At 48.6% G+C, this 71,530-nt stretch overlaps 2 long non-coding RNA genes across 6 annotated transcripts; one reads left to right on the top strand and one right to left on the bottom strand.

Annotated features, from left to right (window-relative positions):
• Positions 1-19,398: 19,398 nt before the first annotated feature.
• On the bottom strand, positions 19,399-49,103 carry LOC102153762. Of its 4 annotated transcripts, none has more exons than XR_005359247.1 (7): positions 48,950-49,103; positions 29,636-29,799; positions 29,405-29,468; positions 27,310-27,400; positions 24,100-24,193; positions 20,803-20,893; positions 19,399-19,537 (listed from the first exon to the last, which is right to left on the bottom strand). It is a non-coding gene; the product is annotated as an uncharacterized LOC102153762 (long non-coding RNA). The 4 variants fall into 4 exon arrangements; XR_005359248.1 differs by lacking the exon at positions 48,950-49,103 and adding an exon at positions 32,764-32,800; XR_005359246.1 differs by lacking the exon at positions 48,950-49,103 and adding an exon at positions 32,527-32,755 and having other exon boundaries at positions 20,803-21,005.
• LOC111095824 lies at positions 32,925-46,168 on the top strand. 2 transcript variants are annotated; one of them, XR_005359250.1, is made up of 3 exons: positions 32,925-33,213; positions 37,899-38,025; positions 45,810-46,168. It is a non-coding gene; the product is annotated as an uncharacterized LOC111095824 (long non-coding RNA). The 2 variants fall into 2 exon arrangements; XR_005359249.1 differs by having other exon boundaries at positions 32,925-37,578.
• Positions 49,104-71,530: the final 22,427 nt, after the last annotated feature.

Below are 71,530 nucleotides of genomic sequence, written 5' to 3'. Positions count from 1 at the left end.
TAGCATGGCTAGGGAGGACAATGGAGGGGAAAAGCAGAAGGTGGGGCTCAGGAGACAAGCAGGGATCACAGAGCACCTCGTCCAGGACTCCACAGAGTACAAACTTTTTTTCTTTTTTTTCTGTAAGTAGTTGGGAGGTCTGAAGTCCTTCTTGGCACTTAGAAGTGCCCTTGTTAGAGTTGTTTAAGTCACTCACTTGCTGAGTACAGATGATGGATTTAGAAGATATAAGACCAAAGTCAAGGAGACCATTAGAGAAGGAGCTCAATAGTCCAGTTCAAAGGGGAGGTTGAGCTGAACTAGGGAGGAAGGAAGGGGCCATGTCTCCAGCCAGCCGTGTGGCACAGTGGCCAAGAACACAGACTGCAGTTGGTGGGCTTCTAGTGAGGCCTACTCCCCACTTCCAACAAGATTTGAGCAAGGTTTTGTGGCTGCCCTAAGCCCTGGTTGCTCATCTCCAAAACAGAAATAACCATAGCTATTTCACTCATTTCCTGGGAGAAAAATGCCTGGCACAGAGCACAGGGAGATTCAACCGTCGAGAGGGCATGATGACGTGGGCAACAGAAGCCACTGCCATAGTCATGGCAGGTAGGTCTTTGAAATTCACCTGTTGGCTTAACTGTAAAGTAAAGACAGCAAAGATGAACTGAAGGTAGTTGCCGTGTTGGTCCTACAGGGGAAAGGTTTGGTAGACCAAGGAAAGAGCATACCCTCTGGGATCTCCCAACATGATCTTTGTTTGCAGTGATTTAGCAGGTCTAGAAATCATGGCTTTGGTGTATGGTGATTAGGCCCCTGGCTCTAGAGATAGCACATAGGCCTAGACTTGTGGGAGGGAGGATAAGAAATCCTCCTTGCCATGAGTCACAAGGGACCAGGAGAGCTGGGCCCATGTGGTAGTTAGGGTGGGCAGAAAATGAGAGTCAGGCTGGATTGGGGTGGGGCGGGGTGGGTGGGGAACCATGTAATTTTTCTCAGAAAACTTAGATTTGGATCTTGGCACTGACACAATTATCTGCCCCACTACCTTGAGGGCATCCTATAATGGCTCTGTGCCTTAGTTTCCCCACTCGTAGAAAGGGAATGATAACCAGATGTGTAATAGCCTTACTTCACCTCCTTGTAAAATGCAAAGGAGATGGTGGAGGTAGAAGCACCATTAACTATAAAATGGTGTTTAAATGTTAGTTATTATTTTGCTAAGTGAAGGTGGGGCCCTGGGGCAAGGCTGGCTATCTGGGAGCAGCTCCACACCACAGCCCAGCAAGCTTCAAGTCCAGGAAAGAATTCAATTATTGCAGCGTGTAATTCTCTGTTTGCAAAGCTCATATTGTGTATGTAATTGAATCAGAATAAAGAGATCCAAAGGCTGCGAGCTTGGGATAAGGCTTTGGAGCTGGTCTCCAATGAAGCCAGGCTAGGGGTGGCGAGTCGCGGTGGGAGGGGGCGCCGGCTGGGAGTGAGGGAGGGCTGAGGGCGAGGGGAGCCCGGAGCCAGGCGGGCCCTGGAGCAGGAGCACCGCTCCCTGTTTCGCTTGGTTCCCCCAAGCCTTGTTCCCCCAGAGACACAGAGCCTCCTTGGCTTGGAAGGCATTTCTAGGTGACACTTGCCCTGGCCTGGACGTCTCTTTTCTCCTCTGCTGGCATGAGAAGGCCAAGCTCCGCTCCCAAGGCTCTTTCCTGCCCACACCAGCCGCCCCACTCTTGCCCCCTCTTCGCTGCCCCGTGCTGTCTGCAAAACAGTGCATTTAAACCCAGAAAAGCACCTCTAGAGAAGGGATGCCAGGAGCCAGGTCCAGGGTCCTGGGGGATTTGGGTCAAGTGACTAAGGGTCCCAGTTTGCCCAGGACTGCCCCAGTTTTAGCCTCAAAGGAAACTCCTGGATTCTGGGAACACCAGGTGGTGGATCTCCCTCATTTGGGGAGACAGTGGATTTAGAACAGTGAACAGCGAGACTCTAGGGCACCCCAGAGACCAAATGGCCTCTTCTTAGATGTGCCCGGCCAATACTGTCCCCAGGGCCAGGGGACAGCACCCCTCCCTGTGTGGGCTGTGGCCCTCCTGAAGTCAGTGCTGCTGAAAGTGGGGAGGGAGGAAGAACCTCCCCGTCATTTCCGAGCTCCTCTGTGCGCCCTGCCCGCGCCCACCGCTCCCACTGGGCCCGCGTGTGGCCCGCGCCCAGCTCCCCTGTCCCTGTCCAAGCCTCCGGCCCCCTGAGTCTCCTCTGACAGCCTGCCATCGTCCTTCTCTTCGTCTCCAGCCCCGGGGGAAGCGAGTGGGATTTGGCAGTTGGTCCAAGCCAGGGAGGCTCAGCGATTGGATTCTAGCAAAGAGCCAAGAGCGGGTCGGGGACCAGCTGCCTAATGACATTTCCTGAGCACTAACAAATCCGACTCCAAGACAAACAGCCCGCCTGCCGGCCTCGCCTAGGAGAGGAGACTGAGGGCTCGTGTGTGAGGGGGGGACGGGGAGTGGGGGGCGGGGGGACCGGGAGGAAGAGTGAGGGGAGCAAAAGCACAGCGCACACCCAGCCCCATGGCCCAGAATCTCTCCCACATCTGCAGAATCAGAAACACTTATTAATAGCCAGCAAAAGGCAAAGAGGAAGTGTCTCATTGTCTGGCGCTGTCATTCCTCACTCTGACGAGCACTTAAAATGTCAAGACCCCTTTCAGCAGCTATGCACAAGCAATCAGGCCCTCTCATCGGTCACTGTGATTTTGCAGCCGCTGCCTCGCGGTCCCCACGACTTATTTCCACGCTGTGTTTGCAGACAAGGCATGCGAGAGCACATAAACAAGCATCGTCTTTGGGAAGGGCAGCCTGCGCGCAGGGGTCCGGGGACGCAGGAGAGGGCTGGGCTGGGGGGGCCTCCTCCTGTCTCCCCTGCTCCGGGAGGTGGGAGGAAAGGTCATCACATGGACACTTGGAGGAGTGGGTCTGGATGGAGGGGTGGGAGCTGAGCACCACAGGTTTACCTCCTTCTGGAGGGTGGGAGCAGTCCGCTGTTCCTGGAAGGAGATTCCTGTTGTAACCATTAGACAACAAAGGACTGTCTTCTGGAGGTAAGGTCTCTGGCTGACCAGCGTCTCTTTTGAGGGCAAAATGCGACAAAATGGGCCTCAGATGCAGCAAGTGGGATTTAGGTGGGATAGAAGGAAGGACCGCTTGATTCACAGAGGTAGCTAGAGCCATACGAAGCCAGACTGGGCTGCAGAAAGCACTTTCCCTGAGGATCTTTACCTGCTGTTATAGTCCCTCTACCTAAATCACTTGGGTGGAGTCCTGGGGGCTAGGGCAGGGTCGGGGTGGGGTGACCGGAGGGAATGTTTTCTCCAGCAGGTGATACCTTTTACTGTAGTCTGCTAGGGCAACAGACCCAGGGACTTCGCCCATAGAAATGCATCGTCCCACGGTTCCGGAGGCTGGAAGTCCAAGATCAAGAGGGCAGCAGGGCTGGTCCCTTGTGAGGGCTATGAGGGCAGAGCCGTTCGTAGCTTCTTGCTTACCCTCTGGTGGTTGTGACAATCCTTGGCGTCCCTTGGCTCATAGAAGCATCACCCTGAGTCCACCTTCCTCTTTGTGTGGCATTCTCCCTCCGTGAGGATCTGTGTCCACATTTTCCCTTTCAATGAGGATGCCGGTCATATGAGATTATGGGCCCAGACTGCTCTAGGATGACCTCACCTATACCTGCAACACCCTCATTTCCCTAAAAGGTCACATTCGCTGGCACTGGGGGGTAAGGACTGCCACACCTGGGGAGGACACAATTCAACCCGTAACTCTCACCAATCAGAAAAAAAAAAAAAAAAAAAAAAAAAAAAGACTATCTAGAGCGTGTGTGACCCTGGAAGTCATGAGTTAGAGGAAAAATGAATTCCAGCATTTATTCTCCTTGGCTCCCCCAAATCATAACCCTGTTATCTGTTTCTGTTGGAGGGGCCAGCATCTGCTTCTTAAGCCCTCACTTTCCTGGAGCCTCCACTCTTCCTCCCCAGGAGGAGACCGGCCCAGTGTGACAGCTGAAGGGAGCTCAGGGTCTCCTTCACTTGAAGGGCCAGCTAGTGGCCAAAGCACCTCAACCACCAAAAAACCCAAAACAGACCTTCAAATTCCCCATTGGAGGTTCTGAGGACGACTTGGTGAATCTGTTCACTTGTGGAAGGATAGAAGGTAGAATTATTTCAGAGCCTGCTTTCTGCTGACCTGACGATGACACAGCCCGGGGACCTGGTTAATGTTCAAAGAAAAATTAGCCTGTTGTTCAACATTCCCCATAATGTCCATCCAATTCAATTAGTTAATAGAATCATGAAATGTCAGTGCTGGGAGTGTAGAGATAATTCAATCGAAACTCCTCATTTTTTTAGATGAAGGAAGCAATGTTGAGAAAAGGTAAAAAGGTGCCCCCACATACAGTCGGTGACCCTCGTGGGGACTCTCAAGTTTGAGAGCTGTCTGGTGGAGAAGCCAGGGGCACGGCACTGCTGTTCACCTCCAGTGGGGCACACTTGGAGTATGCCTCCTCTCTGGTCTGTGTCACCTGTGATATACGTGAGGCCCGGCTGCCAGTCCAGCATGTGGCCTGAAATAGCTGAAGTTGACTAGCTGATGTGCAGTCATCAGGATCATGACTTGGGTCTCACTGGCCCCGCCTTTATTTTATTTTTTATTTTTTTAATTTTATTTAAATTCAATTTGCCAACATATAGTATAACATCCAGTGCTCATCCCATCGTGTGCCCTCCTTAGTGCCTGTCACCCAGTTACCCCAACCCCCCCACCCACCTTCCCTTCTGCAGCCCTTTGTTTTTTTCCCAGAGTTAGGAGTCTCTCATGGTTTGTCTTCTTCTCTAATTTTTCCCCACTCAGCCCCTCTCCTTCCCTTATGGTCCCTTTCACTATTTCTTATATTCCATCTATGAGTGAAACCATATAATTGTCGTGGACATTGCTGCTATGAACACTGGGGAGCAGGTGCCCCATCATTTCAATATATCTGCATTTTGGGGGTAAATAACCAGTAGTGCAATTGCTGGGTCGTAGGGTAGCTCTATCTTTAACTCTTTGAGGAACCTCCACACAGTTTTCCAGAGTGGCTGCACCAGTTCACATTCCCATCAACAGTGCAAGAGGGTTCCCCTTTCTCCACATCCCTCTCCAACATTTGTTGTTTCCTGTCTTGTTAATTTTAGCCATTCTGACCTATGTGAGGTGGTATCTCATTGTGGTTTTGACTTGTACTTCCCTTATGGCCAGTGACGTGGAACATTTCTTCATGTGCTTGTTTGGCTCTACCTTTAAAGAGACGAACTAAAAAAAGAACTAAAAAAATTAAAAATAATAAAAAAATAAAATTAAAATAAAGAGACGAACTAATATGACCTAACTCCTGTGAGCAGGAGCGAGCACCCCACAGCCTGGCTCAGTCTTCCTCTTCCTTCAAGGTGATTCCCAGTTCCTCCAACCTCTCCTCCACCCAGTCACAAACTAGGCAAGAGGCTGAGAACAGGTGTTTGTGAGGGTGTGCAGGCCTGCCCAGCACAGCCTGGGATAAGGCCCATTGTCTACAGCCCCCCTGGTGATCCCGACCCCTGCCTGGTCTGCTGGGCCAGCACTTATCAATCTTCAGCCTGGACTCCCTGCATCATCCTAAGCACACCCCTAACCAGACCTAGTGGCCAGTTTGTCACGGGCTGGGCCAGGACATCAGACCCAAAGACAAGCAGGGGGTCATTTATTTTCATGGAGCTCCCTAATTTTCCTGGAGGGTCCTGAGTCATCCTCAATGCACCCAGATTTGGAGAAAGAAAGGGGAGTTGGAATAGTGGGCAGGTTGACTTCCCTCTGCATTCTCCCTGGAGACCAGGGGAAAACTGGACTCTTATCTCCTGATCTGAAAGGGAAGGAGGCACCGAGGGAATGGGGTCTGAGTTTCAGAAGGGGGGTGTCACGAGGATGGGGATTTAAAAACAAGCAGGCACCAGCAGTGTCTTTTTAGTGATAGCCATGGTAACAGACACCGCTGGAATCATAGCCAGCACGGGGCCTGCTCCCGAGGCTCGAGAAACGCACGCAGCCTGACACCACTCTCCAGTCCTCTTTGTTGCCAATGCTGTTGCTGTTTGAGACTCTCCAGGGCTATGAACGCAGCCCACCCAAATGCACCCTCACATTCTCATGGGTGTCCAGGCTCCTCTTCTCCCATGCTCCCTGCAACCATGTGCTCACCGAGCCCCAAGCACACTCAAGGACGCACACCCACAGTGACACAGGACACACCCTGTGGCACTCATATGCTCACTCGAACAGAAACGCAAGTGTCTGTGCCAGCATCTTTGCTGAATCCTGAATCTGCTTAATCCACTACCATCGCCAGAGGCTGGTTGGCGCTTGAACCTAGGTCTCCTCATGCTTCATCTAGGCTCCACGAACATTTTTTTTCTTAAGATTTTATTTATTTATTTGAGAGAGAGAGAGATTGGGCAGGAGTGGGGGAGAGGAAGAAGCAGGCTCCCCGCTGAGCAGGGAGCCCGACATGGGGCTCAACCCCAGGACCCTGAGATCATGACCTGAGCCAAAGGCAGAGGCTTCACTGACCGAGCCACCCAGGTGCCCCTCCATGCACATCCTCCTGCATACGTGAGCTCACAGCTTCACGGGCCATCTCTCCTGCACATTTACTCTTCTGAGCCAGGCAAGTACATGGTTATCTGGGCTTTGTGGATGTCTTCACACAGATGGGGCAACACACTCGTGTGTCAGGGTACCTACGACTGGCCCGTCTCCTTACTTGACATGCTCGAGTGTCCACATAATTGTGTTCACGTCTGCTCCCTCAAATGCACACTCTTGGCCAGAAGTGAATGCATGCTCTCGTACCTTCTCTTGTGTCACGAAATGGTTTCTCAGAGCCAAGGGTGTGCTTGTGTGTTCAAGCACGAGTACTCCAAGGCAGGCTGGCAGAGACCGTCTCCAGGGGTCCCCTTCAGACTTGGCATCTCTCGCGCCCCCATTCTCTACCCCCCCACCCCCACCCCAGGCTCAGCAGAGCACGGAGTCCATGCCCTCTGCGTGCTCCATGCAAAGTGGGAGGAAAGAGCTCAGTCGCAGACGCATGGGTTCCTCAGCAGGAGAAATCGGGCAGCAATGTAGTACCAGAGCCAGTGTGTTTTTTAAAAATTGCACAAATCTCCCAAGGAGGCAGAAAAATCAAAGCCTCGTCATTTAAAATCCCCACACAACAGAAGGAGAAATAAACACAGAGCTCTCAGAAAAGCCTGAGCCTCCCCCTCCCCTCCCTCCCTCCCCAGAAGAAAAGACAAACAGAAAACAAATCAAAAAACAAATCTGCTCTGAAAGGAGCAATTGTCGAAAGAATAGCTCCGGGCTTGCTTCTCAGCCCGGGAAACATGCTCCCTGACCACAGGGCGGGCATGAGAAGGCACTGGGTGAGCCCCTGGTGCGAGGGGCAGCCCCGGCTACACCCACCCAAGTGGTGGGGCCCTTGTTCCATCGCGGCAGGGTGGGAAGATCACAGGCTGGGAGGGGAACAGACCTAGAGCCGAGGCCAGGGTCTCTCATCCAGTGGAAGTGAGACCTCGTACAGGGCACCTGGCCTCAGTTTTCCCATCTGTAAAAAGGGCATAATGCAAAGTCCCTCTGTCCAAGTCTGGTTGGGAGGATCAACCAAAAATCATTTCATAAGTCTAGTATGTATCCAGCAAGTGACCAAAGAAAGACCTCGGGGTTCTAGAACTTGGAGGCCTCCAGGCTCCTGCCTTCGATGACAATAATTGCCTACAGCGTCCCCAGAGTATGATCTGTGCCTCTGCTCTCAGGGGAGGAAAGATGTCTAAGGAGAAAGGGGGAATGAGTGTCACTCACTCCTTTGTCCACACATTTGATGGTCTTGTCCTATGGCCCCGGTTCCTCCCCCAGCTACGGGAGGCCTCCTCTCTCCTAGTTGCCTCTTAGAAATGACGAGGCTGTTGCCATCGCCACGCTGGGCTCTGTACCTGCGGGATCAGTCCAAGATTGGGTCCTGGCTAGGAAGGGCCACGGTTCATCCGGGGAGGGCAGACGTGTTAAAGCATCCCTGTACGAGTCAGCTAGGGCTGCTGTAACAGGGTGCCACGGGTGAGGGGCTTAGACAACAGCGGTTTATTTTCTTATGGTTTCAGAGACTAGAGGTCCAGGATCAGGCGCTGGCAAGTCTTGTTCCTGGTCAGGGCTCTCCCTGCCACCTTGTCGCAGTGTCCTCATGCGGCTTTCCCTCCGTATGCTTGCAGGGGTAGAGGGGTCTCTCTGATATATCTGTCTTCGTAAGGACACCAGTCCTGTAGGATTAGGGGGTCACACCTATGACTTCATTTAACCTTCATTTGCCTTCTTACAGACTATCTCCAAACACAGTCACATGTGATTTCATGAGGGACACTCTGCTGTCTATCACCCTCTCTGTCCCTCATGCCATCTGTCACTGGAGGTGGCTACCACAGAAAGGAGGCAAGGCCAAGAAAGGGCTGCCTGTGGCAGGTGCTTTGGTCTGAAAAAGTATGGAGCATACAACGCTACACTGGGGAGAGGAGAAAAGCGTTCGGGGTAAGCATGCTCCGCTTGCAAGTATAGCCAACGACCGGGCTAATACCTGGAATCCTTCCTGTTCCATGAAGACTAGGACCCAGTGAGCAGATGACAGAAAAGGCAACTGCTGGCTGGCACAAGGAAGAGTGTTGGAAACCAAATAGGAACACGACCCTTCCCTTGGAGAAAGTAATGGTGCAACCATACACACAATGTGGTGTAGGACAGAGCATGAGCCTCGGGAGGGTGGAGAGCCCGCCTTGTCTGTTGGGAGAACCCTCTAGTCCTCTCACTGCCCAGCTCAAATACCATCTTCTATATAAACTGTCCTCTGCTTCCATGTGCACATACTCATGCAGCACATGCACGCACATACACACAACACGTGCACACGTGTGCACACAGGTATGGCCATCATTGCTTTATTATTCTGTGCATTGATGGTGGTTGGTGCCAGCCTTCGCAACAGCACGCTCCCATTGTTACTCTTTTGGTCATGCCCTACTTTTTAGGAGGTAAGTTCCTTGAGGGCAGGACCTTGACCATCTGGTTCATAACTTTTACTCCAACATATGAAAAATGGAGCCTGGCACCAGAGTCAACAACCAATCCGACTTGCCTGGGACTGAATGATTTCCAGGACAATGGGCTTTTGAGTTGTAAGACCAAGATGGTACCAGGCAAATGGGAATGATGGGTCTGGTCACCTTGCCTGGTGTAAGGTGACCATTTGGTAAAGAGCAGATATGCAAATACTGTAATGAATCAGAAAGAGAGCCAGAAAAGAATTAAAGACTGATCAAAGGGATGTAATATTTCCTCAGGATAAATTTCTACAATTGGGAGTTCCAGGTCAAAGGATAGAGTAACTTTAATGGCTCATACATGCTTACACCAAACATTTATTGAACACCTACTCTGTGCCAGAGATACTGAGGCTACAGAGGTGAAAGAGCTAGTTTCTGCCATCATGGGGCACAAGCACATAAATGATACAGTTTGCTAAATGCTGTAAATGTGAGATGGACCCCTGTAAATGTGAGATGGGACCCCAGGAAATTCCTTCTAACTGAGCTGAGGGATATGGGCAGGGTCAAGGGAGCTGCCCCAGGATAGAATTTTCTTGCAAATTACCTGAAAATTGTAGGGAATGCCAAGCTGGTAGATGAGGTAAGGGAGGAGATTCTGGACAGGGAAAACAGCAAGATCCAAGTCATGACAGCACCAGAAAATGCAACATATCCCAGGATGTGCTGGTGGTGTGACAGCGGGGTGGGGAGTCCCCGGAGCCTCACAAGGGGAGATGAACCTGAGCGGGTAGGAGGGGCAGCCCATGGACTGTGCCAGTGAGTTCATATTTTATCCTTAAAGTAATAAGGAGCCAGTAAGGGATTTTAAGCAGACTCTTGATACATTTTTCCAATTTGCTTCCAAAATTGTTTGTGTTCATTTACAACAAGAAAATCTCATCTAAAGTTTTCATTCCCAGTCTCCCTAGCGTTCTTCAGGGCTCTGTTCCCATTTCCACCACAGAATGAGGGCAAGGCAGGGCGGGAGGGAACAGGTGGGCTGCAGCCTGAAGCCACCATGGTAAGGGGAGATGAATATTTTTTGAGGAGTAGGAGAGGGGACTGAGGAAGATCTTCCAGGACTAGAAACAGAAGCAAAGAGTGGGCACGATCAGAATGATGTGTCCAATCCCTACTGTCTCCCCGCAAAGCCAAGCCACCCCAAAACCCAGCCCCCTTCTACAGCCTCATAAACAAAGTCCTCCTGATCCCCTCACCCTTTATTCCAGAAACTGGAAGTCTCTTGAACCCCCCATCCTGCTGCCACTTGTCGGCCAGGGCCCTACAGGGGACAACAGCTACTAGCTTCTCTTGCTCCCACATCCCTCATTTTCCCCAAACACACTGTGCCCATCAGTGACCCCTAAATCTCTTCTTTTTGCTGGGACTGCCCTTCCTCTGTCCACCTGTCTGGCTCGCTCTGCCTCATTTTCTGGGGTTTGGCTCAGAGGCCCGCGAAGCCTGCCTAGCCCTCTGGTCAGAGCTGGGCCGCCGCCGGACTTTGCCCAGACCACCAACTAGGGCGAGTCGCCACCTGCATGGGCCTTTATCTCTCATTAGACTGTGAACCTCCTGAGAGCAGGATCACGCACCTCTCATCTCCGATTCCCAACACCTTCCAGGAGTCTGATACCCAGAGGCGCCAATGGCTGCTGGCAAATACGTAACGAGGCAAACAGGCCATGTGAAAGGGAAAGAAGGGAGGACTCGCACCGGCCACATGGGCCCTGCACTGTGTCCTGCCACGGGGGTGCACACAGGGTATTCGGAGCTCCTGGGGAGTCTGGTGGCTAATCCGTTCTTTCTTCTCTTGCCTACATCTTCTCTCTGCCTCCCATGATCCTTCCCCTCGGCTTCCAAGGACCCAGGCGGCCTCCAGCCCAGGTTCTGGCTGCTCACCTTTCTGCCTGCCCTGGGGCATGGAGGGGCCTGGGCGGGCGGCCAAGGGTTTCCCTGCACGACTCTAATTCTGGTCCCTTATTAAATTCAGGGCTGATTTGGGCCTCGGGGAGCTTTCTTGGGTCACCTGCTATCTGATCAATTCCTTTTCTTTTTTCTCCCCCTGGTGACTAGCAGCTGCTCTTTCTTTAGGTCTCAAAGTTTCTTTGTCCCTCCCCCTCCCCCTCCTTCATTGCACCCCCTTCCTCCAGCTCCAAGGTAGGTGAATCAGGTTGTCTTCTCATCCACTAGCCTCCCTGAAGCACAGGGCTAGGGAACAAGGCCAGGGCTCCCCTCTCCAGGCAGGGGTTGCCGTGGAAATGAGAGTATGGCTGGGAGGGATGGGGGCCAAGGGAGAGAATGGGATGAATAGATGCCAGGCCCTCCCTGCAGCAGAGAGGGATGTTTCTAGAAAGGGAGACCACGTCTGAGGAGGACAAAGCACCCAGGAGGAATAACAGAGCCCCGAGTAAAGGGCGGAGGACACGGGAGCCAAGAGGCCCACATGCAACAAGGTCCTGAGAGTGGCATCCAAGAGGCAGGTGGCTGAGGAGGAGAAGCCCAAAGAGCAAAACTGCCACAAAATGAAATGTTCACACCTGAGAACTTGCAAGCTCCTGTCCTCTTCAGAGGAGAGGAAAGCACCTTGGAATCAGTCCTGGGGCCTGGCCCAGGCACTCCCCGCCTACGTGGACATGGACTTTGGGGGACTCGGGGACAGAAAGCCACACAGCCCAGAGCCAGGAGGGCCCTTAGGAAGGTGGAGTGTGTTCAGAGTCGGGCCAGAGCCCGCGGCCAGTGGGCATCAGCGCAGGCCCCAGTGGGGTGCAGTCTGCGGGATGGGGTGCAGGAGGCACCTGCACCCCGGCGCCTGGCCCCAGGCAAGGGATCTGTGTATGACTTTGCAGGGAGGCCAGACTGAGAGTCGGAAGAGCAGTCTGTGAGTCCTGACCCTTGGCAGCGTGCCCTTGAAAGAGTCACCAGGTGTCACAGACCCTCTGTCCTCACTCATGTTCACAGTCTTAGCCCTGTCACTTATCATAATGGACACAGATCCTGATGAAAAATGGGCATGGAAGCCTCTTACAGACTGTGAAGCTCTCCAGAAACAGGACAAGTGGCTGTGACCTGCCCAGGGAGGAGCTCGTGGGAGGGACCAGAGGGGAACCTGGAGGACCCCAGTCCACAAGCCACATCCGTGTAGGAAGACCTCACCCACCTCCTGCCCCAGCCATCCTGAACTGCTCCGAGTTCCCTCCGGGCCCCGGGGCAAGCTGGCTTTCTCTCTCCCTCACCTCAGGGCCTTTGCACATGATTCCCCCTGCCTGGAATGGTTTCCTGCCTTCTCCTTGCTGGACTAACTCCTCTGCCTCCTGGTCTCAGGGTCTCAAAAGGCCCTCCCAGAACCAGCACACTTCAGTGTTCCTGCTGTGGGCTTTTCTGGAACCCTGTACTTCTAGGAGGGTGTGTGTGTGTGTGTGTGTGTGTGTGTGTGTGAAAGAGAGAGAGAGAGACGGCACGTGAGCAAGCTGCATCTGTGCCCAAGTTGGGGGGAGGTGGGTGTGAGTCCCTCGGTCCCAATTATAGCCGACGCAGAGCCCCCAGACCATGCGGGGAGCAGCCATAGCTGAGTGTGGGTGCTTTGCCACCTGTCCACCAGCTGCCACTCTCTGCAGACTCTTGGGGAGAAGCCACGGGAGTCTGAGGCATTTTCTGGGTCACCGCCTAGCTCTTGGGAAGAGCCCCCTCCCCGCCCCCGCATGTCTGGCTGAGTAAGGCCGCAGCCCCCCCCTCCACAGCAGTGGCCCCCCAGCATGAGGGTGTCGCTGTGCATGCCAGGCCACGTGCAGCACGAGCGGTGGAAGCTGGGCCACATGGACTGCACTGTCCTGTCCTGGAGGGCGACCCCACCACGTGCAGGTGGGGGAGGGGGTGCTCTGTGGAGCCGGCCTGCGCTGGGTCCCCCTCAGGCTGGCAGGCTGCCAGGCCCTCCCCTCCTTCAGCGCCCTGCAGTGGGGCACTTCCTCCGAGGCCCCAGGCCACTCTACTTAAAAGAGCCCCAAATGCATGAAAGACTCTTGACTCTAGGAAACAAACTGAGGGTCTCTGGAGGGGCAGCAGGGGGACAGGGTAACCGGGTGACTGGTGTGAAGCAGGCCACATGCTGGGATGAGCACTGGCTGTTGTACGCACCTGATGAGTCACTGGGCCCTACCTCTGAAGCTAATAATACACCATATGTTAATTAATTGAATTTAAATAAAGTTTTAAAAAAGAAAAAAAAAGGAGCCCCTTCCACTTCTCATACTCCACCTGTCTGTGTTTCTCCCTAGCGCTCACCACCATGGCCATGTTATGGTGCCCTGCTCCCTTCCTTGTGTGTGGGGTGTGTGTGTGTGTCTATTGCTAGACTGAAAGTGGGGGAAGGCAGGGGGTCTGTGAGTTCGGTTCCCACCGTGCTGGCTGTTCTCCGCCCCCCTCGGGCCTCAGGATGCTGACCTCTGGGTGTTGCACCTCCCAGGCTCTCTTGCTGACCAGCTCCAGGTCCGGGGAGGTAAGTGCAGCCTGAGAGAGATGGGAAAAGCAGGGGAGAGAGAGGTGGGCTTCCTTCCCACTCCCTCCCTACTTTGACACTGGGAAGCTGACCAAAGAGTCCGTCCTCCCCACGACTCTGACCGTGAGTCCAGGGGCTGCCTCCTCCGGCGGCCCAGCGGGTACTCCTGGCATCGGATCCCTCGCCCTGCCTGCTGGCTCCCTTGGCCCGCCCACGTCGCTGTAACTAGGTCCTTCATGAAAGCCTTTAGCATCTGAACTGGTGACGTCAAGTCCCGCAGAGCCCCTGGGACAGCTGTGGTCCAACATCGCAACTGCTGTTGAATGAATCAATGAACGGCAGACGCTCCCCCCTGCCCCCCAGCTAACTGCCCCTCCTCCCATCCCCACCGAACCTCCAAGAACCCCCCTCAGTGCTCCGGAGGGATAGGGTGCAAGTCAAAAGCAAGTTCAAGGCAGACGTGAGCTCTCTAAATGGGATGATCCCCAAATTGTCCGCAGACCGAGATCAACGCTCACATTTTTAAAGGTTATAAGAAAAGTCCAGCGTCCCCTTTGGTGGCCTGTTTTTATGACTTACAACTCTCCCTGGCAGAAATATCTTCCCAATGTCTACGCCAAATCTCTTTTATTACAGTTGGAAACTCATTCTTCTTGATCTAAAGATAAAAGTTGCCTCTCTGTTATTATTTCAGGAAATCTTTGTCCTACATCAGCATGTAGCATTCTGGAACATTAATATCTTCAATGGGAAGTGCAAAGAACACAAGATTTGAGTCTAGAAACACTGGAGTGTTGGTTCTAACATATTATGCTGAGTGGCTTTAGGTAACTCATTTCACCTCCTCAGTATCGCTCCATCATCCGTAAAATAGGAATAATGGTGAGCCTTGCCCAGCCTACCTGCGCCCCGCGTGTAGAGCACCAAATGAAAAGACTGTGAATGGGAAGGCATTCTGTGTCCAAATGTGAGCTGGTGCTCTCACTCTTTTCCAAATATTTAATCCCAGAATCGGAGATTATCTTTAAGCTGTCTTTTTCAAATGCTCCTGAAACTGAACCAAATTTTCAAAAGGGTTCTTTTGAAATTGCATTGCATATACCTGGAGCATAGGACGGGGAGGGGGACCTCAGTTTCTCATCCATGACCTTGTATCCGTGGCCCACCTGAGAGCCGTGGGGAGACGGTAGCCTGATCAGATGAGGGCCTTGGGAGGCCGCTTGATTTCATCGGAGGATGCCAATCCTGCCTCCCACTTGGTTGATTTACGAAGGATGTGCGCTGGCTTGTGTTGACAAGAGAGAATGCCAACACTCCACACCCTTACTGGGAAACATAAACTCAAATTGTCTGCTGCTGGCTGTTGTGAAAAGCCCAGGGCAAGAAGCAATATTCATGAAGGATTATCTGAAGGACATGGGGCCCATCTCCTCCTCCAGATATTCTAGATGTTATCCCTGGATCAGGCCAGACAATCAGAGCTGCGCATCTGGACCAAATGGTTTTGGCTCCTTGTGGAAGCAGGTATACTGACTTGTGTTTAGGCATACCGTTTTAAGTTCACACCGAAGGAATGCTTGATGGGAAAGCTAAGAGTCTAGCTATTACATTTAAAGGAAGAATTGGTATTTTTAAAAATTTCCTGTTAGATCCTACGGCCCATTTCAAAATCCCACATGAGAAACTTCCCCCTTAGCTTCAGCTTCTCCAGGGAAACTGATATAATTTTGACTAATGGACCACACAAAAATCCATCACCGATAGCTTCCACTTTGTCCTTGGTTACCAGGAAGCTCAGGCCTTACAGCATGAATTCCTGTGTTCTAGCTTTTTCTCCGCCTCACATGTCTAGTCCTCCTCAATTTTACTTTATCCCAATCTGTATTTGTATGTAATTGTAGTGTATCATGTTTGCAAGCTGCCTCAATTTCTCTTTGTAACTCTGCAGAAAAGGAGAAAGGACAGGTGGCTCAGAATATTCAGAAGGATTGGCAAAGAGGTCTGAGCAGCACAGACAAAGCAGCACAAATCCATGTGTTTTTTTTTTTTTTTGAGGGATGAACACCAAAAAATGTGTTTTCACTAATTTGTCACATATCCATTATGATTTTCTGAATCACATTCAGCGCACATTCAATTTGGTACAATATTCGATTCTAGGGATATAAAATCAAACTGATATCCGTTAATTTAACACATATTTATTAGGACTCGCCAGGAGATAGAAATATAGCAGTGAACAACCTGGCTACAGCCCTGGCCCTCATGAAGCTTACAGATGGTGGGGGAGGCAGGTGGTTTAAACAAAAAGCTACCATAAAGTATGAGAAAACAGGGACACCTGAGTGGCTCAGTTGTTGAGCGTCTGCCTTCAGCTCAGGTCATGATCCCAGGGTCCTGGGATTCAGTCCTGCATCGGGCTTCCCGCAGGAAACCTGCTTCTCCCTCTGCCTATATCTCTGCCTCTCTCTCTGTGTCTCTCATGAATAAATTTTAAAAAATCTTTAAAAAATAATAATAATAAAAACAAGTGTGAGAAAAGTGTTCCTGGAGGAAGCCCTCAGAGCCTAACCTAATCCTGCCTAGAGTCTGAGAAGCCTCCCTGGAAGAGGGATGTTGAAACTGCTGACTGAAGAAGGATAAGGAGGCAGGCTGGCAAAGTGGAAGAGAAGGGGAAGAAGGTCCCCGTAAGCAGAAACACCAGGCAGGAGTATCAGGAATCAAGGGGGGCATGTCGTCAGGGGAGGGGGTAAGCAATGAGGTCTTTATCCATAAAATGAATACTAGTTGGCCCTAAAAAGGAAAACAAACTCTCAACACACACAACTCGGATGAGTCTCAAGGACACTGTGCTGAGCAGAAAAGCCAGTCCCAAGGAGTCGCCCCCTGCATGGTCATCATGCGGATGGCACTTCTTTCAAAGAAAACTAGAGCAGTGGAGAACAGGCCAGGGCGTTTTCCGAGTTAGGGAAGGGGAGTGGTCCGACCACAAACAGCAACGCAGGGAAGATGTTTCGGAACTAGGAGACTGGTTTGTACTGGGATTGTGCGGCTGGGGTATACACCTGCCCGTGTCATATCTTATGGGGCTGTGTGCCAAAGATAGAGACACACTGTAGTGTTGGTGAATTTCAACAATAAATTTAAAGTCACAAAAGCAAAGTGTATAGTAGAAGGCCTCAAAAAAGAAAAATGGGGTTGGAGCATGGTATACGGTGGATTTCGGCAATATCTGTGAGGTTTTGTTCCTTAACAGATCTGATGGGGGAAAAATCAGCCATGCTAAGGCTGTGTTTGCACATTATCCTGGTGGCAGTGGGAAGCCACTGCGAAGGGTTTTAAACAAGGGAACAGCATAACTGGATTTGCATTTTAAAACAATCCGTCTGGCTGCGGTGTGTGGAGTGGACTAAAGGAGCCCCGAGTGGCCCGTGAGGAGGCTGGGGAGGGGCAGTCGGGGAGGCCCAGGTGGCAGATGCAGCTCGGAGGAGGAGAAGGAAGAGAGACAGGTTCACACAGGGCAGCAGCCTCTGCCCGGGTCCAGAGGTCATGTGAGCACAGGAGGTCAGAGCCTCTGAGGGAACATGGAGGTGACCGTGGGCCAGAGGCCACTGTGCATAGAGCCCCGTGGCATGGGCCAGCCATCAAGATGGGATGTGTAGTCCCCTCCCTCATCTGGTCACTCAGGTGGGGACCCTTTGGCTCTCCTGGCTAGTTGGTCCCGTCTCCGGCTTTGGATAGCTGCATCCTTCAGGCCTGATGGAAAGGCAGGTGCAGGTTGCAGTCTGGCCCCCAGGAAAGGGAGGCTGTCCACTCGAGTGTCTCCTCCTTTCCTCATCCCCTCCCAACCCCTTCCTCTCTAAGATCAGTTTAAATTTGGGAGAGCAGGAGTGGGGGTCCAAGGGCAGAGATAGGGAGGAAGAAAGGTGAGTTATAATACTGTTTCCCACCAAGTCCTGCTGAGAAATGGCTTCCTAGTGCTTTATCTGCCCTGGATATCTGCTGCAAGGATCTTATCAGACTGTAATTACCCAGGCTGGGTCTGTGCTAATTGGTTCTCTGGAGTAAAGTTACCTGCAATCTGTGTGTTATGGGTGCACAGCAGGAAGTGATTTGAGCCAAGGAGGTTGTTGGTGATGACATGCCAGGGAATTGCTGTGGTGGCTGGGACGACGGAGTGGGACCTGCCTTACAGGGGAGGAAACGTTCCATAGGTCCCCATTTGAACCTGAAATGACCAGCAAGCCTCGGGTCACCTAATGCCCAGGGCCCTCTTAGAAAAAAGCCAGTGTGAGATCAGGTTCCTCCGTTTTGAAAAAGAGCAGGATTTGGGGGGGTGGGGATGTGAATTGGGGAGGAAGGGACAGGACGAGGAAGGAAGAAAGAAAAGAGGGCAGCCCAGGACGCAGCGGTTTAGTACCGCCTTCTGCCCAGGGCCTGACCCTGGAGTCCCTGGATCGAGTCCCACATCAGGCTCCCTGGGTGGGGCCTGCTTCTCCCTCTGCCTGTGTCTCTGCCTCTCTCTCTCTCTCTCTCTCTCTCTCTCTCTCTGTCTCTCATGAATAAATAAATGAAATCTTTAAAAAGAAAGAAAGCAGAAGGAAGATGCTGTTTGACCCCCCTGACTTCCCTGGTTATGAGATTCTTAAAAATTATCTCAGTTACAAGATCTCCAGCCAAGCCTCGTTACCTTACTACCCACTCCTGTCATCTGCCTTCTGCCTCAATCTGCAACAGAAACCGTACTTATAAAGGCCTCCAAAAACCTAGGATGAAGGAATCTGAGGATTGACAAGGATCTTAAAGATCACCCAGTCCTAAATGTACCTTCGGTACGGCTGCCTTACTAGGGCAGGTCCTACACACCTCAGATGGGAAAGCAATACCCCCCGAGCAGCCCATGCCATGCCCAGAGTCACACTTCTAGAAAGATCTGTTCTTGGGGTGCCCGGGTGGCTTATCAGTTAGGCATCTGCCTTCAGCTCAGGTCATGATCTCAGTGTCCTGGGATCAAGCCCCACATCCAGCTCTCTGCTCAGCGGAGAGTCTGCTTCTCTTTTTCCCTCTGTCTCTGCCCCTCCTCCCCTGTTTGAGTGCTCTCTCTTGCTCTCTCTCTTTCTCTCTCACTCCTTCTCTCTCTGAGCACGAGGTAATGAACAAGCTCTGGAGTAGGACGCTGGTAATGGTTGCACAACAATGGGAATGGATTTAGTGCTACTGAACCTGTATGCTTACAAATAGTTAAAATGTTTATACACAATATGCTTTATTTGATCATAATAAAGAAGTCACAAACAAATTCTTCTGGCTGCTATGAAGAGAGTAGATTGTGAGGTTTCACAGGGGAAAGAAGCAGAAGACCAGCACAGGGCAGGGAGCCTGCCATGTGGTCTTACTGAGATGACGGGGCCTTGGACCAGAGAGGTGTGACGGAGATGGAGAGATGGCCGGAGATGGGTTGTAGGCGTATTTTGAAGGCAGAGAGCTGATAGGGTGCATCATACACATAGGATGTAAGGAAAGGGGGATTCTGGGTGACACCCAGGTTCTTGCCATGAGGCACAGGATGCATGATGGTGCTGGGTTCTGATACTTTAGGAAAAATAGCTGAAATGCTCTCAGCGGGAAGAAATATTCTATTTGCTTAGTGCCATCCAAGGGGCAGATGGAATTGTAAGAAGGGTTTGAGATCAACATTCAAGAACAACAAGAACAGATCTTTTTTTTTTTTTTTTTTTGAGATTTTATTTAGAGGCACTTGGGCAGTTCAGTTGGTTAAGCTTACTTCAAACAAAACTTCTGTACCCACAAGACCATAATTCCCCATTTCTCTTCCCCCAGCCGCTGGTAATCTCTGGTCTATTATGTCTCTATGAATTTGCCTCCTGGAGATACAAAGATACAACATAAGTGGAAGCAGATAATATTTTCCCTTTTGTGTCTGGCTTAACATCCCTTAGCATCATGTTTTCAAAGCTCATCCATGTTATAGCATCTACCAAAGTTGCATTCCTTTTTAAGGTTAAATAATATTCCATTCTGCACATGTACCACATTTTGTTCATCCGTTCATCTGTTGGTCTGTGTGATCTTAGGATCTTAGGATGGTTACTTGATCTCTTGGAGCCTTAATTCTCCAAGTGTAAAATGAAATGAATAATATCATCTTTTGAAAATGGCTGTAAGGGCTAAATGAGATAGTATACCAAAAGCACATTGTAAGCAGTAGGAGCTTAATAGATGGGAAGAATCACTATCATATTACTGAGTATTCCTTTGTCATCTTCAATGTTTTTAGCCTGTGAATCCCTCAGTACCTGCTTAATGCCATCCTTGGTCCATGGTTGGAAGTCAATAAATATTTGCTAAATGAATGAATAAGTGAAATTCAATTTGCCTCCACCTGAACATGTCATTTTCCTGTTTCTACTCGCTTTCTTGTTACGTTTTCTTATTCTTCTGTTGCTGCCATTTCTGTTCTTCCAATTAGTGAGTCTCATGAACAGCTAGTCATTTCTGACCCCATCATTATCTTTATCCTCTAAATCCAAAGAATAGGTAAAGAAATAATAGTCGTGATGCCTCCGTGCTGCCCCTCCCCATAGCTTTTTCTAAGGCCCTGCCTGCAGTGCCTGAGCTCTGTTTTTTATCATGTGACCCAGATCCTGGCCCTCCCACTCCCCCACCCCCAGACTACAATTGATTGGATCAGGAGTGGACATCAGAGCTAGGACCAGCCAAGCCACAGGTTGGTCGACCACCCACAATACTATAATGTAACAGGTACAGAATGCTGAGTCTATCAGGTGCCATGTCTCAGAAGTGTGAAGAAGCAAATAGTGAGCAGCTGAGTCACTCAGCAGTCAGAGGGTTGGAGGTCATGGCTGATCCAGAAAAGCTGAAGTTATTGAGAGGAAAGAGTAAGCGATCAGAGAAAGCCAGTGGACAGAGAGAAGGGAGTGGAGAAGCCGTGTAGGAAGAAGAATTGGTTGTAGGGTCCAGAGAAAGGGAAAGGGAGACAGAAAGAGGAGCCAGTTCCCCGGGTCTTCTTGGCTTCCCCAATAACTTGTACACTCAGTTCTCATTCCCATAATCTGCATTCTTTCAAGATCTACCCACCCATCACCTTTTACTTTGATCAGTGACTCACTGTGAAAGTGTGACCAGTCCCCAAGTCATTGCGTCCTCCTTAGGGCCTTGACTCCTGTCCCTTTTGGTCCATCTTCATGGCCTCCATGTGGCTGCAAAATCCAGAATCCTTGGTTCTCCTTGCTAGTCCCACTGGGGGCTCTGACTCCAATGGCCCATACTCTCTGCTTCATACCCTCCAGGATCTGTCATCAGGCTACCTCCCTGTGCAAAAGATTTGGTGGCTTCTCAGTGCTTCTTAGAGAAAGTCTAAACTCAAAGAGACTCATGGCCTTGTATCTTTAGGTTCTCAGATAAACCTGCAACTTATCTCCCACATGAAGATCTCACACCAGCCAGTCAAGACTCTTCCCCATCACGCACTTCTCCTCCCTAGTCAACATCTTCCCCTTCAAGTCATGCAAAATTACCTTTTACTCCCTCTTTACTTTTCTTCCTCTAAGCTCTTCCTCTATTCTTCTCTGCTTCCCCCTTTTCACTTCTCATCCAAATTCTACTTCATCTTTTAAGGTTTAGATCGAACATTCCCTAACTAACCCCAGGCCACTTACTTATATTTCAACTATATTGACTTGTCCTCTCACCAAACTCTAAGCTCCTGAGAATATAGGCCATTCTACTACTTCCATATCTTGCACAGCACCTAACAATGTTCCATGTTCTTAGGGTTTTTTATTTAAACATTCTTGTCCAAGTGATTTCAATTATAAAAGTAATGAATGTGGGTATAAATAGGTATTTTATTTAAAGAAGTGGAAGTTGGAATGTCAAGCAAATTACCGTGTGCGTGTGAGAGTGGGTGAGATGTGTCTTTTTGGCATCCCACAAAGCCTACTGAGAATTTGGTTGTCTACTATTCCAACAGTCCTGGTTAATGTCATTCTAGATATTCTTCAATAGGATGTAACTTTTGAACTCATTTTTTAAAGAACTCTTTAGATTAAGGAAGTACATCAGCTTCTAGTCATACAAATTCAATTAAAATTCAAAAAGCACTTATTAAGCACACTGCAGGAAATAAAAAATGATTAATAACACCTAATCTCTTCTTTCAAGATGCTCACAGTCTGGTTGGAGGGCAAATGCATCAGTGACTGTAGTCCAGGTAGGGTAAGACCTGTGCCATAAGAGATTTTTATTGCTATGGTGCTATGGTGGCCCAAGGAAAGAAGCCACGTAAGGTAGGAAAGGGTCTGCAGAGGAGCTGCGGGAAGAGGTATTTGATACAGGTGAATGAACAGTAGTGCAGACAACAAGAGTCCTAGTGGGAAACCTTGAAGGGTGCAGTCGGTACTCAGTGCCTGATTATCAGATCTCTGCCATTTGTAAAAGAGGAAAGTCCTCATGGCCAGGAGGTGTCATCAATACACAGCTGCTGAGCATTTGTTGAGCATGTGGACTTGGACATGACAGACGGGGAGAAGGCACCTTGTTGATCTATTTCTTGTCAAACTCCCTTGACAGGAAATAAATTGTCCACCTTCCCCTTCACAAAGGCACAGAAGCAGAGAAGACTGTTTTCCATTCAATGAAAGTTTGAATATGATTATTACATTTTATTAATAAATGCTATCACATATTCATTAAATACTGATATAAAGAATCATCAAAATTCTGCATTCTATTTTTATCTCTCATTGAAAACACTGTTTCCTTTCTTCTTACCCCACCTCTGAGATGGGCAAAAGCTGGCTGTTTTTCTTCTTACCTGCCATCAAATTGGAGTTTTAAGAACTAGGGATCTAGATGTACCTAGACAGGCAGAGACAGTGCATGTCCCCCTTACAACCTTCCCATTATCATGAGATTTGGTGATGGGCGAGATCTCATGCTGGCTCATGAGAGCTGACTGTGGGCTTCTCTTCTCAGTTCCATAGTCAGTGACATCAGCTTGGCAGCTTGCAATCAGCTATGGTGGGAGTATTTACACCACGGACACTGGCAAAAGCTACAAATAAGGGCTTTTCCTTCCTGGAGAGCCAGTTAAATATTTACCAGTGGATTTCACTGTACAGAAGAGGAAACGGAAGCAGAAACGTAAAGTAATTTGTCCAAGGGCACTCAACCAGTTGGTCACGGAGCTAGCCCTAGCCGGGTCACCTGATGGCTGTGTGTTATTACTCTTTTCACTGGGAAGCTGCAGTTCTGATTAAAGATTTAGGGGATGCTTCTAAATACATAAGAATGTAGACAACAGCACAGATTATTACACAAAAGAAACAGATGCCATGGTCTTCAAGTTAATAGCTTGCCAGGGCTAAATGAGGAGCCCAAACTTCTCTCCCCAGATGGCTCTTTTGTACCCGCCCAAACTCCGACCCTCCTCAGAGGAGGGGTAACTGAGAGTCAAGTAGCAGGAGAAGAAATTTCCATTTCTTCCAGCTTTGCACTGGAAGGAGTGACGAAAGGCATTTCTCGGCCAAGTGCCTTGATGCTTTGGACTCCACGTTGCTCTGCAATTAGTGTCTATTTGTCTCCTTAACTTAAACTGGTTTTTAGCAATTTAGAGCCAGGGAGCCCATGTTATTTCAGTGAAGTGATAAAAAAATGGATATGTAATTGAAATCCCATTCTACTCCTCTGGGAACCTGGTATGTTGCTTCACTCGGCTGAATGATAAAGACTCAGGGCCCTGATCACAGGCAGATAAGTAGGCTGGTTGATTAGATGAATCCCATAGGCAATCCCTAATCTACTAGTCTGTTTGTTAACTATCTGTCTTTTTAGGATATTTGGTTTGCATAATATGATAATATAATAATGCACAAGCTCTTTAAAGGTGGAAATGAACCCAAATTGAGGACAAAACAGCCACAGCTGGCATCCACCCTCCCTGCTGCAACAGATCAATTATCAATTAGCCACAGGTTTGTATTGAGTACTTATTGTTTGCACAGCACTAGGTTGGGGAAGACAAGGTGTCAACTGTCCAGTTCCTGGCCTGTAGGAGCTGACGAAGGCAATAAGGCATACCCCCAGGAAATTAATAAATGCTGCAAGAAAGTGAATGCTCTGGTACGAAATGTGTGAATCAGACCAAAGGAGCTGCTGTAACAGGGAATTTGAATCTTGGCTGAATCAAGCCATGCAGCTCTGCAGAACCTCACAAGCCTCTGAATACTCCCTTCTAGAAAGCACTGAAGTGTCTGGCCCAATGTCAACCTTGGTGGTTTAAATGGTATCTTTGCGCCAGTGCATAGCACTGTCTGTCCCACAGGCACATCCTGAACACAGCCGGTTCCTCCCTCCCCTCTAACTTTCCTGCCTTCATGTTTCTGTCCCTCTTCAATAAACATACCGAGGATGGCCACGATGCCCAAGCTCCTGTGGCCCGCCAGACTCTGTGCCAGGTGCTCTCCATGCAGCATTCCAAGGTCACTGCCCCCACAAACCTATGAGCACATTCAATAAAGAAGCTAAGTGAGGTAAGGCAGGGAAAGACAAATACCACACGGTATCACTTTCGCGTGCAACCCAAAGAAAGAGCCAAACTCCTAGAAACAGCACAGAAAAGTGGTTGCCAGAGGCTGGAGGGTGAGGTAAGTAAGGGGAAGGCTGGTAAGAGAATGCAAACGTTCAGCTTTAAGATGAACAGGGTCTGAGGATCTCATGTATTATGTGGTGACAATAGTTGATAACACGGTGTTGTGTGATTGAAATATGCTAAGAGAGCAGAACTTCACTGTTCTCACCAAAAAGAGAGAGAGAGAGAGAGAGAGAGACAAAGAGGAGAAGTGATGGATGTGTTAATTAACTAGATGGGGAGGGGGGATCTTGTCACAGTGTACATGTATATCAAATCATCTCAATGCACACTTTAAATATCGTATAGGGTTGTCAGTTATACCCCCATAAAGCTGGGGAGAGATGGAGAGCCTTGTGTGGGGCCACCCAGCCAACACTCGACTCCAAAGTACATGCTTTCCCCATTGGTCATACTCAGGTAATGCAGGAATTCCCCAATCTAGTCATAGTCACATACCAGAATATGCAGGTGCCCAGCCCCTCCCCGTAGATTCTGACCCTGGAGATCAGAAGCCAGGCATCTGAATTTTTAACCAACTTCCCAGGCTGAGAGTAGGCTCTGTTAGCTGTCCATATGCTGTCCCTTTCCCTTTCCCTCCCCACTCCAAAGGCACCTCAAGGTCAGAGATCCCGCCTGAGTTATCTCTGTGTGCCTGGCACACTTAAGGCACCCAATGCCCTTTTTGTGAAAATGCTGAGTAACATTGGGTGGGTTTACTTTCTCTGCTCGTATTCCACAGGTGGGAGGCTGTCACACTGCCACCGGTTCCTGAGACTCAGCTCACGTGGAGCCTCGGGGGGCCAGTTGGCAACATGTGCAACATGCCGGCATCTGCATTGCACTCTCAACTGCCTAGGTGGGGCTCCTCTTTTGGGTATTGCTGGCTCAGGGAAAGCTAGCTGAATGTCACCTAACCATAAAAAGCATAGTTGGGAAGGAGGTGGCAACAGCCTCCACAGGACTTTCCAAAACAGCACAACGCTGACCACCTGGCCAATTGTGGCTCTGAGGCTAGACACCCCCCAACCCCCGGCCCCCAGTCTGTGCGGAATTACCATGTGAGTATCCTGGAGGCACAAAATGCTTGACAGAGAAGAACCCAAGAGCTTTGTCGCATGCCCCCTAAGGCATATTCCTGAGAGCATCAACATCTATAGGATGTTAATAAGGGGTCTACAAAATTCGGGCCAAACCAGGTTAGACAAAAACCGTTCTCCCCATTACAGGCCGTTTAAGAGATGTATTGGGCTAATCTGCACTCCAGTGATCTTTAAATATTAGGCAGCATCCCTCAAATTTTTTCTCAAAATCTTCTTTTTCAGGAACTTTTTTCTTTCTTGAAATGTTTCATCAACGTTCCAAGGAATACACTTTGAAAAATCATAATCTGGTTTAATTGTCTTTGCTGCAACCTCCAGAGCCCATTTTGCAGGTTAAGAAAGTGAGAGTCCCAAAAGGGAAAAGGAGTTGCCAAGACCTCACAGCTGGTTAGTGTCGGACGCAGGCCCGGGCCTCAGGGACGCTGGGTCACTTCTGTTCCCCGGAGTCCTCTGAGGTCCCCTGAGGTCGTCACATGCCTGCATGACGGTCCCTGTGGCCAAGACCCATGTCCAAAGCCTTAGACTTCAAGCTCATGGGGAGTACCCTTTCTGCCGTGTCCATGCCCAAAGGTGGGAGATGGGATGAGCCTCCATGGGACACTTCGTCCTTTACATTCTCCAGCTTGCCAAGCTCTGACACACTATGCTTTCCAGAGCCTCTCCACAGCCCAGTGGGGAGAAACACACAGGATTCAAGGGTTTCAGGGAACTGTAAGAGGTTACAGAATATATCTGAATCATTCCACTAATAACATGACAGACCTGGAACTCGAACCCAGGGCTTCCAACCTAGTCTCCAACCACCCTTTGGCGACCACCTCTGGTGCCTAGGCACTGGCTTGCAGCTCACTTCGTAGCACGTGAACATTTGCACAGGGCAGGGCTTGCTACCCTCACCCTCCAGAGACAGGGAAGTGGAGTGAGCGATACCTTCCCCCTGGTGTGGCGACGTGTCTAATTCCTTCTCAGGGCCTTCTTAAGCCCTTGGCCTCAATTATGTTCCACGACCAGCAAGTGACACAAATTAATTATCTGCTGGGAAAAGAAGGGCTTTCTTTTATCTGTTTGAAAATAGTCACCTTCTCATTTCAAGGATTGGCCTTATAAATTCCAGGGAGGGACAAAGAAAATGGTTGCCATAGGAGAGAGGGAGGGAAACAGAGAGAAGAAAGGGGAAGAGCAGGATAGGGGAGTGGGAGAGGGAGGAGGGAGAGGAGAGGGTAGGGGACAGAGTGGGTAAGAGTGAGCGCAAAGTCAAGGGCAGTATGACAGAAGAACTTTAGACACTGGGCGGGTGCACAGGAGAGGCACAAATCTGCCAAGGGAGGATGGATGTCAGGAAAGCGAGCGTCAAATCATTCAGAAAATGTAAGCTCCACCAGGAAAGGAGGCACGGTTGTTTGGTTCACCTTCATGTCCTCAGTGGCTAGCACGGAGACTGGTGCACAGTAGGTGCTCAGTAAACATCCATCTGTTGAATGGGTGACTTAAATCAGGAGACGCTGGCCAAGCAAATGGAGCAGGAAAAGCCACTCAGGGAAGCGATGGCTGTGTGGGCGAACATAGTCGGAATGACCGCCAGTGCCCATGTGCATGTTGTGGGACGGCCAGGCAGGTGCAAAGTGGGACAGGCAGGTAGGAACTGAAGATCTAGCTGGGCTGTGCTGGGGGTCCTTGATTATAATGAAGTAACAGAAAATTCTTTTTACATATAAAATTCTATTTCATCCTCAAGGTCACTCTGTAAAGGGTACAAGGAGGCTCAGAAAGCTTACAAGATCACAGAGTAGGAACGAGTACCTGATTCTGAACCTAAACCCTGTGATCTTTCTGTGGCAGGTGCTCGCCCCTCAGGTATCTGCCCCAGGGGTGACTCACACACCTTCATGTTTTCCTCCAGCCACGCATTGTCCACTGGGCTGTGTTCAGAGCATGGACATGTGTTTTCATGGCAAATGAAGACGGCAAATATGCTAAAAAGAAAATCCATATGATTCATTCCAGAGGCAAGTAGGTGGTTATTTATATCATCGTCTGCTCTTCCCAATTCCCCAGGCCCCTGTAGCTACCCTCATTTGCTCAAGGTTGGGTAATCCAAGGGGAGCTATAGACAAGGGGATGGGAGCTCTATGTCATTTTCCCCTGTTGCCTCAGGATAAAGGGAAAGACAAATAGCCTCATAAGCCCATGGACAGGCACAGGCCCCAAGGACTGGGCATTCACCTGCACACACCCACCAAAAAGTGTGCTCAGGATAGGATGCAAATGGTGTGAGGACACAGTGTCCGGCTTCAAGAGGCCTGCACTTACACGAGGTGGGAGGCCGTGTGGTACCAGGAGAATGGGTAACTGGGAAGCAACTGTACTTGATGCGGGCTTCCTGCTTGGGCACAGGAGGCAGCGATGCAGGGGGCTCTGAAAGCCAGATGGATGTGGGTTGCATCCCAGCTCTGCCCCTTGCTGGCCGGGTGAACTCAGCTGTCAAAATAATACCAAATGAACATGGAAGACTGAGCAGTTCCATGCAAAATCTCATCTGAACCACATAGCACTGGGAGACAGTGTGGGAGCAAGCCCTTGCTGCAAACCCCTTTTCTGGATCCGGAAACAGAATCACAGAGTGATGTGGCTAAAGCTGCCCTGGAAGCAGTAGATCTGAGACTTCCACACTTTGGAAGGCCCCGGCCTCCCACTGTGCTGCACTGGGCAGGAGAAGCTCAGTTCCCTGAGCTACATGCACCAGGAATCTTAGCAAAAACCAGACAGAAGACAGGGTATGGATTTTAGATCCCTGAGGCCTTGTGCCAAGGGGCCCAGGAAAGGGGAAACCAGAGCCTCATTAACATAGAGGTGGGGACCCCAGGACTCCTGGGCTGCCTTCCCAGCTCCCTCGGATCCTTTGCCCACTGCCCTTCTCTCTCAGGTTGCTGCCTAATTATAGAGCTGTTGATGCAAATTATTCTAATAACTGGTGCTAATTTATACACATTTACATATAATTTGCAATTCATTTGCTGTCCACATTTCATCAAACCTCACTAATTCAGACCAAAGAGGGGGAACCTACTCTGAAATGAAGAGTCTAAAATATAAGATAATTCACTAGTTTATCACTGGAGAGTATCCTCTAAAATCAAGCACGCACGGTAAAAAGATGTATTGTCAAAATTCTCCTTGAAAATCCTTAAAATCAAAATGTGGGCTCTCAGAAGCTCAAAAGCCAAAAATTAATAAATTAATGGATAAATAAAAGCCTCTCTCTCTCTCTTTTCCTCCCTCCATCCCTCTTTTTTCTATAATGGAATTCAGAAAGTTGAAGTTCAGTTATGGATTGATTCCACCTACCAACTCAGTTTGAACTAGTAAAACTTTCAATCCCTCAAAATGTGTAGAGTGGAATCACTTCACTGAGATGCGAGAAATCCCAAGGTAAACCGAGCTTAGACATATGTGGGCCGAGTAGCTCATGAACGTGATGTGGGGAGCACAAATGTGACCACAGGGTTCGATGGTGTACACTGGATAACAACGTTGGAGAAAGAGGTACTGTGTTTAAAAATAATAAACACACACATATAATAACATAAGTGATGCATATATTGTCTTAGGCTGAGTACCCTGAAAACAGCTCCTGGGTTGGGATTCTTGCTCTCGTCATTTGTTGGAGGGAACACTCTTGGGAGAAACCAGGAAGGGTGGGAAGCTAAGTGAAAGCGTAGTCTCGGGTGGGCAGTAGCTCTACTGAGCCCACAGAGAAGCTCTAATCTAGAACACTAAATGCACCACAGACAGAGCCAGTCCTACCTTGAATACCTTTGTTGCCCATGTCTGCCAGTCGTTGGCTGAGATGAGTGAGTGCCTAGGGGCAGGGGCTTGTCTTTGCCCAGGTCGGGCAGCCACCATCACGTCATGGTGTCTGGGTCAAGCACCAACAGCATCTATTGCAATCAACCCTTGCACAGCACTGATCCACTTACTTCTCCTATTTGGCTTACTCCTTCCAGACGCAGGATCTCCGGGATTCTGGTAGGTCACAGATTCCTGGAAAACATCCAGAAGGAGGGTTAATAGAATGAACCACAGCCCTGCTGCCTATTCCCAAGGTCATGACCACTCACTGCTCTTTGTCTTTCTCCTCCAGCAGCCACTCTAGATAGATAGCTCTCACATTTCCCTAGCGCTTCTGCTGGTTTGTTTAAGTGACTTACCTGGTGGGTTGACTGGGCGAGAACTGTCCAACCCAAGGACCTTCGATGCCACCTGATAAATGGGTTGTAGCAAAATTGTCAACTGCTGAATATGCTGCCTCCAGAATCTTCTGCTTCTTTCTCAGTGATCAGGGGTGCAAAGAGATTTCCTTAGGCCATTAGTCCTTGAAAAAAAAAGTCAATGAGATAACAGAATCCTAAGTCTCTAGGGTTTATCACCAGCCCTATGGAAAGCATGAGTCTTCCCATGGCATCCAGAGTTATCTGTCACTTATTCTCATTGGGTCCAACTAACAGGATGGCATCAATGGAGTGGACCATGCTGACATTTTGTAGAAGGTCTAGATAGTCTAAGATACTTTGGACTCTATTATGAATTTAAAAAATCAACAATCCTCCAGAGATAAGATGGTGATTATAAACTATCGTCTGTTCCGCATAAATGCTACTGCATCTGATCCTTCTTGCTTATCGGTATTGAAAAAAAGAAAGCATTCGCCAGATTGAGAGCTACATGACCATTAAAAAGGCCATGTTCATCCACTCTGGTAAATATAGGATGAGTGACACAGTGGCTACAGTTGGAACCACGACTTGGTCAAACTTGCGAAATCCGATATTATCTGTTAGATCTACGTGAGTCTTGCAGGGGCCAGACTATGTGAGACTATGACAAGGATCCATCACCTCGGCACCCTTTAAACTGGTTAGGGTGGCACTAATCTTGGCCATCCTCCCTAAAATGTGATATTGTTTTTGATTTATTATCCTGGTGGAGGAGGGAACCTTCAAAGAGTTCTACTGGCCTTTCCTACTCAATAGTTCTTGCTCTATAGGTCAAAGAACCAAGTAAAGGTTACATCTTCTGCTAACTATATCCACTGCAATTATATTTTAGCAACCAAGGAAATGATCATGAGGTGGATATTTTGAGAAAGTCCTGGGCCAGAACTCCATTCATCACCTGGCCCCCACTGACCTAATAGGGACATCATAATTGTGCTTTATTTTCCAGATATCAGTGTCAATTCAGAACTAGTCTTCAACTGACCTCACAAGGCTCTGGGTATTCCTTTCTCCAATGCCTGGTTATGCAAGTAAATAATTACAAGTCCTTTGGGGAAGGACTGGGGAAATCATTAGTGTATACAGCATGCTGTCGTATACACTTACCGCTGTGTTGCATGACTCAGCCTCTTCTTTAGTCAATGTGTTCTGGCTTTGAAAATAAGCTTAGGTCTGAAAACTACGCAAGGGAACATGACGTTTTTTGGAAAGACTAAACTTGGCCTTATGTTCATCCGTGCTTGATTATTCTTCATATATATGTGTGTATGTATATTTATCCGAGGCCACGTATCCTTGCTGGCTGCCCATCTGTCTGCCTCTAGGAACACTATGATCTCCATACCATTTCTAGAAGTCCCTGCAGGCCAGGCTGTCCTGGCTGTCATGCCAACCTTGTTGCCCATTATGGTAATTATGCTCACCTTGCCTCTCTGACAATTATGCGACCACCTGGTCTCTGCTATTCTGGGACACCCCCATTTTTACTAAGGAGCCCAATTCAGTAACAGAGTTTCCACCAGTCCCACCACTGAACTCTTTGGTGACTTTGGTGCCCCCATCTCCTTAGCAATCAGATTGTTGTCCAGGCCCCCTGAGGAACATGGTTAGTTGCATTTTCCAGATTCTATTACAGACCCACTCTAGCATGCCCACTTCTCTGGGCCTTTGGTCTCTTCCTACCTGTTCATCATGGCAATTCTGACAAATCTATTTTGTTTAATGTGGGTTGTTGCTTTAGCCAACCTTCCAAGAGCCATCTCAGCAGTGCATTAGAACAGATCTCAGGGCCCTTGCCAGGGCATATATCCTGTGTCATGGGAGAGGGCCCTGGATTGGAAAACTGTCCTCATCCAGCTTTGTATTCTGGTCTCCTCCCCACACAGGCCCTTTTCTGAATCCATTCCTGGTTCCTGCCACTACCCTGCAGCTCTGGGTGTGACCTTCTAGTCCTTCAGCAGGTCCACTACTTCCCCAGTCTGGCTGTGCTGAGATTTAACCCAGACTGTGGATCTGGGAGCCAGAAAGGGGAGGTGGGGCAACCTCTGCATCATCTTCGAGCAAGAAAGAGCTTCTGTCTTTTAACAAGGGAGAGTAAGCCATTTGGTAAGGCCCAAATGGTTCAGGGAATTCTAGAGAATCAGTTCTCAAGTACATCTATCCAGATTTTTGCATACCAAGCATAGGGCCCTGCTCTCAGCGCGGGTGACTCATCTTGGCTGAGAATTCATTCTTCTCTGAAGTTCTGTCACAGGCTCATGCTTGGTTTCTAGCTCTGTCTGCCTCTGGCTGCAGGAATAGAAGGATCTCCTCCTTAAATGCGTGACTTTGCTTTAAATTGTTAATTAGTAGATTTGAGGTTGCCATTTTCTTTTCTTTTTACTTTAAAAATGTTATTTATTTATTTACTCATGAGAGACACAGAGAAAGAGGCAGAGACACAGGCAGAGGGAGAAGCAGGTTCCCTGCGGGGAACCCGCTGTGGCACCCGATCCCCGGACCCTGGGACCACATCCTAAGCTGAAAGCAGACACTCAACCACTGAGTCACCCAGGCATCCCAAGGCTGCCATCTTCTTTCTTCAGCAAATCAGTGGTGCTTAGTAAAGGCCACCCAATTCTACCGTCTTCACAGTCCTTGTTTTCCCTGTACCTTCTGTTGTGGATTGAACTGTGTCTCCCCCAAATTCGTATGTTGAAGGCCTAACCTCTAATGTGATTGCACCTGGGCCTTGAAAGGGAGTAATTAAGAGTAAATGATAGTAAGTGTGGGGCCCCAACCCAGTATGACTTGTATCTTTATAAGGAGAGACACCAGGGATATACCTGCACAGAGAAAAAGCCATGTGAAGACTCAGCAAAAAGATGGGTGTCTGCAAGATAAGGAGAGAGGCCTTGGGAGAAACCAAAATTATGGACAACCTCGATCTTGGACTTCCAGCCTTTAGGAGCATGAGAAAATGAATTTCTGTTGTTTCAGCCCCTCAGGCTGTGGTATTTTGTTACGGCAGCCCAAACCTCCCAAGACGTTCTAGCAGCTAGTACAGCATCTTTGCAGCTCACCTAGGTAAAGATCTCAGCCTGCTGGAGTCTAGCAATAATGCCCGTCTATGACCCACAATGTGGTCTCCATCACAACCCAATTCCAGAATCCCACCCTTAGTACCTGCTTTTGTTTTTTGTTTGTTTCCTTGCTTGTTTGCTTTTTTCAGGACCAGCCTTGATAACAAATGTCTTAGTTCAGATTTTCCAAAAAGCCAAACCTAAGATCAGGACTTTCACTCAAGTTCTTTATTGGAGAAATACACTCAGAAGAGGAGGATTGAGGAAAGAGAAGGTGGAGGAAAAAGCTAAGCAGGAATGTGCTCTTGACTGAAAAGAGTCTCCAGTCTGATCTTCTGGGGAGCTCTGCGGTACAAATTCTACTCCAGAGTTTGTCCCACGTTGGGGCAAGAGGGCTGCCCGTTTATCCCAGTGCCAGTCAGTCATTGTCTGAGGTCCGCCACCGGGGAAGTAGGTAGAGTTTTGTGGCAGTTACTAGAGCCTAAGTCTGGAAAGAATAGAATCAACATATCCCTGCTAGATGAAAAAGCATAAATGCCCTCATTGTATTATGTCCCTCCTAAAAAGTCTCTTGGACAACACACTGCAGCACACTGATGATGATGGCCAGAAAGGACACCACAGTAACACAGAGGAGGGTCACTGTTGCAGGGGGAGTTGCCCAGCCACCAGCGTGCAGGAAGCATACCCTGGAGAAGTCACGGGCCCATCACCTGTGGGAAGGGAAAGGAAGCAAGACTGGCCCAAGGGAGGGGCTGGGCTGTGATGCAGTCTCATTAAAGGCCACAACCAACTCCTCAGGAAATCAAAGCTCAAATGACATCTCAGACTTAGACCAAATGGAAACAAAGGACCCAGGCCTTGACACCTTTGCATGGGCCAATCATTGGAGACGGGCGCCCGGTGGAAAGGGCAGGACTCTGGACAAGATGGCTTTCTGCAGCGGGGGCCATTCCTAAAGAGGAAGAGTTAACAGAACTGTCTGCTGACAACCCTCTCAGCAGTCAGCAGAGTGAGCCCTTCAGAAGGTTCTGGGCTGCAAGGCACCATGTCCACTCTAATCACCTAATCTAGTCCAGGGAGCAGGGAGGCTTCCATGATGAGATGGCATATGAGCTGGGTCTTGAAAGGGAGTGGGAGTTCGGATGGGGGCCAGGCACAGCCCTGCTCAGTTCTTCAATGCCAGATTAGGAAGTACTCAATTAGGCTGTTTGACGCTGAAGACTTTTCGGGAAAGAAGCAATTAGGAACCATTAACTAGGATACCTGTTCTCTCTCTTTTGTTTTCCCTTTTAAAAACAAGCTGGAAAATATGCCTTAATTAACCCGCTTTTCATTTGGAAGACAGCAGCAGTGCTTCTAAGCATGTCAGCCTGCTTGAAGATGAAATGGAAGAGAGCTTGTCAAACATCTCCCTACAAGGGCAAGAAAGCGAAATCAGGAGGTGAAAGGTTGGGTAGGAGGATTGCTCAGACTCAAGAAACTATCTGCGAGGCACTAATTGGGCTGCCAAAATGTGCTGGGGCAAAGAGGAGAAATGCGGATAAACAATTTTGCAGCAAGGGGTCAATGATGAGGCTGGGGGCTTGGGGAGGCACAGCCAGGACACCCCCTCTCCTAACCACCCCCCAAAGCGAGGGTCTGAGGATTAAGCGAGGTTTGAGAATGAGGCTGGGGCAGCTCATGGGGCCTATGCCCTTTGAACTCTGTTTCAGGCTCAGGTCCAGGCCCCATCTCTCTCCCCAGCCCACCCACACCCTGCCATATGCAACATCACCTGTGGGAGAAATTGCTGGTGTGGAACAGGTGAGGATCACCGAGCCTGACCCTCTCAAGGAGGAGGTGAGGAGGAAAGTCAGGAAGCGCAGGATCCTGGTGGCTCTCCAGAGGCCAAGGCCGACGTCATGGAAGAAGGAGAGTGACAGGGGTGAATGCTGGCAAGGGGCGGCAAAGAAGGTCGCTCACAGCTTTGGGGCAGAAGAGAAAGCTAAGGGTAGGGACCAGGTGCATGAAGGTAAAGAGAAGGGCTTGTTTCCTGGCTCATTCTCTACTTGCTGTTCTCCTGCTTCCTTTCTCAGCAAAGCTTCCTTAGCCAATTAGAGGGGTCACTGCCCATCCCCAACCCCACTGCTCCCCACTGTCACCCTCTGACCTCTGCCCAAAGTGAGTCCTTAGAAGACAGGAGGCAAAGCCATAGATCTACTGAGCCTCATGGCTAATTCAACCATCTTGCTCCTCCCTAGTTCTTTTCATGAGGGAAGCCCTGAGAAGCCAAGAGTGCATTTCCCTGATGTCCTGAACATTCTAGTACAGCGAAGTTCCATCCAAGGGTCTGGTGTTATTCATTCATTTATTCATTCATCCCTTTGTGCATTGATTAATTTCTTAAACATGATTCTAGCACCTAGTGTGCCGGGCACCATGGTAGTGGGAGGGTAGCACTCTAAGGTAGTGTGCGTACCATCAGTGGTATCATGCTGCCAAGTGAATGGAGAAATTAATTCTTCAGGAGGGGGATGCAGAAAGTTAGATAGGAGCTGGGGCTTTAAAGGCTAAGCAGGCATTGACCAGACATTAAAGGAGATGAGGAAATAGATTCCAGGCAGCAAGAACAGCATGTATGAGGATAGAGAGGCATGAAAATACGTGCCATGTATGTGATGAGAAAATGGTGAATAATCCTATAATGTCAGAGTACAGTCTGTACAGGCAACTAATAGAAGGTGATTGTGGGAGGCTGTATGTATGAGCCTTTTGCCTTAACATAGTACCCAGACTGGGGGGCTTACAGTACAGAAACTAATTTCCCACAGTTCTAGAGGCCAGAGGTCTAAGATCAAGGTGTCTGCAGAGTGAAGTTCTGAGGCCTCCCTTCCTGGCTGCCGGGTGGCCACGTTCTCCAGTGTCTTCATGTGGCCTTTCCTCAGGGTGTGCATGAAGACAGACAGAACAAGCCCTCTGGTGTCTCTAGTCTGATCATGGCACTAATCCCATCATGGGGACCCCATCCTCACGACCTCCCAAAGTCCCCCATCTCCAAATCCCATCACCTTGCAGGGAAGACCAGCGACACAGGGATTTCAGACCTTGAGTCCATAACTGAGGTAGAAAGGCAATGAGGATTTTTAGAAAGATTTCCTGAGCATGGAACAGTTTGATATGAATGTTTAGACACACTGCCCTGTCAGCAGAGGGAGAGATGAAATGGGGGAGTGACAGTGGAAGGCAGAGATACAAGGTGAGAGGCTGTTAAAGTAGTCAAAGCAAGAGGTGAGGAGGGTTTGGCCATGAATTCCACCAGCGGATGGATCTCTGTCAAATGAGTACAGAGTGGGTTCTGAGAGATTCCTGTGGCTGTCCCCAGGCTGGGGAGTGAGTAAGGTTGGCCACAGTCAGAAAAGAGAAGTATTCAACTCAGGACATTCCCTTCTCTTGCATCCATGACTTGGCGGTTCTCCCTCCAGGAGGTGAGGCAATGGATCATTTGGGAGCACGAATGGCAAGGCGCATTACGGTCTAGCTTGTGGCCATATTAGACGACCTCTGATCTGTGACCACCCCTCTCAACTTCTTGCAGGCTGTCAGAGGCTGAGCTTGCTCCTTGGGAATGGGAATGAGAAGAGACATCCTCACAGAAATCATAGGATTAGTCAGCACTGACAGGTCCCTGGCCGACTGGCAGCTGCCACCCACCCACCTGCTCCCTCACCCTAATACCTGGATCACACACACGGTTACTCCCCTAGGTGACCGTGCATCTGGTTGACGCAGGACAGTCCCGGTTTAAACGTGCTGTTCAGGCATAATTTTAATACAGTCTCTTTCACTCTCAAAAGGACCCCAGTTTGGATGATAAAATGTAAGTTTACTTTACACATCAGCTGCAAACTTCCTTCCCGCTGAGCCCGGAGGCAATCTCAAAATCCTTCTGGACCCAGCCCATCTACTAAGCACCAATGACCCAACAGCCAGGCATTGAAATCTACTCGCCACGCTTCAATGAAAGAAAGAACACAGGTCCAATATCAGCCGGGCAATCTCAGGCACACAATTCCACTTCTCGGAACCTCTATTTCTTTACCTGACACTTGCAATAATGGTGTCACCTACCCTCAGGGCAGCAAGAGGCAGAATGTGGAGAAGCGCTACAAAATGGTGGTGGTGGTATGATTATTCAGGGGCAGAAACAGCTGGCTTTGCAGTCTCAGGGGTCTGGGCATCTTCCTTCCTTCCTTCTGCTCTAGTAGGAGACCATGATCCTCCTTGGGAAGGAGGCTGCTGATGCCAGCAACTCCTCTTGGAGAATAAACCTCCCCTCCCCTAATCCTCTCCTCCTTTGGAGACAAACAACAAACCCCTCCAGCACCCCCGCCCCTCAGATCAACTCCATCAAGAAGCAAGGCTTCTCTTTGTAGTACAGCAAACACGCGTCTCTTATTGACACTCCCCTGGGACCCTCTGCGGCAACACTTATAGCTTTGAAGCTGTGAGTGTGTTTAATGCGAGAGGGGCCCACCTCAGTTCAAGGACAGTATTTTAAGTCTCCAAGAAGACAGGAACAAAGTTTCGATGCTGAAAGAAACAGATTCTTAACAGACTTGAATGATAAAACATCACAGTCCCATCTGATTGCCGTAGCCAGCTCTGACGAGAGGAAGGGGAGAAATGATCGAGAAGCGTGACTTCTATCCCAGCCTTGAGCCAGATGCTTGACCTAAACCGGTACCACCTCCTTGACTTGTGACAGGCACCAAGCTAAGCATCCAGGGTGTGGACCTCTAAGGACAGTGGGCAGGGAAGCCCGCCTAACGTAAGGTATGAGGCTGAAGATGTGTATGGGGAAATGACCTTTGAAATGTTGCTGCCTGGAGAAAGTGTTCCCTAGCCAAAGCATGAAATCCCAAAGTGAGCAGGGCTCACCATCCGAGGTAGAGCCATTGGTATGAGTGTAGGCAGCCTTTCTCCTTTTCAGATGAGCCACGTTATTTCAAAAACAAATCATAAATTTAGGAGCAGGTGCAAAGGGAGCCCCGGCTTCAGAAAGGAAGGCAAGAGTTAGTCTTCTGGGAGCTCCTGGAGGCAAAGACATATGAGGCAGATGCATCCTGACATTCTGGTCTCCTTATGGATTCTAGAACGACCTGGCCCACAACCCAGGTGGAGAACAGGCTGAGCTTCACCGAAACTCACCACCATCTGTGCTGCAGGCAGAGGGATCTGGGGGATGCCTGGGCCAGGAGAAAGACCACACTGGAAGCCAAGGTGAGCTCAGGGGTACCTGAGATTTGGGACGTGCTTATGATTTGAAGGAATAAGGCCAGCAGGCTGGGCTCATGAGCAAGAGTTAGATGGGGAGATCATTTCATGGTGTCCTCAGGAAGCTGGGGTCTCATTGTGATCCTGGACTTTGCAAAATCAGGAATATTATCCCCCTACCTCTCCCGGGGGTGGTCTGGTGCTAGGGCGATGGTTGACACTGAGCAAGGAACATCTTATTTATCTTTGTATCTTCTGGAGGCAAACAGTGCAGGGCATATGCCAGATCAATGATTTCACCCTGGCTGCTCATTAGAACCTAGGATACTTTATACAAGTATCTGTGCCTGGGAGCTGCTCCCGGAACTTGTCAATTAATTAGTCTGGGGAGGGGCCTGGGAGCTTCGTTTTGTGTTCTAACTCCCCAGGGAAGCTAAAGCGGAGCCAAGGCTTTAAACCATTGCACTGGATCATCTGTGAGCATGAGCTGAATGGATGGAAGAATGAATGAATGAATGAATGAATGAATGAATGAATGAAGAGCAGGGGAGACCACCAACACTCATTCACAAAAGCAGCATCTCCTGGAGGACCAGTGGCACTGCCATGACATGGGCTGCTGGACATCTCCCGCAGGAGGCCACATTATCCCTTAGAAGGCTCTTTGGCGAACCCAACGTCAGCAAAGGGACATTGGCTGTGGCTTAAAGAATCTTCACAACAAACCGTTAGAGCTTGATGTGTTAGGCCCTCTTTCTGCTCATTCTGTCCAGAGTGCTGTTATGCACACCTCCCCATTTCAATCTCATGACAAACCGGGGTCATAGGCAGGATAGGCATCTTTCCCTATGCTGCATGAATGGATCATGACACAGGTTGTCTTCTGTCCTTCAGCTCCTCACGCAGAACCAAGGGCTCTGCCCTAGAGTGGTTAGCCTGGAAGCTGACCTCCCCTGCCCAGCATCTACCCTCCCTGTTCTTCACCATACAGGCACACATGTGGGCTGGGCCAATACAACCAGGCAGACATCAAACTTAAGAGGGTCCCATTTCCTCCATCATGGCCTTGTAGCACTGATAAGGAAATGCAGGAGCCTGAGAGTTGAATCACAAATTTAATAAACATTTCCGCCATTGCCTGGAGCCTGATTTCTGTCAAGGCCTGATGACTTCTTGAACTAACTTGTGGAGTATTTGCAAACTTCTTTGAGAGCCTCATGGGAGATGATGATGCTCAATGCAGGTCAAGCATGTACGCAAACATATGCCCATTTGGATGGATACCCTAGCTCATTTCTCCCTTTCTCTCTCTTTCTCCCTCCCTCCCTCCCACCTCCCCCCCATGTGCACATGTGCATACACCCTCCTCACAATGCCATAATGTCTATGTAAATTGGATCTTTAATATCCTTCAGATAAATGGTTTCAGAAAGAACACGGATACAATAGTCTGTCTCTGAGTTAACGTGATAGGCTCTGCCTCCCAAATTGGCTCAGAGAAATTAGCAGGAAGGAAGGAAGGATCAGACGAAATAATAAACCTGCTTACCTGTTCATTAATTCAATCTCCCCACACACACACACCCTCTCTTCGCCCTGTGGTTTCACTACCCATAAAATAACTAGATAACTTCGAAGTCCTAGATGAAAGGGGAACTAGGTCTGGAAGCTCTAAGATTAAAGGAGAATTTGTAGGATTAGTCTTTGATTTTCTCCTTCTCCTTTTCTCCCTCTCTCTTATTTCGTTCTTTTTATCTCAGAGGTGACTGAGGAGGCTTCCCCTTCTGTTCTCCTGTCTGCTGAGCTCATCAGTCCAAAGCCTCCTCTGGCAGAGCTTACAGGCAATGTGGGGCCTGGGACAGAAGGTGCCATTTCTCAGGGAAATTGCCCACCAGAGGCTCGCTGGAGGGCATCTGTTGTTTGGGTGATGTATGGGTGCAGGGACCTGTTCCCTCCTCATAGTTTGGGTGAGACCCTTCTTGCAGATTCTCGGCTACCCTCTTTGTACCTCCCCTTCTGGGTACTTCTAGTGCTTAAAGGGTTTGGGAGGAGGTGAGGAAGACCCCTGACCCTTCTGGCTTGCAGTATCTTAGGAAATTTCAATAATATCATGTCTGCCCTGCCACAAAAGCAAGACTGCAGACATCTCCAACACTGCTCAACAGGGTGGGTTTCAAACCCGTTTTATAAAAGTCACAAAGACCCCTCCCAAGGTCAGACCCCTACCCCTGGATGTAATTAGCAGAAGTGAGACAGCCTGCTACTGTACTTTAGCTCCAATTCAGAGAGTTGTTCTCAGACTCTTCCACTCCTCTTGGGAACTCCTGGCATCTTGGGCAGTGAGCACCTGCCTCTGAGTGCTGAGTAACCAGGTCTTTCATTCAGTCCTCTTGCTCCAAGGCTATCTCTTGCTTCCTCCCCAAAGTCCAGCAAGAAGAAATAAAACAAGGTACATAGATATTGCATTCAACCGGGGGAAGGTGACAGCAATACACTTTAAGACAAAAGGGAGTGCAGATCATCAGCAGGCTCTGTTCAATAGGATGCCCAGAGTGAAAAAGGCAAGAGCCATGAACCAAAGTGTCAGCTCACCTGATGCTCACATAGAGTGTCATTAGAATGGCTCCCCCAGTTTGATTGAAACCCTTTCATACAAGATCATCTACAACTCATCCTGGGGTCAGGTTTCTTCAGAATGGGAGCTTCTCCATTGCAAGTGTGAGGGTTCAGCAGAGGCACAGAGATGTGACATGATCAGAGGCAACATTTGAGGGGAATTGGCTGTTCAGTGCTTTAAGAAGGCATTGGAATGCAAATGTTTATGAATCTTTAAACCCCTGGTACAGAGGTATCCCCATGGATGATTTGCCACAAAAACCTTACCTGGTATTATTCACTTCCAAATTCATGGATCTCCCATTTAGAAGGAAAGTTACTTTTGTCTAGAGCAATAGCACACAAGATTTTTGACCTTAGGTCCTCCTTATAATCTTAAAAGTTATTAAAGCCCTCAAAGAGCTTTTGTTTATGTAGGTTACATGTATTGGCATGTATTATACTAGAAATTAAGACTGAGAGAAAAATTTTAATTTATTACTTCATTTAAATAACACCAGTAAAACCATAACATATTGATATAAATAATTTGGGTTTTTGTTAAATTTTTTCCAAAGCAAATAAGGCCGGTGGCATTGTTTTATACTTTCACATGCCTTGTTAATGTCTGGCATACTAGAAATCAGCTGATTCTTTTATTTGTTTCTGAGTACACCCTGTTGTGATATGTTGCTTTGCTGGAGGATATGGAGAAAATATGGCCCTTATACAGATATGTAATTGGAAAAGCAAAGAGTATTTTGATAGCTTTTCCTGATTATTGTTGATATTCTTAGAAATTGCATCAAAACTCAATAAACATCAGTTTCTTAAAGGTTAGTTGCAGCTTTGCATCAGAAACTTTCCATTTTCTGTTAAACCCATTGGTCTATCTTGCACTTGGAAGGGAACTTCTACATCATGCATTGATCACTTGGAAATATTGGTTCATTGAGTTATGTAGACCTTGCAAATGTCACTACATTCCATCATACAATTTTGGAAAATCGCATTCATTAATACCACCTTTGATCTCATCTGAAAAGTCTTTAGGTTATTTGGAAGTTTGCAGTGAAAGTGCCACTGTGGTTCAGACTGCATTGGTTGCAGCCCCACTGGGTGGTACAGATCTTTGCTGGATGGCCCCAGGTCCAAAGCTGGGCCACAGTCAATGGGCTGAGATTGGCAAACAGGGAAATCCCCACTTGGGTGCTGACAGAGTCTGCAGGGAAGCCACCTTTGAGGGGTCTTGAACACACTGGTAAGCTATCTGGGGAGTCTATGGAACTCACCAGAAAGCTGCCCTCTGAAAGCTTCCCATAAGGAAGTATCACATCAGTCAAGGCGATTCATTCTCTGGGGTACAAAAAGCAGCCACCTATGGACAGGTGCCAGGCCACTGTGGATGAGTCCTCATTATAGTTTTATAAATAAGCTGCAGGAGATTAACTTTACAATTTAGTCTCCAGGAATTATATAGTGGTGCTGTGGCTAAATTTGAGAGTTCACATAGCCCGCAATGGATACAGAGATTCTCGGGACCTTGCATCTCCTGATTTGGGGAAAGGGCGAGATCTTCCTATGTTCAGAGAACAGCTGTATCTGTGGAAAGAGAGTTGTTTCTTTCTTTTCTTTCTTCTTTCTTCTTTCTTTCTTTCTTTCTTTCTTTCTTTCTTTCCTTCTTTCTTTCATGAGACACAGAGAGAGGCAGAGACACAGGCAGAGGGAGAAGCAAGAAGCAGGCTCCATGCAGGAAGCCCAACATGGGACTCGATCCCGGGTCTTGAGAGTTGTTTCAATGTTGCTGGAAGTTCAGCTGTGTGCAGAAGCTGAGCAGGCAAAGGGATAGACTGTACCAGCTTTCCAGTGATTGCCACCCAGCCCAAGTCCATTCCTGCCATGATGGCAGCACACTTCTTCCTAGACAGCTGGCATGAGGTGAATTTTTGTCAGTAGACAGCACTGGGAAGATGCTGGGTGAGGGAAGAACATTTTTTCCTGGTTCCAGTGATCTCAGTTTGTCCTTCTGGCACGTGGTAGCCAGCAGCTTCAGTGACACTGAGTGGTGTCACACCCAGGTCTGGTGCCTCCCCATTAGCAGCTTCCCCTGACCCCCCAAAGAGTGGCTATCCATGGAGTTCTGACCACCAGTGCAACACCTTCCTGCAGGCAGCCCCCAAGAACCACGGAGAGGGGCTTCTGGGTGGGTTCTATAGGCGCCATAGCTGCCTTTCCAAGGTGTTCAATATCTCCTATAGACGGCTTCCAGGCAAATTTTGTTGTCACTCTCCAAGCAGCTTCCTTCCAGTCAGCCTTGGTGCATCTAGACCCCAAGTGCAAGTTTCCTGTTCACTGATCCCAGCTCACCATTCGCTGCCTGCCAGTTTTGGCGCACTGACTGTGGGCAGGCTCCTGCCCTGGGCAACTTCATCATCCAGTTGCAGATACATCCTGCAACTACATCATCTCCAATGAGGTCAGAATCCCAGGTGTGAGGAGGGATCCTCTTCTTAAGTGTCTTCCTTCCTTGGTTATCATACTTGAGTCTTAGGATATTCTTCAGGGTTGTCTTTTATTCTTATAAATAGATTGTAATTCTTTATATTTAACCTTCCCTTGCGAGGTAGTTTCTGTCTCCTGTCTAGACCATGACTGATAGAGTACAAATGCAAATTTCCCCAAATTCTAATATTCTTGGAAGCTTGAAGCTCAGCAGCAGCAGCAAATACTGTCAGGTGTTTTCCTTGAAGCAATAGACCCACTCTGTTCATTTGCAAGAATCCAGGTATTTGTTTTTTCACATACCTAAGTCTGGATAGTTATAATTTTTCTGTCAGTCATTCTTTCAAGTAAAATGATGTTTTGGGGGAAAAAGTGACTAATTCAACTTGCAGCTCAAATAATCACACATGTGCTTTTCTTCAAGATAAACATTATTATTTTACATAAATTATTTTGGCATACTTTCCATTTTATTACACAAATATAAAATAGACATGTGCTCAAGGGTCAAGATTTAATACAATTAATATTTTTTTACTGCTTTGTCAGGACATTCTTAAGTAAAATGGCTTTTTTTCCCTGCAAGTGTGTTCCAAGAAAATATACAATGTCTAGAAGTAGAAGCTTGATGCTTCTGCCTTGGTCTGGGCTAAGGAGCCAGATCTTTTACCCACCACTGATTTTGAGCCATCAGGGCAGGTGTCAATGTAGTGAAAAAGGCAAATAACATCATGAGCATGGTTTTGGTCCTATAAAGGATCCAGGGAACCTCAGGCATCCATGAACCACACTTTGAGAACTGCTGATCTTGAGGTTAAGCATATATGGTTTGGCATTAAACAGACCTGAGTCTGAATCTTGACTCTGCCAATTTTTAGCTAAATGACCTTGGACAGTGTACTTAGTCTCTCTATTCATTGGTTTCTTCAGATATAAAATGGAATTAATAAGACCACGTCCCTCACAGAGACCCATAAGGATTAAATAAAATGTTGTCTATACAGTACTCGGCAGTGTTCCTAACACATAGTACACTCTCAGTAAAGAGGGAATGATGACAGGAAGACAAAGACAAGAAAGAGTGAAAGGAAAAACAAGGTAGAGTCCTGGTTACCTGACAGTAGAGACATAGGAGACCATGATGGCCCAAGTGAGCTCACAGCCCTGCAGTGGTTAAAACTGGAGCCCTGGGTTCTTCCATCTTGTCCTCAAGAATTCTTGGAGGAGCAGCTAAGTGGTGAAGGAAAAAAAGCAAGATTCAAGGCCAGATGCTCAGAAGCTCACCCACATCTGGCTCCTCTTTAGAAGGTAGCCTCAGAAGGGCTGTCTATAGTTTAAGAGAATATCCCTCCACCTCTCAATAAAGACAGAGAGTATGTATGAGAAAGGTGGCATGGCTGAGAGTGAGCCTAGTTGACTCAGGACTCCTAATGAAAGGGCTTTGTGTTTTCACTAAGGTGCAAAGCCAGTATCAGGGCAACAGTCTTGTTCTCCTGAAGCTTCTCCTCTCCTGCTCTGTGGTTCCCCTCTTGCAATGCCTAGAGACACAGCAATCTCCCCTCGGAGATAATGGAGAGGAAAACGAGTGACACAAGGCAAAGGCATATGATTCAGACATCGCAGTCATATCTTAATTCTTCAGGACTTGCTTCTACATTCAGCCATGCTCAGCTCCTAATTTTATTTGATTTTTTATTTATTTATTTTTAAGATTTTATTTATTTATTCATGAGAGACACAGAGAGAGAGAGAGGCAGAGACATAGGCAGAGGGAGAAGCAGGCTCCATACAGGGAGCCTGATGTGGGACTCGATCCAAGGACTCCAGGACTAAGCCCTGGGCCAAAGGCAGATGCTTAACTGCTGAGTCATCCAGGGACCCCCTCAGCTCCTGATTTTAATACTGTTTTACAATAGCTCGGCAGGCCAAGCCACAGCTCCCCACCATCCTCTAGTTCTTCCTTCATCTTCTGAAGAAAAGGGAACTTCCATCACAATAAATGTTATTGTTGTTGATTAATCCTTGATAATAAACAGAATGGGTAACACTGAGAACTTGCTTCTTTCTAGGCTAGCGGTTGCATAGATATTACTTCAGTTCATCCTCAAACCCTCCATAGGGAGGGCAGTACAATTTAAGCCCATTTTAAAGATAAAGAAACTGAGTCTCAGAAAGGTTAAGTTATATTTGCACAACAGGTGAATGTCAAATGACGTGTCTCTCTGACCCCAGAGCCTGTACCAGGACCACTTGAAAGTGAATTTTCACAGGAAGTGAGTGAATTTGCTCCTCCTCGAACCTGGTATTTGGGGTCACAATCTTCTTTCCTAGTTTATCTTGTTTCTATGCCATCCCCAAAGTGAGTGGTTTCTTCAGTACCCATGATTCCTTGTGAAGGATGGCTTTCTATATTCCCTCCAAATCAAGCCTCATGCCCAAAGCCCTTGGAACTACTCTTGTCTCCCCATTGACTTTCTTGCCTTCAGCTGGTTCTCCTGCGACCATCCTCCCTGCTGTGGTCACCATGGCCTGTCTAAACCCACAGGTCCCTTCCTAGCTTAAATGCTCCGGGGGCCCCCCAGTTCCCACTGTATAAAGACTAAATCCTCTAACTAGGTGTCCACGGCACTGCATCTCGGCCTCAAGCGGATCTCCCCAAGCTCACCACTGATTCTCTCTGCCTTGTGTCCTAGGCTTCCAAGTCCTGGGTGGATCCTATCACCTCTACGACTTCTCTTCGTGTCCTGGAGACACCATTCTTGGCACGTAATAGCTGTTCAGGACATGCAACTGAAGGAGTGCGCGAAGAAGGCTGCATGAATGACTTTTCAACAGCACTTCCTTTATGCCTCTCTGGACCCTGTTTATTGAATGTTTCCTGAATGCTGACCTTTAAAATTTTGGATTTGCTCTATCACTGTTCCGAGCACCCTATTTCCAGATTTTAATAGCTGAGCCTCCCCTTCCACCTTTCCCAGGGCCTAGGTATTCTCAGACCTTCTTACCCGGAACAGCTCCTCCTGGGCTGATCGTTTCCCTGTCCCGGGAAAGCTTCCAGTTCTCCTGTGTGCAGACTGTAGAAGGTCAGATTTGTAGAACAATCCTGGCTTTCAAATGCTCTGCCATTGGCTTCTCCATGGAGTTCCTGCGTCGCTGCCAGTGGTCCCCAAACCTCCCTCCCCCCAGAGAAACTCCTTTCTGAGCTATCATCATTGTGAAGGCAGTTTTAGCACAGAGCACATTCACAGCTTAATTCCACTCCAATCCTTGTGGCTCCAGCCAGGCTGGGAGGGCTCCCAGGCCCACTTGGAAATTTCACCTTAGGTTGTTGCATGGAGGGAGGGAGAAAGGTGTTATCACTGCAGAGAACAGAGTAAAAGCAGCAGAGATATGGAGAGTGGGCAAGTTACTTAACATCACAGCCACTTTGCAGAGTTTGGGGCATGCACCTTATCTAGAGGCAACACAGAAACGGCATTTCTAACCCCAAAATCTTCCCGGAGCCCTTCATAAACACCTGGAATACCTGTCTATCCATCGGTCGGCACCTACCCTGAGCACAGACCAGTACTCGTCTGAGGGTTGAGGATGGATGAGGGGAAACCGTGAAGACATAAAAGGGGGTACTTCCTGCACAAGGGCTACACTATCCAAGGTGAGGACATCACAGCGGACCCGAGGCATGGAGTCATGCGATGGGCATCATTCTGGGAAGAGGGAGACCACTGAGACCCACGGTGCGTGGGCTGAGCTGGGGGGTTCCTGAGAGGGAGTCAGAGAAAGGGAGTAGCCGGGGAGGCCTGCGTGGGCTGGGGACGCCTGTCTGGTCCAAGCTGTGAGGATGCTCCAGAGGCAAAAGGTCAGATTCCTATAACGATCACAGCTTTCAAATCCTCTTCAGATAGGTGGTCTCATCCAGCCTCGCCCCTGATGAGATGCAGCCCTGGACCCCTCTCAGCCCAGCCCCCTAGGATCCACTAGCAGCCCTTGTGAATCCCCACCTGAGATTGAATTTCCTTACAATCTTTGAACCCATAGCAACAAGAATAGAAAAGAGAGAATTTGGAAGTTCTCTCAAGAGGGGGATAAAGGCAAGTGAGAAGGTGCATCTGGGAGGTAGCTGAGCAGATGAAACAGATCCCTGCTCCTTTTATGCCTCCACTACTCAGTACATTTGCCAAACAAAACATTTGAGCTGTTTATTTTATGCAGTTGTTTGTTGTCTCACTTAACGATAAATCCTCTGGGGGGTGCGGAGAGTCTTATTCTTCCTTCTGGCCACGGCATTTAGCACAATTTCAGTCTCAGCAGACAAACCCCAATAAACAGGTATTGAATGAATGAATGAGTGAAGGAAGAAGTGAATGAATAATTGATGGCTCTCAAAAAAATGGTGATGCCGCAACAGAAAGAGAAGATGAAGGAGGCCGGTGTAACAAGGAAGCTGTTTAAGACAAACAAATAAAAGAGAGAAAGAGAAGAAAGAACAGGTCTTGTCTCCACGTAGGAGAGAACTTCACAGAGGCCAAGGGCTACTGGAGATGAGCGTCGCCTCACAGTGCAGAATAAGACGGTCACCATTTGTCCCCTGTTGGTGTCATGCAAACCTCCCCACAGCGGCTGTGGCCCAGGAACCGTTCCCATCCTCAGCCAACAGGTGAGAAAACACCTAACAAGTTAGGTAACTCACCCCAGCTGCAGAGCCAGGAAGTGGTAGAGACGAGACGAGCCTTAAAACCCAGGCTCACTGATTCTGGAACCTCAACGCACTGGAACAGCAAACCTCTTTTTCTTCCCTGGGGATGCGTATCAGAGGAGCTCTGCACCCTCCGCCCACCACTCCTCACTCAGGTGTCTGGTGCTCTCCCCCCAAAATCGGCCTCTTCCCTCACACTTGCTCTTGGGAGACCAGCCCGTCTCCAGGTGGAGAGGTCATCCCAGGGCTTTCTCTGGGCTCAGATGCTGAGCCACTGAAAGGAGATCTTTCCAAGTGGACAGGGATGAAGTTTGCCCCAAGAAAGTTTGGGTCTTTGCCCAGCTCCCGGAAGGTGAGCTTAAAATGTGCCTGATAAGAGTGTCCTTCTTTCCCCGGAGGCCTTGGGCCACTTCCCATCACCTTGATCTCTGGAGGAGCTGGAGACCGAGTGTGCCCGGCAGACACTCCATGCCTAGGTGACTGACCCCAACAAAAATCAGACAGCGAGACTCAGGCAAGCTTCCCTAGCTGGCGATAAATACCCTGCTCATGTTGCTGCTCATCCTTGCTGACAGAAGTAAGCATCGTCTAGATGATTCCATGGGAGAGGACAACTGGAAGCTCCCTGCTGGGATCTCTGACACTGCCTATGCGCCTTACCCCGTCACTGACTATAATCTGCATCCTTTTGCTGTAATAAACTACAACTGTGAGTAGAACAGTTTTTGCTGAGTTCTGCGAGTCCTAGAGAACTAGGACTTGAACCTGTGAGTGGCTATGGGGACTCCTGCACGGCAGTCCTCTTGACTATTGCTCCTACCCTCTCCCGCTCACTACCTATTGCTGCAGAGCTAGGCCTGGCTCTCTGCGTGCTCCCCCTGTACCTGCCCCTCTCAGCCTCTTTGTTTCTACATTTGCATTGTCCAGGGATGGTGCATACAGCAGGCAGGAGCCAACCCCAGCCATGCTCATGGCCTGTTCTTGCTCATAGAGAACCCAACCCGGACTAGAGCACTCCACTCTGTCCTCCCCAGGGAAGGGAGGTCAGACATGCTTCATCAAAGCTGAACAACCACTTGGTGGAGACTCCATAGAGACAGCCAAAGGGAGGGCGCAAGGAATGAACCAGATCTTTACCTTTCTCTCCAAGTCTAGAGTGCCGATGGTTAGATGTATCCCTTGGTGTGCAGACATTCAGTTTGAAGCAATGACAGGATTTTCAAATGGTGGTGTCCTCTTCTACACCCACAGAGAGGCTGGAGAGACAGATGTGGGTGGGAGAGAATAGTCTCAGGACTGGGCCCTGCCTGGGAAGGAGGAGGCAAGCAGGGAGCTCAGCCTGCAGGCAGAGACTTGGGAGCCCAGGAAACCAACCAGTCAGGCAGCTTTTCAAAGCTAGCGTTGGTTTTCCAGAATTTGCTGGGGAAAGCTCCCCTTCCCTGCTGCCAACTCCTCTTTTCCACCTGGCACCAAAGGGCCTAGCCTCAAAGTCACCACTATGAAAGCCATGCAAGGATGCTAATTGCTGTATCTGACCTCCCTTCAGATAACAAGGGAATCGTTCTCCCTAATTAGCCCTGCCGCCGGTAGACCAGCAAAGCCAAATGTTTATTATGGGATGAATGCACTTACTGTAAATTTTGACATATGCTGTGGAAAGATGTTGGATAAATAAGACTTCAGAGGCATGGGTTGTTTAAATAATGAATACCCACTGCTGCGGGTGATGAGGGTGGAGGGGAGAGAGGCAAAAATAAGCAAGGGGTCCTAGGGCAGTGTTCGGGATAGACTGGGGTGCTCAGGAAATGCAGACAGAGGCCTTCTGGGGATGAGGTGGGGACGGGGGGTGCAAGGGCAAGGGGAAGGAAGAGAGGCACCCCCACCTCACCCTCTGGAACCTCGGTGCCCCCGCCTTCCTGCAGCATCTCCTTCCCGTGCTCACCCACTCGCACCCACCCACAGTCCCTTGAAGGGGTTCCAGTCAAACAGTGACAATTGGCTGGTGACACCATGACAGGGAGGTGCTCCCCTGTAGGTTCTGCAGCCCTGCCTGTGTGAAGGGATCCTGTACTTGCTGAGGGTGTCTCTCTTCTTCCTGGGGGTGAGTGTGATGGGGGCTGACCCTGTGCCTGGACATCGTGGGCTGGGCCTGCACACGCAGGGGGTGGCTTCCCACCCAACCAGGAATCCCAAGGCACCATGTTTGGAATGTGTTCTGGAGGGAACACGTGGATGGCACGGGTTCCCATGAATCCCTGTGGACCTAGTAGAGCAGACCACAGGACTGGATGCCCACTTCTCATACAGGAAATACCACCCCCTTCATCCCCACAGGGCTCAGGCCTGGAGGGCTGGCCCACAAGCAGGGGTCACAATGATTGCTACTGTCGTGTCTCTCAGTTCACGGGGTCCCCACCGACCAAGGAGAGAGACATCCTCTCATTTCAGTGGGTGCGGGTTTGCTGGACAAGCATGTGTAGATGTCAGACAGAGACGAGGCCTCCCGGGAGCTGCAGAGACAGCCCTACAGACACCACGCTTGCTCAGACACACGGCCCAGCCCCAGACCCCTTGCTTGTCAAGTCTACTCAGGAGCCCCTGGGCCTCTGCTAATATAGGCCTCGCTGCCCTCACCTCCGCTCATCTCTCTCTCTTATTACCAACTAAATGACTCTCGGTGTGGGTCTCACCTGTGAACCCAGAGAGGCTGACACAGCTCGGGAAGGAGTTGGCTCTTCAGCTGTGATGGCCACTAGAGAGCCACCAAAGGCGTGTGGATGAGGACACACCTGTCAGAACCCGAGTTCAGAGATGTATAGCAGCAGCAGTGAGGCAGCTGGAAAGGGCGACCCTGGGGACACAAGGGCCATTGGGAAGCTGCCACAACTGTGAATCAGGCACAACAGACCAGGCTATGCTTATGTGGAAAACAAGCCCAAATCGCAGTGCCTCACAAACAACATATGCTTACCCCCTGTGGGGGTCAGCTGAGGGTTCTGCTCCACTTGGTCCTGCAGGGAACCAGGCTTTGGAATGTCTTGTGGTGGGGAGACCACCGGAGGGCCACTCACTGGCTCTTCCACGTGTCAGCTTCGGAATGACACATGAGCCACTCAGGGCTCATCCAGCAGATCGAGCCCCAGTGCTCCACCTCAGTGCGAGAGGGCTGGCACCCGCGGAGGAAGGTTTGGGGGGAAGCGACACCGTCTATGCCTCAGATCACGTCACAGGGGACGGCAGAAATGAAGGTTCTGGTCATGCTTCCAGCCCTGACTTCCTCCCGTCCACCACCTGCCCCTGCACAATCAGTGACCCACAGGGCATCAGACCTAGATGGCCTCTTAATTTACAGATGGGGACGCTGAGGCCGAGAGGGCTGGCGATTGGCTCAGGTTGCATAGGCAGTGACCCCCGACCACAAGGTGCTCCTCCAAGCTGCCTTCCAGCGCACCGGCGACCCTCCCAGCCACCCCGCCCAGCTGCCCTGGTTTGTGCGCTGGCTCCTTGTCCCTTGTCATTTTTATCTCCGTATCCTCCTCCCCCCATTCTGAGGAACGTCCAAATGTCATTCTTTCTTTAGTTTTTCACCTCCGCAGAGCCCTCCTTTTCTTTGCCTCCCCCCTCGGGCAGGCTCTTTCCCGGTGAAGGGCTCTTTTTTTCCTCCTCCCACAGAGCACGTTGACCTTTTCTTCTTCTCCGTAGGACAAAGCCTGGCCTGGCGCGCTCCTAACAGGAATTGGCTCTGGAAGTTCCGGTAATTGCTCCGTCCCTATTACGGAGTCTGTGAAGCCCGTCTTGGCCGGGGTGGCCTCCTCCCTTTTACCCACTCACTTGCTGGAATCAGGCTGCAGATGGGCTGCTAACGAGGTGACCAATTAACACCCGCTAAATAACCCCAAAGGGTATTTTTCTCCCTGGCCTGATTTCCAGGCCCCTTTGTTCCTCCTTGGGAATCTGTCCTCTGTGACAGGACCACAATGGGACTGTTCCCAAGCCTGACCCTGTGAGAAGCTGACCCACTCAAGCCATGGTCACAAGACTGACTCCTTTGCTTCGGGGGGGGGGGGGCATGGGAGCAAGGAAGGTTCCTGCCTCTCAGGAATAATAACACAACCACCCCCACATTATTGACCATTTCCTATGTGTTATAAAATTCCCATGCCACCTTTCATCCACTGCTTTATTCAAACAAACATGAATTGAAGACTTCTGGTGTGCCAGATGTTGTCGTGGGCAGTCTTGACCCTAGATGGGGCCAAAGAGGGCCTGTATGTGAAAGCCCCATGATTTGGGGCCTCTTCCTAGGAATTTTCTAAGTCTCTCTCTGATGCCTGGTACCTGCTAGCAGTGCAGACCTGATGCAGAACCCTGAGTCACATGTGAGTCCCATCCCTGTTCCCCCCCCTTTCAGGGCATCCCCTGACCTTCCACCCTATACCCTACCTCCCCACCCCACTCCTAGACACCTATGTATATGGGGTGGACCAGAGCCTCTGAGGCCACTCACACTTATGGAATCTCTTCCAGGAGTGGAGACTGGTGAGTACATCACTCTTTCCAGCCAAAGTTTTTTTCTTTCCCAGAGTCCCTTGAGATTGGCCTACCGGAGTGGTGCTGGCTCTCTAACTGATTTGCTTGGGACTCTACACACCCTAGGGGTGGCACTAGCACTGGAGATACGGTAGTGAGCACAACAGACACCGTCCTTGTTCCCATAGCAGATGTGGTCACAAATAGTCATCAGAAGAGGACCAGGACAAAGAAAAGAAGGTATGTGAGTCTCCCCAAAAGGAACCTGACCCATTATGTGAGGTGGCTGCTAGTATCAGCTCCATTTTACAAACAAGAAACTGAGACAAAGATGCTGGCGGCCTGCCTGATGGAACACTCTTGAAGAACCACAAACAGACTGAGGAACGTGCTCACCTGGGATCCCATTAAGTGTACAATTTCCCCCATCTGCTCAGGCTGAAGGAGGAACACTCCGGCCTGGAAGCAGGAAAATGGTAGTTGTGAGGACAATCTTAGTAGCAAGTGAGAGAAAACCTAGCACAATCCGACTCAAGTGCAAAAAAAGGAGGGAGGGATTAACTGGCCCTTAAGAGGCCCAGGAGTGCTTATCTTCAGGCATGGCTGGATCCAGGAGTTCAGATGATATCACAAGATTCAGTTCTTCCCTTCTTTTCACTTTTTCTTACTTAATTGAAGTATAACTTAATGTACAATAAAATGCACAGATCTTAGGTGTACATTTCAGAAATTTCCACACACAAAACCATCAGATCAAGATATAAAATTTCTAGCACCCCACAAGGCTCTCTTTGCCCCACTATAATCAATAACCCCTAAAGGCTAGGCACTGTGCTGACTTTTATCATCACAAATTAATCTTTCCTATCTTATTATTATTACTAAGATATAATTGACACAGAACAATATATTAGTTTCAAGTGTACAATTCAACGATTCTGTATTTGTATATATTGCAAAATGATCACCACAATAAGTCTAGTTAATATCCATACATCCATACTTACAATTTTTTTTCTTGTTGTGATAAGATCTTTTTAAATGTACTCTCTTAACAGCTTTCAAAGATGCTACACAGTATTTTCAACTAGAGTCGCCATGCTATACTTTTCATCCCCATGATTTATTTATTTTATAACTCTGAGTTTGTACATTTTGATCCCTTTCACCCATTTTGCAGCCCCACACCTGCCTCTGCCTCTGTCAATCCATAGTCTGTTCTCTGTATCTATGAGTTTGGCATTTTGGGTTTTTTGTTGTTGTTGTTGTTGTTGTTGTTATTTTTGCTTTCGTTTGTTTTGTTTTTAGATCCTGCATATAAGTGATAGTGTAAGGTATTTGCCTTTCTCTGTCTTATTTCATTTTGCATAATGCCTCCAGGTCCACCCATGTTGTTGCAAAAGATAAGATTTCATTCTTTTTTATGGCTGAACAATATTCCATTCTATATATGCACATGTGTGTATATAACCATGATACATAATATAACATGTAGACTATCCATATATATCATAACATAGCCACATATGTTTTTGAGATACACACACACACACACACACACACATACATAGACACACACACAATACCATAATACCATGTATATATCACATTTTCTTTATCAGTTTGTTCACTGATGGACAAAGGGTTGTTCCCATATCTTGGCTATTGTAAGTAACGCTGCAATGAACATATATATTTTCAAGTTAGTGTTTCTGTTTTCTTAAAATAAATATTCAGAAATGGAATTGCTGGATCACGTGGTAGTTCTTTTTTTTTTTTTTTTTTTTTTTTTTGAGGGACTTCCAAACTGTTTTCCATAGTGGCTGCACCAATTTATATTCCCATCAATGGTGCATGAGGGTTCCCTTTTCTCCGCATCCTCGTCAACAGGCTATCTCTTGTCTTCTTGATCCTAGCCTTTGTGACAGGTGTGAGGTAATACCCCACTGCAGTTTTGATTTGCATTCCTCTGATAGTGAGTGACATTGAGCATCTCTCTCTCTCTCTCTCTCTTTTTTTTTTTTTTCTTAGCATCTCTTCATGTGCCTGTTGGACATCTGGATGTTTTCTTTGGGAAAATGTCTATTCAGGTCTTCCACCTATTTTTATTTTTTAATAAATATTTTATTTATTTATTCATGGGAGATAGAGAGAGGGGCAGAGACACAGGCAGAAGGAGAAGCAGGTTCCCTGCAGGGAGCCTGACTCGGGATTCGATTCCCAGACCCCGGGATCAAGCCCTGAGCCAAAGGCAGATGCTCAACTGCTGAGACACCCAGGTGCCCCTCTTGTGCCTATTTTTCAATCAGATTGTTTGTTTCTTTGCTATTGAGTTTAGTATTTCCTCTCATGGTCTCATACAAATTGATGGATATTTTGTGTGGGTATCCTTGTGCGACTGACTTTGCTCAGTCAGGATTATATTTGTGAAATGTATGTTTCTTATTTTGTGTAACAGGAGTTTGTTTCTTTTAATTGCTGCACAGTATTCTATTATATGAATATACCACATATTATTGTTGATAAACACATAGATTGCTTTCAATTTTGGTTACTATGAATAAAGGTTCTGTGAGTATGTTTGTACACATCTTGGATGGACAAAAGCATTAATTTCTGTTGGCTATATATACCCAGGAGCAGAGTTGACAAAAAAAAAAAATAGAAAACGTGTGTGTTTAGTCTTAATAGATACTCCAAAATAGTTTTCTGGAGCAGTTATCCCAATTTATACCCCACTAGCAGTTTTAATTGGATTGTCTGCTGTTTGCCTACTGGTTTGTGGGAGTTCTTTATATATTCTGAATACTGCAGCCTTTTTTCTGATGTGAGTTGCAAATATCTTGTCTCAATCTTTGGCTTATTTATTCTCTGTCTCAGTCATGCCTTTTTATGAATAGAAGTTCTTAATTTTAGGGATGCCTGGGTGGCTCAGTTGATTAAGCTTCTGCCTTCAGCTCAGGTCATGATCCCAGAGTCCTGAGATCGAGTCCTGCATGGGCTCCCTACTCAGCAGGGGATCTGCTTCTCCCTCTCCGTCTACCACTCTCCCTCCCCCTGCTCGTGCTTGCTCTCTCTTTCTGAAATAAATAAAATCTTTTTTAAAAAGAAGTTTTTAATTTTAATAAAGTCCAACTTAACATTTCTTTTATATTAGTTCTGTGCATTGGTGCATATATCCTGTAGAAGAAAATTCTATCTCAAAGACATGAATATATTTTCTTTTGTTATAATCTAGAAACTTGATCTAGAATTCATGTTTAGATCTGTGATCCTACATGCATTAATTTTTTTGTGAATAGTATGAGGTAGAGGTCAAGGTTCATTTTTTCCCATGAATACCTAATTAACCCAGCACCATTTATTAAAAAGTCCATCCTCCCCCACCTTGAATTGTAGTGAAGCATTTGCTATAAACCAGATGATTGTCTGTGTGTCTTCACTATCCCATTCTCCTTACTAGCTGTGGCTGTGGTCACTCCCTGCAGTGTTTAGACAGTCAAGTGTAGCCCAGGCTTACCTGTAATTAATTCAGCAGCCCCAGGTGAAAGGAATGCCTTTCTCACATCAGTAGCCCCAACACTGCACCTGCCTTTCTGCACGCACCCTTGGAGCAATCATTATAGTCAAATGTTCGATATGTTCTTGGCCAACATTTGGTCACAGGTCGACCCCTGAGAGTGGGGTGGAGGACATGGAAAGGAGTCACCCAATCCTGTCGATTGGGGTAAGAAATCCAACGCCCCTCAAAAGAAACTTGGGAGTCTATTACCAAAAGAAAGAAATGTCTGCTATGGCAAACAAAAACTTAGAGAGACTCTATGGCTTCAGAGGGTCCTTGGATCTTTCTAATGATCATTCTCCTTTACTAACTTCTTTAAAATTTCATTTAAATTCAATTAATTAACATGTAATGCATTATTGGTTTCAGAGGTAGAATTCAGCAATTCATCAGTCTTAAATAACAGCCAGTGCTCATTCCATCACGATCCCTCCTTAATGTCCATCACTCAGTTACCCCATCCCCCATTACCTCCCCTCCAGCGACCCTCAGTTTGTTTCCTATGATTAAGAGTCTCTTATGGTTTGTCTCCCTCTCTGATTTCATCTTGTCTTATTTTTTCCTCTCTTCCCCTATGATCCTTTGTTTTGTTTCTTAAATTGCACATATAGGTGAGATCACATGATAATTGTCTTTCTCTGATTGACTTATTTCGCTTAGCATAATATCCTCTAGTTTCATCCTTGTTGTTGCAAACAGCAACATTTCAATATCCAAAGAACAAATAATCCAATCAAGAAATGGGCAGAAGACATGAACAGACATTTCTCCAAAGAAGACATACACTTGAGAAAATGCTCAACATGACTTGGCATCAGGGAAATATAAATTAAAACCACAATGAGATACCATTTCCCGCCAGTCAGAATGGTTAAAATGAACAAGTCAGGAAACGGCAGATGTTGGTGAGCAAGCAGAGAAAGGGGAACCCTCTTACACTGGGAATGCAAGCTGGGGCAGCCACTCTGGAAAACAGTATGGAGGTTCCTCAAAGAGTTGGAAATAGAGTTACCCCATGACCCAGCAATTGCACTACCGGGTATTTATCCCAAAGATACAAATGTAGTGATCCAAAGGGGCACCTGCACCCCAATGTCTATAGCAGCAATGTCCACAATAGCCAAACCATGCAAAGACCCCAGATGTCTATTGATAGATGAGTGGATAAAGAAGATGTGGTACAGATACAATGGAATATTACTCAGTCATCTCCTTTACCACCTTAATCATGGGGCATCCCTGGGCACCAGGCACTCTGTGAAACATTGCAGTGCAGAGATGCTTTAACGCTTTGTACACACCCCACCTCTGAGGACAGGTAAGATTAAGGAGGCCTTAAGAGTGAACCAGCATCCCCAGGTCTCCTGGATTCCCCAGGACCCCCTGGGCTGTGCTGGGCACCTTGGAGTAGCCACTGTCAGGCTGCCCAGGAAAGGCAGGTCTGTAGAGTTGCATGTCATGCCTCATTTCACCAGGTGTGATTTCCAATGAGACATCGCTCCACTGAGGCCTAATGACACGGGGAGAGTCGGGCAGGGAGGCTGTGATTTCCAATATGCACCAGCCCGTCATTACTAGCAGGAAATGGATTTTTGCTGGGTAATCAAAGTCAAATCCCTCACTCTCCCCACCCCTGAGTAGCCCCAGCACCAGCCCCCACCACACACAAGGTGCCCTCTCAGCACCCCGCTCCCTGAGTCCTCAGCGAACCAAAGCTGAGACATTCCCCCTCCATTCACCATCCTCCCCGGGGACATCTGGATTCTGTGTCGGAAGGGGTGTATGGAGGAGGGCAGAGAAGTAGGAGGGGTGAGGTCACAGGAGGGAGGTCTTCACCTGGTGGGGAGTGCAGGAGAAATAAAGCAACAATGTCAGAGGTTTAATCAACCTTTGAAGACTTCACAGTGTTTGGACAGAAGTGTGTGAATAATATTCATTTAGATTGGCACCTGTGCACACCACTGAAAGGAAAATAGCATTTTGTCGCGGCTGTGATGAGGAGCAAGCAGTCTGGAGAGACAGGCTCCACATCCCCTGGAAGCTGTGAAGATGGGTTTTTTTCCCTTTTGTTTCTGTCTCACTGTGACCCTGTGACTCCTTGAAAATCCAGTGGCTCAGAGTCAATGCCTGACATTCCTTTTTCTGCTTCTCCAGACAGAGAAGGAACAAGAAAAGTCTGGCAAGGGCATTCAGGCAGGATGTGAGAGACCTGCCTTCAGCTTCTGGGCCTCGTGCCAGTCAGCCACGAGGCTGAGGCCGTGGAGCAAGTGGGATTGGGACCTCTGCCTCAGTTTCCCTGCATGCAACATGTGGAGAAGTTGTGTGGTCCAACCAGTCGGGGATGAGGGCCACAGCAGGGGAGGCGACCCCAAGAGTGCAGAGGGTTATTTGAGGGTGACACCATTCCCCTGCCCCATCACCTTCATAACAAGGCAGGCAAGTGGAGCTGCAGCAGGGGACTGAGCGCCTTTGGTGAGGCCTCCTACTCCTACCACCCAGAGTGACAGCCACTCACTAGGCCAACATTGCTCCTCCCTCATCCTTGTTTGCCTTCTACCCGGGCACCCCAGTCTCTACACCCCAGCCACACCATGTGTGAAAGTCAGGACTTGGCAGCCTTTTGTTCTGGGCTCTTGGCCAACCTCCCCAGGCACAGTGGGTTCTGGCCATTGGCCCATGCCCCCCACTGCTCCAGACACTCTTAATCCTGTCCCCACGGACACCCCAACTTCTGCAGATCAGAGGCCTCCTTCCTACTCTTTGGAGACTCCTATCACCACAGCCACGAGGCTGTGTTGACAAGAGCTCCTGGAGGCAAGAACTCCAGAGCTGTGGCCTCCCAGCCTGCCCCAGTGGGGTTCTTGGGAGCTCAGTCTTACTCTCCCAGAGTGCCCTCTCCTGCTCTGGGTCTCTCCACCTGGTCTATCTCAGCCCCTCTGTCCTACAGGAAAAAGCCTCCTGCACCTCCTTCCTCTCTCCCGTTCCTCCCCTCTCTCCCCTCTCCTTTCCTCCCCTTCCCCTCTCTGCCTCTAGCCCTGAGCCTTCCCTATTTTGCCTTTTCTCCCCCACCCACTCCTCCTTCCATCAGGGCCCTTCCCTCCTTCCTTCTTCCCACCCAACTCTGCTCCCATCTGTCTTCCTAAACAGCTGTCCCCAGGGAAAGAGCATGGTTCCTCCTCCCAACCAGCCTCCCCAGCAATTCCAGCAGGTAGGGCTTTCTAAAGGATTGCCACCAAAAACCTCTCAAACACACCAGCTACACCATGCACAGGCTCCCCTACCTGCTAGAAGGTCACACAGTTGGTGGAGGGGGAACGTGTCCACACGCAGCACAAGTGAGCCCACCACCCTAGTCATACAGGATGGTGCTGTCACCACCCCCTGCTTTCTTCTGATTGGCAGCAATCTTTGAAATGTAGGGTGGAAAGGCCCTTAGAGATCCATTGTGTTCCCAGTCAATACCAACAATACAGCCAGTTTGCTATTCAAAATAATATATTTTTAGATATTAGTGTCTAATATTAGATATTTTCAATATCATTATCTCTTTAATAGAGTATCTCTGTACAGGAGACTACAGATAGACCTATAATGTAAAATAATATTAACTAATATCTAATATTAGATATTAATGTCTATCTAGAGAAAAAAACTACACTGAAAGAGCCAGGAAAGCACTAAATGAAAAGAATAAAAGGGAAGTACTACTCTCTAAGTTACAAAACACTTTAAAGTTATCAGAATTAAAATAGCCCATTATTGGGGTGGGAAGGGAGAGACAGTATAGTGGAAGGGAAAAGTGATCGGAAATAGGCCTAAATACAAAAAATAATTTAGCCTCTGACAGAGGTGGCATGTCACATCAACGGAGGGAAAGAGGATTTGACAAATGTTATTGGAGTTACCAATGACCCCTGGACTGTTCAATATGGTAGCCACCAGCCACAGATGGCTGTTGTGTGCTTGAAACGCAGCTAGTCTAAAATATACACTGGATTTGAATACTAAGTATGAGAAAGGAGATGTAAAATAACTCAATTATAATTTTTATATGGGTTATATGTTGACATTATGCTTCGGATATGTGGCAGGATAAATAATATATGTTATTATAATTTCATCCACCTGTTTCTTTTTATTTTTTTCATTGTGGGTAACAACGTTTTAAATTATATATGTGGCTTACTTTATATATCTATTGGACAGCAGTATTCCAACCATGTGTAGAAAGTAAAATTGAATCTCTATCTCACTCTGTATACCAAAAATAAAATCCAAATAGATCAATATTTTAATGTGAAATATACCTGGAAGAAAATATGCATAATTTATCGTACGATTTTATTTTATGATCTTGGAGCGGGAAAGATCTTTGAAAACATGACTAAGCTCAAAGCTATCCTTTAAAAAGACTGATAAATTTGATGTCATAAAAAATAAAATTATACACCAAAACACCCCTAATAAAGCCAAAAGACAATGAAGAGGTCTAATAGGGAAAATATTTGTAACATGTAATAACAAAAAGTTTATGTAGGAAAAACTCTTACAAGTCAGTTTTTCAAACAAAGATGAAAAAGCTATACTATTGGCAAGGTATATGAATAGGATGTTCAAAGGGAAAAAAGAATTAAAAATCATCAGTGCATGTATAAAAAATGCTTCACAAACAAAGGCATGAAAACTTCAAAGCAGTTTGAAAGATCATGAGGATGGGAAGAAACTAGCCCTCTCCTTGGTGGGATATAAATTTGGGCCATCTCTTTAGAAGCCAATTTTGACAAAAATGATCAAAATTTTAAACACATATATCCTTTGGCCCAAAAATTCTATCTCTAGGAATTTAACCTACAAATACACATTAATATTTATATGAGAATACTCATTGCGTTATTGCAAAAGCCAGCCAACCAAACAACCTAGGGATAACTTAAACATTCATCAGTAAAAGGCCCCTGGGTGGCTCAGTCGGTTAAGCATCTGCCTCCAGCTCAGGTCATGATCAGTTCTGGAGATCAAGACCCGAGTCAGGCTCTTACTCACTGGGGAGTCTGCTTCTCCCCCTGCCTCTTCCCCCACTCATTCTCTCTCTCTCTGTCTCTCTCTCTCACTCTAGCTCTCTCAAATAAATAAAATCTAAAAAATAAAAATAAACATTTATCAATAGGGACTGGGGAAGTACATTTTGATACAGCCATGCCATGGAACACTAGGCAGTTATAAAAAGAACAGGTTAGGCTTATGTATATTAACATGGAAAGATCTCCAACCATTATTAGTAAATGACAAATGCAAGTTACAAAAAAATTATGTATAATTCTATGGGTAGTTTTCAAAGATATAATTGTATATGTTGGGATCATATACAACATTTCTTGAAGGACCTATAACTTATTGAATGTAGTTACCTCTCAAAGGTGGGAAGAACTGAAAAGGAAGGAAATTGCTTAATTTATGTTTTACTTTTATGGATAGTGTTTGAAATCTTTTTAAAAAGACCATGTTCATCTACTACTTATAATTTTCAAAATAAAGGTTTAAAAGTCATCTAGCAGAACCCTTCATTTTATTCATCTATTTTTTTAAGATTTATTTACTTATTTGAGAGAGGGGTGGGAGAGGGGCAGAGAGGGAGAGAGAATCTCAAGCAGACTCCCGGCAGAGTGCTGAGCCCAACTCGAGGCTTGATCCCACCACCCACAAGATCATGACCTGAACTGAAATCACAAGTCCGATGCTTAAAGGATTGATTCATTCAGGCACCCTACACCTTTCATTTTAAAGAAGAAAACCAAGACCCAAGAGCAAGTGTTTTGGTAACTATTAGCAAATTACTTCAGATTTTGGCAGCTTATGAAGCCATTTTCTGGTGCACATAATTTTGCAAGTCAGGAGTTTGGGAAGCATTTGGTGGGGTAGCTCTCACTTGCCCACTGCAGTCAGATATGGGCTGCTTGTGGGCATCTGAACGCTCCACTGGGCTGGATGGCCAACAGGGCTCATGCTCATGGCTGGTAGTCCATGCTGCCAGTCAGCTGGGAGCTCAGCAGGGCTGTGGCCTGGAGCACCTCTCCAGCATGGCAGTCTCAGGGCTATTGGATTTCCTACATAGTGACTGGCTTCCCCCAGACACAGTCACGCAGAAGCCGCATGACCTTCTCTGACCCAGCCTTCAAAGTCACACAACATCAGTGCCACCATCCGTATTGGTTGAAGTAGTTACAAACCCACCTGGAGTCAAGAAGGCCCCTCTCCACTTCCCACCCTCAACCACCACCCCATCACAGCCTCTCACTGGGGGGAGTGCTAAAGAATTTTGTGACCATGTTTGTTTCAAAACCACTACAGGAAGCAACTCGCCCAACATAATAGGCGAGAAGTGGTAGAGGTCAATGGGGAATAAAGGAGGAGTTCTCTGGCACCATTGCTGTCCAGAGCTTTCTGAACGTGACTTCCGTACATCCAATACCTGCAACCTGACCAACTCCCATTCACCAAGGACTCCCACCCCCAGGCAGCAGAGCTCACCTAGCCCTGAGGCTTAGCCCGGGTTGCCATCCTTCCATAGTCCCTCCCTTCAGAAAGACCCACAATGGGACTTCGGCCCCATTTTCTACAAACCTCTAGTTGTTCTCTGCCAAGTGTCCCCTGGGGCAGACACACAGGAGCAGCCAGTCTTGCAAGAGCCTCCTAATATCATCTACTTACTCAGTCCAACCAAATGCCGCTGGGGGCCGCCTGGGCTTTCTGTGTTGGTTCATGGTGATAGCTTAATTACTGAACCTGCCTCGTCCTCCCCCGCTCACTCTCCCCCTCCTCTGCCCCATCTCCGCTCACCCCTCTTCTCCTTCTTCTTCAAGAGCGTTGGCAGAAATTGTCAGGGAGTTGATCAGATTTATTCAATTTAGACTTAACAGACCAGGGACTCCTATTTCTCCTTCAGGTTCATAAGGTTTTTGATTCCATTTACAGGTTTATTCATTTATCAGATATTCGTTTCAATTCACTTTAAACACCGGGCACGGGGAGATGAGTTCAGGGGAGATGCTCATCATTTATTGCTCAGGCTTCTTGGGAGCTGCTGGGCTGAGCCCATCTCCACGTGTGCTGTGGCATCAGGCAGGCGGGAGTGCTTTAAAGGGACAGGACACCGGGTGTGTGCATATTCTGGGCAAGGAAGGTTCTCTCTCCGGTGCCTTCTTCCCATGTGGCTTGAGGCGCTCTGGCTGCCTGTGGGATCCCCCAGGCTGAATGGTGCTGTGTTTCCTGACTTTGAGCATGCTCCTTTTCCATATTGGGAGTTTCTTCCCCATTTTTCATTCTCTTGGGGCGAAAGTGAAAATCCCCGATAATGTCTTCTCTTATTTTCCAGAAATCAAGTACCCCATCCTCCAGCCACTGCCCACCTGCCCTCCATCATTATGTCCTTGCACATATCTCAGGGAAGGATGCTGCCCAAGACCCTTCAAGAGAGCTAACACTCCTCCAAGAGACAGGGTGGGAGCAAGAGGGAACGTGTAGGCCTGGGAGGCCTTTCTGATCCTCCTGGCGGGGACCCAGGACCCTACCGTCACCCACCCCAGGGCCCAGAAGCCCCCGCACTTCAAAGAAACCAATCCAATCTTCCGCATATCCAGATTCCACTTCCTTGCATGATTCCATTCTCCAAGTGTCATCTGCCCATCGTCCTCTGAAAGGAGAAAAAACTCCCAATTCTTTAAAAAGAGTCATTAAGTCTCTTTTAATCTCCTTACTTCACTTAATTCTCCCACAAAACAAGTACCAGATCTTTAGCGTCTGTTTTCCTTTCCCTGCCCCGTCTCCCACTATGAAAAGATAGACCCAGACTCTACCCACCCACCCCCAACCCCACCAGTATGTGTCCTGGGCCCTACAGGACAGCTGCTCCCACCCGGGTCCCTGGTTCTGGGTGGGTAAGGCAAAGCTGGTGGAACTCCAGCACCCTTGGCCCTGGAGATGGGGGTGCAGAGAAGAGGAGTCCAGGGGTGGTGCCACGTGGGATGTCAGGCAGAGGCCATGGCAGCCCCACACAGTAGCAGCGTGATGTCCTGGCCAGACGTCTCCTGCTAAATAGCAAGCAGTAGCCCACCTGCCTCTTACACCCCAAGACCACCCTAGTGCCTGACCATTCCTCAGCTTCGTCCAGCAGCCTTCCAAAGATGTCTTGAGCCTCTGATGTCCTTCCAAAAACAATTCCCCTTTTTGTTTATTCCACCCAGAGCCAGCTCTGCCTGCTTGCAACCAAGAGCCTGTCCCTTGCTCCAGAGCCCAGGAGGCCAGGCCATCCTGTCCTTAGGGCTGGAGCAAGCAGGTGACAGGTGTTACTTCAGAGATGCCCTGCCTGCCCCGGAGCAGCTCTCCGAAGAGCCAGGCCCCACCCTGGACACAGGCAAGCAGGCGCGGGCGCTGCAGGCCAGTGCCCCACTAAGCTGCCTAGGCAGCTCCATTATCAGTCCTGTGGCTCTTCCAGCTGCTCGAGGGTTGACATTGTGACCTTCCTCAAGAGAGGCCTGGGGCTTGAGGAGTCTCAGAATTTTTGACAAGATGACAGGCACAGAGAGAAAACAGTTACATTGCTTCCCCGTTCAACCTTGAACCAGGTTTCCACATCCCCTAACACACACACACACACACACACACACACACACACACACACACACATCTTCCCTCGGAACGGAGACAGGCGAGAGCCCCAGCTCAAGTACAAGCTAATGGGAGGGCAGCGATGCCAACTTTTCGCTGCCATCTGAGGTGGCCTCTGGCAGGTTTTTTGACCTCTTCTTGGCTGGAAGGCTGAGAGGGGGACCTCCTCCATCTTCTCTGTCCATGAGGAAGGTTTGGGATGGAGACGTTGTTCCCAAATGTTGTGTGGTAGACGCTGCAGGCAGCCAGCTGCCTCGCCCACCCCAGGGCTCTGCTGTAGAACATGAAAGTCCTTGGAGAGGCTGCAGAGGAAGGCAAACAACTGCTCGGTCCTGCTGACCTTCTCATGGAAAGAGAGAAGACATTTCTTTTTTCCCCCTTCTTGTTCCTGAAGCAGTATATACGTGGGTCCAGAAAGAATTGCAATGTGGTGATTTCTCCTTTGAGACAGCTTATTCCAGAGAGGCTAAGAAAAGAAGGATCTGGCTACGGGAAGAACTTTCTGGAAAGCCACATCTCAGAAAATAGAAATAGATTTGAATCAGGAGGTGCATTCTCACTCTGCCTCTAACTAATTTCATGACCACAAGCAAGTCATTTAACCTTGTGAGCTCTCAGTTTACACATCCGCAAAACTGGCATCACAGATTTGCCATGTGACTTACAGACTGTTGGAGGGGCTCTGTCTTTGAAGGTTGCCTTTTAAAAATCCCTTGCCTTTTAAAAATCCTCCTCACTCTGCACCGTGCCCATCAGACAAACCTGCACTTTGGGGCTAGTCAATACATATGCATATATTTATCTAGGGCCTGCCTGTTCTAAAAAGACGTGAAGTGCCTGATGTGTTCAATAAACGTGTACAATGAATGAATCAATTAATGGGCTAATGGATGTGAAAGCGCTTTGAAAAGTGTAAGATGAAAGAGATTTTTATTAGCAGAAAAGTGACAGAGGGAGGCTGACTGGTACTTTCAGGGTGCAGACGCCCTCCTAGGAACCCCAGCCCGAGGAGGGGAATTCTCTCTTAAAACCAGGTGGTGGGCCAGTTGACCTCTGAAGGTGACAGTGATTCAGCATTCCTTCTTAAAATGGGTTCCAGTACCCAGGTTTGAAAAATACAACCCCGAGGCTCCTGGCAATAAGTCACAGGTTTCTGTAGGTCATTCTGCCCCCAGACTCAAGCTACAGGCCACGCAAACGGAGGAGTAGGGGTTTCTGTGGGTACCGTCGACCCCTGCCTCAGGGGGATCTGTGACTCCCAAGCATCATCAGGGGCCCCCACCCTGGCCACCAACCTAGACCACTCAGGTCCTTGAACACGGTGAGCCCACGTGGGTCTTTCTTTGAAATCCCAAAGCTGTGACCCCAGGGTTTGCTCTGGGGGACTTGAGTCCTACCCCAGGGATGTGGGGCTAGAGGCTGGGAGTGCTGGTGGCAAGAGTGCAAGTCCCACGGTGAGGGTCAGCTCCTCAGAGCTAGTGCAGTACACAGCCGGCTGGTCAGAGCCATGCCACAGCAGGGCACCGCAAAGGCCTTTGTAGTTAACATTCCTCCAACTGGACACCCCCTCGGAGCTGGCACAGTATGAGATGAAACGGCCGGCGGGAGGTAGCCAAGAATCGGAGCCTTGGTGGAGGGGCTTTAGTCCCCCACTAAGGGAGATGCTCCAGACACCACCACTCCCATCCTCTCCCTGCTCCTGTTACTGTCATCTCATCACCAGACGTTTTTATCTGGATGGGTTCACAGTGACTCCAGGATTGAAAAAGACTACTTCCCCAGACACCTGCCCCCATAACTGGTGGGGGTGAGTCCAGCACTTTCAGAAAAAAGGAGAGGTCAATTAAGGGGAAAAGGAGAACTGCTGCTGAACGAAGCTACATCTACCTGGGTTTATGCTTTTCGCACCCACAAGCCAGCAATCGACGTCTGTGAATTTGCATACGGGCACTCTATGGGCAGGCATATGCGTCTCCATATAGATGTGTGAGTGCAGGGTGTGTGTGTGTACGAGAGAGAGAGAGACAGAGACAGAGAGACAGAGAGGAAGGGGAGCAACCCTCCCACTGTAGTCTGGGTTGTCTATAGCCTTGAACCTGGCTATTGTAGTTCAGCCGGAGCCCAATCATTACCACCAGCTGGAAACATCATTTGGTGTCATTTGACTTTGTAGAGCTCCTGTGCCAGTGAGGAGCCCCAGGAGGGAGAGCTCTTTTGGAAAAGAACAAAGGTGAGAGGAGGCAGAGGGAGGCAATTGCGGGCTTCCTGACAAAGGACAGAGAATGTATGTAGGTAAACTGAGGCAGGACTGAGTGTGGGTGGGCTGTAAATTGGCTGACCTTAAGACAAAGTAAGGCCTTCATCCCCTTCAATAACAAAAAAAAAAAAAAAAAAAAAGAATTTCTATTGTCTTTTGAGCCATCCGAAATCCCACCTTCCCACTTCACATTTCACAGAGCAGCAGATCCTTTAGAAAAGCTCTCCAGAACACAGGAGAAAGGTCGAGAGGGGGCATACCCTCCAGATTTAAATCCAATCAGCTCCACATTCAGTTTGGCTTTGGTCCTGCCTCTGTGCATGGGGCTTGAAGGAGCTAAAGATGAGGAATATGAACGACTCCATACCTTGGGAGAAGACCTCAGTCTGAAAAGGTAGGCGAGTCTCCCTTGGTGAGTTCTGGGTTTCGAGCCACTGGATTCCTTCCCTACCCTACCACCCCCTGTATCCAGTTAGGGCAATGGGGAAGATTGGCCGGTCAGATGGCTAGATGGAGAATGCCCAGGCAAGAACTGGGTAGCCATCAGAGACCACCCACCCACTGGTGCAGAGGCCGGGAGGATTTATCTTGGAGTTAGGGCTGGAAATAGTATGTTCATCGCCCTCACTCCAGAAATCTCTCCTGCCTTCGTTAGTTCCCAACAATAGAGCATTCATAACTGCCTCATTAACTTAGCCTTGACTGCCAGGCATTCTGAACTCTTCCTCAGCTAGCATTGGCGAAGACTCTTAGTAAGGACAGTCCTTTACCTCGGTACCATCTCACATCCACAGAGCACTGGGATAAAACATGGGTTAGATATGGTCTTTCATAATATTTACCACACACTTAAGTCTGTTCTCAATTTCCTATTCATTTTCATTTAAAATAACACGGAATACAGCTCTGCATTAAAAGGAGGAAAATTCATTGAAAATCCAGCAGCAGGGATTAAAGCATAGTTGACTGGGAAGAGCCGATGTGCATAAGCTGTGGCTTGCACGTAATTGGTGCCCTATAAATGTTGAATAGGTGAATGAATAAATGTAGCTCGGAAGAGGTAATCAAGAAAACCCACACACACCACGTCTTATGTATTTTAAATGCACTGGTGCTGCTGAACAGGTGATTGAACTACCCTTTAGGCCACCTGCTTCAAAATAACCAAGATTCCTGACAAATCCATGGCTCCCATGGCCCAAAGCCAGACTGACAAAATCAGAATCTAGGTGGTGGGGCAGGACTCCTTAACTTGTATTTTCTAACTGGCCTATCAGGATATTTTGGGTTAAGATGGCTTGGGTGCCATGTGAGACCAGCATAGGGACATTGAGGTGCTCGGAGGATGTTGATTTGCTCCAAGGACACCCCATTAGGAGGCAGAAGGACTTGGTTCCTACCTAGATGCCAACTGTGTGCTCTTGAGCCAAGACGACACAGACAACTGTCCTCCCCCTTTCTGGGCTTGCATATGGTCTTCTGTAGGGGTTGAGAGCCCCTTCCAGGTACAGAACTCCACCTCTTCCTAACAGATGAGCAGAAAGAGAACTAAGATGGGTTCAAGAGCACATAGGAGGCGTCCCTGGGATGGTGAGGACCTTCCTGGCCTCTCAGCCTCCCCTGCCAACACGGGGAAGGAGACAAGAGGCGGCAGGCAGGTTCCTGGCTGCAGGTCCAAGCGGCTGCTCCCTCTGCAGAGCCTCCGGAAGGAGGCAGGAGGACCAGACCCAGATCCCAGGCACCCTGCCCCTCTGACAGTCACCTAGGTCTTCCGGAAATGGCACCGAGGGGAAGCGCTAAATCACGTGCAGATTACAGCCGTTCTGTTTGCCTTTTTCCGCAGTAGATCCGATGATTTAAATTAGGTCTCGATTCTTGTTTAAATTATAGTTTACTGTTCTGCACCCCGCTCAGAAGTGAATTACCTTAAGCAGCGGTATTAATAACATGGTTATAATTAAGCCTCATTACTGCAGGCAGTTTGCTGAAACAAATTGCTTCTTCATTATTATTATAGCACCTTTGGTAAAAAGACATTTCCCCAGAATGCGACCTTGATGCTTTATATAGTAAAAGCCGAGATATGATAGAGATGTAAGGATGAATTAACATCTTTTGCCTTCTCTATCCGGCTCATTAGAAGGAAAGGAACGCAAGTCAAATCCAAACAGCCTTGATGGCAATTTTAACCTGTATGAAATGGATAATGAATAGTTGTGAACTTTCCGCGACATTTTTGTAATGGTGTTTTATTTATACGACGCTACTATTAAAATGAAGAAAGAAATACAAGGCGGGGAGTATAGAGACAGGAAAACCCAGGAAGGTCTTACCAGACGGCCGATGGCATTGAACTTGGGCTTGTTATCATCAATTGGTTTGAGAATTTCTGGCCCAGAGCCTGTTACATTGGGGGAGAAAAAAGCGGAGGAGGGTCTGTTATTTATTCTAATTCTGCTGCCTTACTCTGGCCTTGAGGCCTGGGAAAGAAAGGGCCCTGGAAGGAATGACCTAGAAACTTTGCAAACCAAGTTTGAAAGGCAGGTGAACTTCTGAGGATGTGTGGAGCGTCAGGAAACCTGTGATGCCCAGTGGGGCTTTGGGAGCTCCCTCTGGAGAAGCTTGGGGGCCCCCCTCCCGCCCCTCTCACGACCCCCACCGCCAGCAGGTGCTGAGGCCAAAGCGCAGCTTTGAGGGGCTCCAGGACTCGGCTGGGTCATTTTCTGTTCTGCTTATTAATTACTCTTTCTGGTGATAATTAAAACTCTGAAAACTAATTTTGTTTGGTGATTTACTCTTTTTTTCTGTGATTAGATGTGGTGATTAGAACGTGCTTCGTACCACATTAGCGTTTTCTTAGAAAGAGGCGAGCAGAGGCTCTCACACGCAGGCATTGGCACCCGTGGAGGGCGGCCCCCTGTCACAGGGAGAGCTGCCCCCGCCACGGCCACGACAGCCCGAGCCCCCCCTCCCAGCCCATCCTGCCCCCCTAGTGGATGAGGGGCAGCCCTGGCCCCTGCAGCCAGCCCGAGACCCTGGCAGGGTCTAACCCATTTCTCCTGACATGATCTCCTGCTAGAGACACATCACCCCTGTCATCAGTGGTGCCATAAAGACACTCTTCATGGGCGTGCCGTGTTTCTGGTCACACAGGCTGCCCCAGCAGAACAACACAGCACAATCCATAAAATAAATCCTCTCTCCACCCCTTGCATTCACCCACCCACCCATCTATGATACCCAAGAGGCGAGAGCAGCCCTGACAAACCAACTGCCCACCCAAAGCCCTAGGACCAACCTCTGGTGCCATGGGTCCTCCCAAGGAGTAGCAGAGCTGCAGGTGCAAGGCCCCACCCTGAGACCACAGAAGGTAGTCAGTGAGAATGTGGGCTTCTGAAGTCAGACACACCTGGGTGCAGATTCCAGCTCCCCACTTAGCAGCTACGTGGTCTTAGGCAAGTGACTGAAGTATTCTGAGCCTCAGACCCTTGTCACCCTTACGTGTTGTAGGAGTACACAGGTGAGGGTATGCACAGCACTCAGCAGAGTGCCCAGCACACCGTACATGCTCAGTAAGTGGGGCTGTTATCATAATGCCTCCCCCATGAGCCTTCTTCTTTCTCCAGGAAAGTAGCTCCTGTGCCATGTAGGAGGTGATAACTCAGCCTCCAGGATACCTGCGGAAAGGTCAGCGGGCCAGCCAGGGGATTCTCTTTATTACACGAAAAGCTCCCAAGACTCGCAGGACCCATTTGGAACAGGCCTCCAGGCCTCAAACTCTGTATCCCTTAGCAGCAGGGCGACTGCGCTCTGCCTGGCAAATGAATCAGGATAGTAAAAAGGAGACAAGCAACTCACAGCTCCCCTGCTACCTTGCCCTTCCTGGACGAGCAGCATCTGTGGTTCCTTACCATTCACCCCACGAGACGGCTTCTCTTTCATTTATGGGTCATCCCCGGGCACGTGCTATACGCCTGGCACTGAGTGAAGCACAGTGGCCACAGCACCAAATGACTTCTACAGGTTTTGGACCTCAAACAGCTTCCAGCCTCAGGGGCGGGTGTGTCTCTAGTTGGAGAGTCAGGAGGGACGGGGAGCCAGAAATTCTCCCCTGAGATGAGGGGTGGCTTCACCTGGCACTCAGAACACAGGGAAAAGGTTAACAGGCCAGGAAGAGAAGACAGAGACAGAGAAGTCCCCGCGAGCCAAGGCGGATTGGCACGATAGTGCCCTGCGCACTCAGAAAATGGGAAGTGGGATGAGCCAAGCTCAGGGTGTTCAGAGAGATGTTACAGGCCTGGGACTTGAATTGGGTTGAGCCCAATTCCTCGTTGAGCTTTAAAGTCAAACCAAAGAGTCTGAACTTCTTCTGCAGGCCTTTGAGACTCCCTGAAGGATGTGGGGGCAGGTGACACGGTTCCGCTTATGTTTTACAAAGGTTACAGTGACAGCAGGGAGAGACAGGAGTGGAGAGGGGGAGGCAGGCTGGCAGGAGCTCGGGAGGCTCAGCGAGCACTGCCGAGGGTCGGAGTGAAGGTGGGCAGGCCCCAGCCTGGAGCCTGAGCCAAACGTGGGGCCCCACTCTGCTGTTCCCTCAAGGTGTCTCTCAGCTCAGCCCATTCTCCAGGACTAAGCGGTAAGGACCCTGCCATCTGCCTGCCTTGCTGCTTTCTGACAAGTACTCAGGAGGCAGCCAGGCAGCTTA

This window comes from Canis lupus, chromosome 5 (assembly GCF_011100685.1).
Source record: "Canis lupus familiaris isolate Mischka breed German Shepherd chromosome 5, alternate assembly UU_Cfam_GSD_1.0, whole genome shotgun sequence".
Classification (NCBI taxonomy): Eukaryota; Metazoa; Chordata; class Mammalia; order Carnivora; family Canidae; genus Canis; species Canis lupus.
Note: the sequence above shows the minus strand (reverse complement) of the source record. Positions and strands in the feature narration are given on the sequence as shown.